Here is a 56,907-nt window from a genome sequence, read left to right as displayed (position 1 = left end):
GAACCGGGGACAAAAGGTTCAGTACCGATTACAGCAGGGTAGCGAAGCGAGGCCTGCCCAAACCTCCATGATCCTACGCTGGTGAGGGGCATTAAGCTACACCCGTCACGCCCTGGATACACACCGCACGAGCAGCCCCCTACGGCCATCTTTGGCGGTCCATAGCTATCCAATCAGTTCCTGATCAGTTCCTGAGTCAGGTTTCTGAAGACATCACGACCAACACTACCAAAGCTACTCGTTGGTCTGCGCCACACAACCGGCAACGAAGGATTTGGTAAATCGGTTGTAGCAGGCGCGTGAAAAAAAAAAAACGTTCTTTTTAAAAACACATAAATATGTAATATGTAAAAGCCATAATGTTTCACACTGAACAGAAAGGCACAACAAAATATCAACAAAAAAAAAAAACATTTCACCAAAAAAGGAAAGAATGATTGGTGTATGCTGGACACTAATAGAACTTCTCCGCTTCTCCAAAAAAAAAAAACAGTAGAAAATAGGCTGCTTAAAAAGCTCTCCTGCTAAAAAGATCATTACAGTACACGTTTACAAAAATAGATTCTTTCTGATTGCGTTTCCTGTTTCAGTCTTCTCTCCGATCGCGTTTCCTGTTTCAGTCTTCTCTCCCGTGTGGTCCGGCTGTGTTCCTGGAGAGGGGGGGGGAATGTGAAGTTTGGGAATGGGGGGGGGGCGGGTCCATTTCTCAGTGGCACATCCGTGATGTCATCTCTTTCTGCAGGAGAGACACGGGCACAGAAATTTCACCGTGAGCCCGCTGCAGGGAGCAACATCACCATGACGACATCCCAGTGAATTCTGCCCTTCCCCCACCGACATGCTGACACAGGACACCTTTACCCAGAGCCCCCCCCCCCCGAAGTCGAACCCGGGCCCAGGGAGCCACAGGACGTCCCGGCTGTCACTGTGACTCATCACTTAACCCACTGACAGTGGAGTACACGCCTAACTCACCCCACCTGGATCTGAACTGGCTGCTGAAGGTGAAAATGAGAAGTGGTCAGCCTGTGTTTCAGCTGGGCTAAGACGAGTAATCTCTGACTTCAACACACACACCATACACTGCTTTAGGACATAAACACACATCACCACACCACACACACCCTACACTGCTCTCTGACATAAACACACATCACCACACACACCCTACACTGCTCTCTGACTTAAACATACCCGTCCCCACCCAGAGCAGGGCTTATGAACCTGTATTAGTGTGTAAATAACCCTCTGCAGCTGTCTCATGGCTGTGCATTCACTGCAGGAGCAGAGAGCCAGTAAATACAGCTTTACTCTCACAGGAACGTGCCCTGCTGTGATGGAGAGGCCAGGGGTACGAGATGCTGGATGCCCTGCGAATAGCATTCAATATTACCCATAATGCTTTTAAAAACACAGTGTTTTAGAAGCCAGCATCAGTGGGAAACAGACAAACTTACAGTAATGGAATCTCTTTTCCTCTCTCCATCGCTCTCTCTGTCTGTCTATCCTTCCATGCCTCACTCACTCACACACACACACACACACACACACACATGCGCGCACACACACAGTCGCTCACTCACTCACACGCGCACGCACACACTCACTCGCACAGATACACACACACACTCACACACACACAGTTGCTCACTCACTCGCTCACTCGCTCACTCACTCACACACACCCATCCACCCCCCCATCGCTCGCTCGCTCACCAGAGGCTCCAGCTCCTTGTGGTCCGTGAGGTTGAACTCCGTGACGAAGTAGTAGAAGTGCTTGTAGCAGGTGTTGACGTGCGCCTCCGCCCCCATGTGGGACACGCGGTCGAAGTGGTGGATGTAGACGTGCACGAACACGCGGAACAGGCGCGACAGGATCTTTTTGGCCACCTGCATGAAGGTCTTTGGGAAAGGAGTACCTTAAAAAATCAAATCAAATCAAACAACGCCATGAATGAAGGCACAGGACAGCAAGTGCAGTGTGTGCCAAGGAGAAGAAACACACATCCTAATGGAAATATTCACTCAAAAATGCAGCCGATACTCGTAGCAAATGTAGATATGCAATGCCGTGCTTGATGAGATGGTGCTCCTATGACACAGGACAGGGGGTGCGTGCCCAAACCATGCCCTGGGGGGGGGGGTAATTCTGGCCCAGCAGGACTGGCCCATGAAACAAACGGTAATAAAAATCTGAAAAGGTGTAGCGAATGGAAAATTATGGGTTGGACCACCAAGCTCAAAACCTGTGGGTATTCCCCACATTAAGACAAACCACACAAAGGTGGAAACAAGTCCGTCCAGTAAAATACAAAAAGTAAACATACGTCAACGCTCACTCAGCCAATTCAAACATTAATCACTGATACATGTGTGGGCACTCTGGCACGTCAATATAATGATCCCATCCTTCACACTTTACCTTGACAGACAGGGTAACCCAGACACACCCACATTACCCCCGCCTCAAGCTCCCACAGTTCACTGCAAAGGCACTGCCTATGACGTCTAGGGGATTTTGGTGGGATGCTTCACGGGAACTGAGGTACAACATCAAATGGGCAGACTGGTCCTTGCAGAGCACAATGATTTTAAAAATGTAGGATTTATAGCTCACATAAATAACAATCAAGCTGTAGTTTGTTACATTACCACCACAATCAAGCAAAAGTAAGATTTAAGAGACTGAACAGAGCATGGCAAATTCCCTCTTTACCTGCGACTGCTCACTATTTAACCTTTTGAAGAGGTTTTTTAAATTTTTATTTGAAAAGTTTTTTTTCAAAGTTCTAAGTCAGTGTTCTAGAACCCCACTGCTATCAGTCACCAGAAGTGACTGTGACATCAGCGTCAGAACGTTCAGTTAAGAACATTCTAATCACGGATGTGTGACCTCACACCTTAAGAGAGCCATGTCACACATCAGTAAACCCCCTGTGTGAAGCAGTCAGCCGGCCACATGCATAATTAACCAAGGGATCGCTGAATGTCTATATTCCCCAGGCTACTGCTGACAGCACTGACAAATTTAGCCATCATCTCCGTCAGTGGTGATGAAGGTGGCTGGGGGATGTCACAGGTGGGTGGGGCTAAAGTGGACCATGCTCCCATTTTAACCTCAGCCACAGAAACCACCCTCAGCCAACGCCTAATGATGTCACTTCTAGCCTCTGACATCAGGAAAAAAAAACCCGCAGCGATAGCATGAAGAACCCTTTCCCATGTAAAGCTTCAGTGGTAATGCTCGTATTAATAATTCTGTTTTATTTCTGCATGCCTATAGTTACCTTTACTGCTCAAGTGAAACCGTTTACTAAAGGACTCTGACGCATTTACAGTGAAACTCATCTGACTGCTAGGCTCGGCTCCAGAGGTTAGCCAAATGAAAATGAGGACACAAGCTATACTTATTTATACCGCACTGTACAGGCTGTATATGACCCAGTTTCAAAGCCACAGCCTGCCTGCGTCTGGTGCCAGTCAAATACCGGAGTGAGAGAGGGGGCGGAGCCACAAACAGGCCTATGAACGACAGGGGATTTATGCCTCCTGTTGCCGGGTTTTCCATAAGAAGCCTGTACTCCGTGGACTCCGTGTTCATCCAATGAGATTTCATCTCTTCCGGTGACCTGGGTGTGGGCCACGTACACGCTTAGGACGGCCCTATACGTTCACAACCCCTGCAGTGCACTGACTTATTATAGCTGTGGTCATCAACTGCAATTCCATTCAGGAAATGAAACTGAAAAAACAGCCATCGAGTTCAATGATGACACCCCCCCCCCCCCCCCGCCCCAGTTAATGAGCAGCTGAATTTCTCTGGCTCTTTGCCTATGTACTTCACGTGTTTACTTGGATTTGAGTAAGCTTGCCTTTCAACGGTGGAAGTTTGCACTCATCTGCATATGGTTTCACGTTTCGGCAAGTCATTCTTTTTTGAGTGCATTCTGTGCAAGGGGAATTTATTACTGGCTTTCAGGAATTACCCTAAATTATAAGCAATTTAATCACTGCAGAGTCAGCTATATCCTCCTGAGACCTGACAGGGGGGAAAGTTTTTAGTATGTATATACAGACACGCCCCCTACAGGGGACAAAAATTAATGGCCATGTCCAAGGAGGATACCCGGCCCCAAACTGCCTCACGGGAATAAAAATAAAACACTTCCGTGCCTTTGACCTGGCCGGGGAACGGAGAATATCAGCTCACAGATTGTGAAACACACACAGCCAGCTCACGTCACACGACAAGCGCCTCCTGGGAAGCAATGTAAACGCTGCAAAAAACCGCCGAGGCGTAACTGGGGCCCGCGCTAATGTAAACACAGCCTCGCTCTAGAATCGTCCGTTAATCCGCTCGGGAGGAAACTGCGCGCACTTCCACACGCCGTCATTATCTGACCGGGTGATCCGCTAACACAGTTAGGTCGCTGTACCGCCAGTGATCCTTTTTCACGTCACGGATGTAATACTCCGGTCCTAGCGGACTAGCAGCATCTGCAAGTCCTCCGGGCGCCACGCGCTCCACAGGTTATTGTGGCCTCCACTCAAACGGCAGGCAATTTAATCCTCACAAACAAGGCGCGAGGACTCTTTAGCAAATCAACGAATTAAATTAAGCACTGAGGTGCGTAATCGGACAAAGAAACCCAGAGCAGACAGTGCAGCCCTGCAGGACTGGAGTTTGAGACCCCCTGCCTTTCATTGCACATTCTCTCTCTTTCTTCCAGGCCTTTTCTTGAATTTTCTCTTTTCATAATGCATTTTACAAATAATTTTATTGCTTGTCTATAATAATTGGGGGGGGGGGGGGGGGGGGAGGGTGCTCGGTGTCAAATCCTATTCCTGTTTCACTTCGCGTTACTTCTGTGTCGTTTCACGTTCAACAAAGCACGGACAAAGAGGAAAAGGCGCTACATAAACACAAACGGTCGCCATCATTACCGACGTTGGTGGGGAAGATGTCCTCGTTGTTGATCTGCACCTCGATCCAGTCCATCAGCAGGCTCATGTACTTGGGCGCGGGCAGGGCGGTGGGCCTCTTGTACTTGCCGTCGTCCTGCCAGCGGTACTCGTACTTGGGCCCGCCGGACATCACGGGGCAGCTCTGCTCGGTGCAGGAGTCGCTGATGGTGCCGTAGATCAGGTTGATGCGGTTGAAGAAGTCCACCACGTGCACGGCCACCCAGTCGTGGAGGCCCTCGCCGTGCGGCAGCTGCACCGCCTGCTTCAGGTCCAGCCCGGCGTTGAGCGACGCCTGTGCCTTCTTGTGCAGCTCGAAGCGCTGCGTTCCCGGCTCGAACTTCCGCTTGGGCCGAAACGTCCGGTCCTTGTTGAAGACCTGCTTCAGCGCCAGGGACATGGTGGCGGAGGGCGCTGTGCTGAGTGAGAGTGTGTGTGTGTGTGAGTGTTTGTGCACACACGCGCGTTTGTGGGGTTTAACTCTGCTTTAGGAGAAGAACCCTCTCCCCTATACCCCTATCCCTGGTGCTCAGGACAGGATTCGCCTCGATGCGAACAGCTGTTAGTCTTCCTCGAAACACGTACAGCCGTTTACACTTCTAGTGCTCATGGGACCTGTCACGCAGAAAGAGAGAGAGACAGAGTGAGTGTGAGTGAGTGTGTGTGTGTAGGGGGGGGGGGTGTATGTTTACACAAATAATACTGTAACAGCAATGCTGTGCCACATTAGTAAAAGGCATAGTTGTATCATTATGGTGAGACTTAGAGTAGAAGCCGCTAGCCATGTTCTTTATAATACCCTTTTCCTATCACTTGTTACATGTTGCCCCTTCCCTGCACTTCTTGGTAAATTGTATTCGTCCTAATACTGTAGCTTATTCTTCTGCCTAGTTTGGCTTTGCAGATGTCAGACCAGGATAGTGTTCTTTGTTCTCGGCTAGAAATAGCTTTACAAAATAAGTAATTGTACCTTACTGAACCCGTGTTCAGCAGTTGTCTACGATCATGAAAATGCACTTTTTGTACGTCGCTTTGGATAAAAGCGTCTGCTAAATGAATGTAATGTAATGTAATGTAATAATACACGATACAATTTTATCAAAATGAGGACTGCCACTGGTAACATGTTAACTATAGAAAAAAATAATAATTTTGTTCCATGATAAACAAGACTTGAAACCTAAAACGTGTTAGTCCATGTTGGCAATTTATTGATGCCCAAAACATGATCTTAGTTTGAAAACATAAAAAAGAACATGCCAATCATTACTAACCACTGTGTAATTAAGATGACTCATTTCCTTCATTGGCATTGCACTAGCAAACTTGACAAGCGTTAAAGTTCCGGACAGAACACGTGGACATTAAAGTGATAAAACTTTAAATGACGATTGCTACAAGTAGCCTAACGCATCGTTTTGTGACTAAATGCTACATGCTACATGACAGGACAACGGTATCCCCCTATTCCCAAGCCGAATTAAAAGCGAAACAGACATCATGCCATGCAAGCTAATAGCCTACTGACGACAGCGAAAACTTTCAAACGTTTGAAGATAATACACCGCAAAAAAACAATGTAATGTGTTGTGTGCGTTTTAAATTAGTTCTTACATTTTAACCGTAAGATTTTTAAAAAGATCGTTCCAGAAGTCAACATCTTGCTAGCTCGCTGCTACTTTTCCTGTGTAGGCTAGCTACTTACCGACTAAGCTGGTTTCTTGTTCCGCTTAGCAAACTTCAGTATAAATCGTCCAACTCCTTTGGTTACTCGCCGCAAATTTACAGCATCGCCTTATTTCAAAAATATAAAGTAAACAATGCCAACCGCGGTGTGGAATTTCTTTATAACTATAACAATCAGGACTTAATAATACATATTGCCGCTGCACTTTCTTTGCGAAGTCAGACAGAAGGCCCCTCCCTAACCACAGAAAACACTTCCTTTGAAGAAACGTCATGGCACACCGCCCGTGGGTGCACAGACTGCTCGTCTTTGGAGGAAGAAGCAAGCCTATGCAGCCTAATTCAGTCAAGTTTTTTTTTCACAGAAAGTTAAGTAGTTCGTGTAGCCTCGGGCTAATAAAAAATGTGCTGTGTATATATATACCGACGAGCAGCTTTGTGTTAAGATTGAAAAATACGTACTGGTTTAAATGCCACGAACACTGTGGGCTACAGGGTGTAATTTACTTGGTGTACTAGCTAAGTGAAGTAAAATGCCGAATTTGATATTTGTCGAGGTTACGGTCTTGAAGGATCTGAGTGTAAATAGGAATGTAAATATACACGTCCAGTAGGCCTAGGAGTCATTTCATGATGAATAGCCTCGTAATGCGTAAGACTCATCCCACCCCCACCCCCCCCCCCCCCCCCCCCCCCCCCCCCCCCAAAAAAAAAGATTAAGTTTTAATGAGTACATTTGTGCCTAGCACTAGATTATCTTGCAGTAAAAAAACAGCAACATTGGTTAAATTAACGAAAGGCTCCATTTAAACCTTCCCAAATCACATTGTTCCTTTTTAAACAAGCAACAAGCATGCGATATGGGACATGCATTTTCATGCTGTTTGAATCCGATTTGTTATTTAATTGAATTAAATTTGGTTAATTTCTATGAACATGCACACAACCACATGCATGCACAGACACACACACACACACACATACATACATTCATATTGCTATACTTGTGAGGACTTCCCATTGACTTACATTCATTTCGTAACCTCTAGCTCAGGAGGTAAGAGCGGTTGTCTGGCAGTCGGAGGGTTGCCGGTTTGATCCCCCGCCCTGGGCGTGTCGAAGTTTCCCTGTCCCTGAGCAAGACACCTAACCCCTAATTGCTCCCAACGAGCTGATTGGTACCTTGCATGGCAGCCTTTCAACGTTGGTGTGTGCAGTGTGTGTGTGAATGGGTGATGAGAGGCATCAATTGTAATGCGCTTTGGATAAAAGCGCTATATAAATGCAGTCCATTTACCATTTACTCTAACCCTAACCCCAACCACTACATGCCTAACCTTAACCTAATTGTAACCCTAACCCTAACCCTAAGTCCTAACCCTAAAACAGCCTCTTGAACTTGTGGGGACCAGCAAAAGGTCCCCACCTTGCATAATTTTCCTCATCTTTCTATCCTTGTGGGGACATTTGGTTCTCACAAAGATAGTAATACATGCCCACACACACACATTCTCTCTCTCTCTCTCTCTCCCTCTCACACACACACACACACAAACTCAAAAAGAAATAGAGATGCATAAACATTGAAATTAATGGAAATACTTTTATTAAAATTTCAAAAAAATGATACAAGTTCAAATGAACTCAAACAAAAAACTGTTTTCATAGCAGTTGAAAAGTAATAGGTTAATACATCAGTAGTTGTAATAGTTTGATTCATGATGCGCACATAGTTTTTATTTCAGAAAGGCAATTAAATATATATCTGCATGAGAAAAAAACAAATATAAGACACAAAAAGCAGGAAGATTTTGGCTCAGGGTGCTTCTCATGCTGAACTGAATATCCATGTATTTATTAAACCAGCCAAAACCCTGCTACATGGAGTATGGTTGTTAAAACAAGTTCAGGTTTTAGGACTCAGCCTAGGTGTACCTCAAACTATTTAAAAATATCTAAAGGAGCATAACATTTTTAAAAAGGTGCGCTGACTACCTTTTAAGTCATGATAGACTATATTGCTATTGAAGACCAAGCAAAAATACGTTCAAAATATTAAAATTATATAGCCTACTTGGCATCCTACCAGAATCATAACATTTTTACGATAAAGCTGCATTATGCTTCTCGCGTGAAAACTTTGAAGAGACGTTTAAACTTTTAAACCCCCCATGTAGCCTACCAGAAGATTTCTCTTATATAAAAAGTTTGCAGAGAAAGACCGTTCAAAACAAAAAGAATAACACTGGCAGCACACAAGCTTCAGCGGCCGTTTGAGACAGGTGGCTGCGCTGCGACACGGCCATCGTCTCTGCCTCGCAAGTTTGTTATGTGGTTTTGTCGCGACTGATTTTGATTTAGCACATCGAGTGGATCTCAGCCGAAATCACGATGGGTTGCGGGGAACAGTGGCGTAGGTTTCGTTTGAACATCATCTGGGGGGACACGTTAAGCGGGGGGTCTGGGGTCTGGGGTCCCCCCTCCCCCACCACCCAGGAAATTTTGAGCGTCAAACACTTCATTTCCTGCATTCTGGTGAATTCTTATGCACCAACTTGTGCATTTTCTGCATCAATTTATGGTGGAAATAAAAGTCCTCTGCTTCTTTCATGTTTTTATTGGGGGGGGGGGGGAAATGCACGTGTTCTAAATATTGAGGGGGACATGTACCCTGCGTCTCCCCCGAAATCTATATCTATGCCCATGGCGGGGAAAACTTTTCTTTTTTTAGACTCGTAACCCGTAACCAAACAATTAAAAGTGGCTGCTGCACAGTCAGCTGACCTCAGCTGCTTCGTTCGGCCGAGGCCAACTGGCGATTTTAAGGGGATAGCGACAAACCAGCAGATCCTGCAACCCCCCAGGACCGGGCGGGGGTGGGGGGGCGAGGGAGGAGGGTTGAGATACAGTTATTCACAGAGGCGCCCGTAGAGGGCGCTAAAGAGCCCGCCCCGAGAACTGAGGAGGCGTGATCTAGACCCCGAGCGGGTCTGCAGAGGCAGCGGCGGCTCCAGGCTTCTCCTCCGGGGGCGTCTTCTTGGAGGTGGAGTAGTAGTAGGCCCGCATCCTCTCCTCCACCTTGGCGAAATTCGGTCGTTCCTCGTGACTGAAGAAAGAAGGGACAACCAGGTCACTGACTCACCGCTCGCCCGCGTAACTCCCCCTGATAACTGCTTATTAATAACAACAACAGCAATAACAACAACACCGAGCGTAACTCCCCGTGATAACTGCTTATTAATAACAACAACAGCAATAACAACAACACCAATAATAATTTATATTATTATAATTATTCTTTTTAATTACAAACCGTACAGAGTTCCTTTTATACAATTACACAGACAAGCAGTTCAGAGTTTTACAATGGAACAGACATATATGTTGTGAAAAGTTAAACTTACATATTAAAATAGGGATAAAATACATACAAAATCCAAAATATATACAAAACCAACCCTCAATTACAGGTGAAACAATATTAACTTGTGACTACTGAGACTCTAGATGACCTATATTCTTGAATCTTGACCCCAGATTATCTATCTCTAGAGCCTCTGGAAAAGTTTGTTGCATAACCTGTAAGGAGAAGGAATGGCAATAACCTGGTTAGGATGGCAAGCATCATTTATCATTTATAAAGGCTAGCTTTGCTTGAGTATGTTTGCCCTGATTGGGTGATGCTGGGTTAAGGTTCAGGAGCGAAACCTTAAATCAGTTGTAGCAGGCGTGTGAATCTCAAGAGTGCTTTTTAAAAACATTCTTTTTAAAAACATATTTCTTTTTTAAAAAAATATGTAAAAGTCATAATGCTTCACACTGAACAGAAAGGCCCAACAAAATATCAAAGAAACATTTCACCACAAAAAAAAAGAAAAGAATGATTGCAGTATGCTGGGCACTAATAGAACTTCTCCGCTTCTCAAACACAGTAGAAAATAGGCTGCTTAAAAAGCTCTCCTGCTAAAAAGATTATTACACATTTAGTACACGTTTACAAAAATAGATTCTCTCCGATTGCGTTTCCTGTTTCAGTCTTCTCTCCGATTGCGTTTCCTGTTTCAGTCTTCTCTCCCGTGTGGTCCGGCTGTGTTCCTGGAGGGGGGCGGGAATGTGAAGTTTGGGAATGGGGGGGGGGGGGGGGGGCGGGTCCATTTCTCAGTGGCACATCCGTGATGTCATCTCTTTCTGCAGGAGAGACACGGGCACAGAAATTTCACCATGAGCCCGCAGCAGGGAGCAACATCACCATGACGACATCCCAGTGAATTCTGTCCTGTTCCCACCGACATGCTGACACAGGGCACCTTTACCCAGAGGGGCCCCCCGAGTCGAACCCGGGCCCAGGGAGCCACAGGACGTCCCGGCTGTCACTGTGACTCATCACTTAACCCACTGACTGCAGCAGAGGAGTACACACCTAACTCACCCCACCTGGATCTGAACTGGCTGCCGATTTTAAGGTGAAAATGAGAAGTGGTTAGCCTGTGTTTCAGCTGGGCTAAGACGAGTAATCTCTGACTTCAACACACACACCATACACTGCTTTAGGACATAAACACACATCACCACACACACCCTACACTGCTTTAGGACATAAACACACCTCACCACACACACCCTACACTGCTTTAGGACATAAACACACATCACCACACACACCCTACACTGCTTTAGGACATAAACACACATCACCATACACACCCTACACGGCTCTCTGACTTAAACACACATCACCACACACACCCTACACTGCCCTCTGACATAAACACACATCACCACACCACACACACCCTCCACTGCTCTCTGACATAAACACACATCACCACACACACCCTACACTGCTCTCTGACTTAAACACACACACATCACCACACACACCCTACACTGCTCTCTGACATAAACACACATCACCACACACACCCTACACTGCTTTAGGACATAAACACACATCACCATACACACCCTACACGGCTCTCTGACTTAAACACACATCACCACACACACCCTACACTGCCCTCTGACATAAACACACATCACCACACCACACACACCCTCCACTGCTCTCTGACATAAACACACATCACCACACACACCCTACACTGCTCTCTGACTTAAACACACACACATCACCACACACACCCTACACTGCTCTCTGACATAAACACACATCACCACACACACCCTACACTGCCCTCTGACATAAACACACATCACCACACACACCCTACACTGCTCTCTGACATAAACACACACACATCACCACACACACTCTACACTGCTCTCTGACATAAACAGACACACATTGCCACACACACCCTACACTGCTCTCTGACATAAACACAAACACATCACCACACACACCCTACACTGCCCTCTGACATAAACACACATCACCACACACACCCTACACTGCTCTCTGACATAAACACACATCACCACACACACCCTACACTGCTCTCTGACTTAAACACACACATCACCACACACACCCTACACTGCTCTCTGACTTAGACACACATCACCACACACCCTACACTGCCCTCTGACATAAACACACACACATTGCCACACCCTACACTGCTCTCTGACATAAACACACATCACCACACACACCCTACACTGCTCTCTGACATAAACATACCCGTCCCCACCCAGAGCAGGGCTTATGAACCTGTATTAGTGTGTAAATAACCCTCTGCAGCTGTCTCATGGCTGTGCATTCACTGCAGGAGCAGAGAGCCAGTAAATACAGCTTTACTCTCACAGGAACGTGCCCTGCTGTGATGGAGAGGCCAGGGGTGCCCAAAGAATAGCATTCAATATTACTCATAATGCTTTTAAAAACAGTAAGTGTTTTTAATTATGAAGCCAGCATCAGTGGAAAACAGACAAACTTACAGAAATGTAATCCCTTATCCTCTCTCCATCCCTCTCTCTGTCCATCTATCCCTCACTCACTCACTAACACACACCCATCCACCCACCCTGCCCCCCACCCCCCTCGCTCGCTCGCTCGCTCACTCACCAGAGGCTTCAGCTGTTTGTGGTTCATGAGGTTGAACTCCGTGACGAAGTAGTAGAAGTGCTTGTAGCAGGTGTTGACGTGCGCCTCCGCCCCCATCTGGGACACGCTGTCGAAGTGGTGGATGTAGACGTGCGCGAACACGCGAAACAGGCGCGACAGGATCTTTTTGGCCACCTGCATGAAGGTCTTGGGGAAAGGAGTACCTTAAAAAATAAAATCAAATCACACAACGCCATGAATGAAGGCACAGAACAGCAAGTGCAGTGTGTGCCAAGGGAAGAAACACACATCCTAATGGAAATATTCACTCAAAAATTCAGCCGATACTCGGAGCAAATGTAGATATGCAATGCCCTGCTTGATGAGATGGTGCTCTTCAGGCACCGGCCAGGGGGTGCGTGCCCAAACCATGCCCTGGGGTGCGGGGAGGGGGGGGGGTAATTCTGGCCCAGCAAGGTGCTGGACTGGCCATTGAAACAAACGGTAATAAAAACCTGAAAAGGTGTAGCGAATGGAAAATTATGGGTTGGATCATCAAGCTCAAAACTTTGGGTATTCCCCACATTAAGACAAACCACACAAAGGTCTGTCCAGAAAAATACCAAAAGTAAACACATCGTTCACTCAGCCAATTCAAACATGAATCAGTGACATGTGTGGGCACTTATAATGGTCCCATCCTTCACACTTCACCTTGAAAGACAGGTTACCCAGGCACACCCACATTACCCCTGCCTCAAGCTCCCACAGTTCCTCAAGCAAAGGCACTGCTTATGATGTCTAGGGGATTTTGGAGAGATGCTTTATGGGAACTGAAGTACAACATCAAATGGCCAGACTGGTCCAATGCAGAGCACAACGAGTTTAAAAATGTAGGATTTATAACTCACATAAATAACCATCAAGCCGTGGTTTGTTACAGGGTTTTCCCTAACATAGAAAGGCTTAGGCGCAGCGCCTAAGTGATTTTGCGAAGCGCCTTAAGCCGAATGAACGTAAAAAACCATTTAGGCGACATATCAGAATGAATGTAAAAACAACGGTGATGCGCTGACAAGAAACAAAAAAACAGAGAGGTGGCTTTATGGTTTTAAATAGAAGTGGGTGACTGGTGAGCGCTCAAGCTGGCAGTATACTCCGTAAGAAGAAAGAACTTCAGGATTGAGAACCACCGGCGAACATATCCACGAACACTGTTGTCGGTATACTCAGTGAGAACACCGCACCGTTTAAAGTCACTCCACGCCGCCGGGGCGTGAATAATTACGAATAATAACGAGGCAGCTATTAACCGGGTCTGGAATCTCAACCAGACCTCAGTCTCGCGGCTACGCCAGATCACAAAACAAAAAGTTTAAAGTGGCTTTAGTTTGTGTAGCTATGCAAAAGAAGAAAAAAAGGCGAAGATGGTACGTTCGCCCTCTAAATCAGAGTAGGACGGAGAATGTAGAGTTTTGTCTGTACATTCGGCAAATGCGAGTTTAGACGAGGGGGTCCACTTTCTCTTATTTCCGAATGTGTGCTAAGCGTTTTGATGACTTGCTGAAACGAGTAGCACCATTCATCAAACATGCGGGAACTCACAGAATTCCCATCTCTGCAGAAGAGAGATTGGCGTTGACTCTCCGTACAATAGCATGCGAATTCAGCCCTCTGAACTCTCAACCGTGACGTAAGACTCCGGTCCTGACGGACGAGCAGCATCTGCAACTTAAACTCTGCAAGTCCTCCGGGCGCCACGCGCTCCACAGGTTATTGTGGCTTCCACTCAAACGGCAGTCAGTTTAAGCCTCGCAAACAAGGCGCGAGGACTCTTTAGCAAATCAACGACTTAAATTAAGCACTGAGGTGCGTAATCAGACAAAGAAACCCAGGGCAGACAGTGCAGCCCTGCAGGACTGGAGTTTGAGACCCCCTGTCTTTCATTACACATTCTCTCTCTTTCTTCCAGGCCTTTTATTGAATTTTTTCTTTTCATAATGCATTTTACAAATCATTTTATTGTTTTTCCTCACCAACTTGTCTATAATAATGGGGGGGGGGGAAGTGCTCGGTGTCAAATCCTATTCCTGTTTCACTTTGCGTTACCTGTGTGTTGCTGCACCTTCACAAAGCACAGACAAAGAGGAAAAGGCGCTACATAAACACAAACGGTCGCCATCATTACCGACGTTGGCGGGGAAGATGTCCTTGTTGTTCATCTGCACCTCGATCCAGTCCATCAGCAGGCTCATGTACTTGGGCGCGGGCAGGGCGGTGTACTTGCCGTCGTCCTGCCAGTGGTACTCGTACTTGGGCCCGCCGGACATCACGGGGCAGCTTTGCTCGGTGCAGGAGTCGCTGATGATGCCGTAGATCAGGTTGATGCCGTTGAAGAAGTGCACCACGTGCACGGCCACCCAGTCCTGGAGCCCCTCGCCGTGCGGCAGCTGCACCGCCTGCTTCAGGTCCAGCCCGGCGTTGAGCGACGCCTGCGCCTTCTTGTGCAGCTCGAAGCGCTGCGTTCCCGGCTCGAACTTCCGCTTGGGCCGAAACGTCCGGTCCTTGTTGAAGACCTGTTTCAGCGCCAGGGACATGGTGGCGGAGGGCGCTGTGCTGAGTGTGTGTGAGTGAGTGTGTGTGTGTGTGAGCGCGCGTGCGTTTGTGGGGTTTAACTCTGCTTTAGGCAAAGAACTCATCACTTAACCCACTGACTGTAGCAGAGGAGTACACACCTAACTCACCCCACCTGGATCTGAACTGGCTGCCGATTTTAAGGTGAAAATGAGAAGTGGTCAGCCTGTGTTCCTGCAGGGCTAAGACCAGGGATCTCTGACTTCAACACACACACCATACACTGCTTTAGAACATAAACACACATCACCACACGCACCCTACACTGCTCTCTGACTTAAACACACACACATCACCACACACACCCTACACTGCTCTCTGACATAAACACACATCACCACACACACCCTACACTACTCTCTGACATAAACACACATCACCACACACACCCTACACTGCTCTCTGACATAAACAGACACACATCACCACACACACCCTACACTGCCCTCTGACATAAACACACACACATCACTACACACACCCTACACTGCCCTCTGACATAAACACACACACATTGCCACACCCTACACTGCTCTCTGACATAAACACACACATCACCACACACACCATACACTGCTCTCTGACATAAACACACTTCACCACACACACCCTACACTGCTCTCTGACTTAAACACACATCACCACACACACCCTACACTGCTCTCTGACATAAACACACATCACCACACACACCCTACACTGCTCTCTGACATAAACACACATCACCACACACACCCTACACTGCTCTCTGACATAAACATACCCGTCCCCACCCAGAGCAGGGCTTATGAACCTGTATTAGTGTGTAAATAACCCTCTGCAGCTGTCTCATGGCTGTGCATTCACTGCAGGAGCAGAGAGCCAGTAAATACAGCTTTACTGTCACAGGAACGTGCCCTGCTGTGATGGAGAGGCCAGGGGTACGAGATTCTGGATGCCCTGCGAATAGCATTCAATATTACCCATAATGCTTTTAAAAACAGTAAGTGTTTTTAATTATGAAGCCAGCATCAGTGGGAAACAGACAAACTTACAGAAATGTAATCCCTTATCATCTCTCCATCCCTCTCTCTGTCCATCTATCCCTCACTCACTCACTCGCTTGCTCACTCACCAGAGGCTCCAGCTCCTTGTGGTCCATGAGGTTGAACTCCGTGACGAAGTAGTAGAAGGACTTGTAGTAGGTTTTGACGTGCGCCTCCGCCCCCATCTGGGACACGCGGTCGAAGTGGTGGAAGTAGACGTGCGCGAACACGCGGAACAGGCGCGACAGGATCTTTTTGGCCACCTGCATGAAGGTCTTGGGGAAAGGAGTACCTTAAAAAATAAAATCAAATAACACCATGAATGAAGGCACAGAACAGCAAGTACAGTGTGTGCCAAAGGAAGAAACACACAGACATCTTAATGGAAATATTCACTCAAAAATTCAGCCGACACTCGGAGCAAAAGGGGCTAATGCCCTGCTTGATGAGATGGTGCTCTTCAGGCACCGGCCAGGGGGTGCGTGCCCAAATCATGCCCTGGGGTGGGGGGATGGGGGGGGTAATTCTGGCCCAACAAGGTGCTGGACTGGCCATTGAAACAAACGGTAATAAAAACCTGAAAAGGTGTAGCGAATGGAAAATTATGGGTTGGATCATCAAGCTCAAAACTTTGGGTATTCCCCACATTAAGACAAACCACACAAAGGTCTGTCCAGAAAAATACCAAAAGTAAACACATCGTTCACTCAGCCAATTCAAACATGAATCAGTGACATGTGTGGGCACTTATAATGGTCCCATCCTTCACACTTCACTTTGAAAGACAGGTTACCCAGGCACACCCACATTACCCCTGCCTCAAGCTCCCACAGTTCCTCAAGCAAAGGCACTGCTTATGACGTCTAGGGGATTTTGGAGAGATGCTTTATGGGAACTGAAGTACAACATCAAATGGCCAGACTGGTCCAATGCAGAGCACAACGAGTTTAAAAATGTAGGATTTATAACTCGCATAAATAACCATCAAGCCGTGGTTTGTTACATTACAGGGGTTTCCCTACCATAGAAAGGCTAGGGCGCAGCGCCTAAGTGATTTTGCGAAGCGCCTTAAGCCGAATGAATGTAAAAAACCATTTAGGCGACATATCAGAATGAGTGCAAAAACAACGGTGATGCGCTGACAAGAAACAAAAAAATGGAGAGGTGGCTTTATGGTTTTAAACACTCCGCGCTATGATGGCATTATAAATAGAAGTGGGTGACTGATGAGCGTTTTTATGTTTTTATGCATGGTAGGTGTTATGTGTTCCTGGTTATTATTTCTGCGGAAATTAGTTTTGTAATAATTTATCTTTTGTCCAGTAGGAGTCGCTCTCTCCGCGGGCTGAAGCGGGTGTGCGCACAGGCGTGTGCACTGGTCAGGTCCGGGTGCAGACTGCCGTAATTGACTCCCCCATAAAAAATGGCGATTCGGGACGTCTCGCTCTCTCTCATTGTTCGACTACCAAGCAGCGACTACCGACTCTCATTCTTTGTTATTGTAGAGACGCTACAAGCAGCGACTACTGTGTCTTGTCTTGTTTTGTCTAACAGTCAACATTGTTCTTTGTCAAAAAATCACATTGCATACTTCATAGACCGTGTGGTAAGGTTTTCTTTTGCACCTTTTTATTGTAGTCAGTCAGGGTAGGGTAGCAGCGGACCGGAAGACTCACTTCCCCCTTTCTCACCTTTAATTTGATCTTTCCCTTGTCCCATCCTCCCCGGTAGTGAGGGTAGAACTTATGTACATTTAGACAGTGAGTGTTAGGTTAGATCTGCTGGCTCTGTCCTGTCTACCTGTTTGTTTGTGGGTGTTTGTATTGTATTAGGTTATTGGGTTTTGTAATAAATATATCCTTTGTATTCTGGCAAACGTTGTGGTGTTTTTAAATGTGTTTGGCTATGGGCTGACAGCCGGTTACTGAAACTCGGCAGTCTTGGGACGTAACATGTTTTTGGATTTGATTGTTTGCGTGCCATTTATTTTTTTCCGTGCAATAGCTTTTGTTCGTTCTGCTGTTTCTGTGGCTTTAAATGCCTTGTCTGATACAATGAATCACAGCCAAAGATCCGTGTACCTTCGTATCTGCTGGTACCTTGTACTGATACTTTGTTGCACCACATTGAGTAGTCGCTTTTGTATGGTGCGCTTCTGTGTTATTCGTGCCGTTTGACCTTTTTGAGTTTGTCTCTGTGGGTATTTTTCTCTGCTCAACGCATCTTTAACCACGTCTAAATTTGACTTGGCGGATTTTGTAGCAAATCCTAGGCAGCCAGTTCTCAACCGGCTGAATAAGGAGGAGCTGCTGAGCGTAGCCGCCCACTATTCTTTGGATGTCTGTGGTGATGTCACAAAGAAAGAGATTCTTGCAAGAGTCACTGAGGTTTTGTCCACCCAAGGTTTATTTGGTGAGGCTATTTTAAAATCTCAGTCCGTCTCTTATGAAGAGAGGTCTGATGGTGGTCGTAGTCGCGAGTACGGCTCAAGCTGGCAGTATACTCCGTAAGAAGAAAGAACTTCAGGATTGAGAACCACCGGCGAACATATCCACGAACACTGTTGTCGGTATACTCAGTGAGAACACCGCACCGTTTGAAGTCACTCCACGCCGCCGGGGCGTGAATAATTACGAATAATAACGAGGCAGCTATTAACCGGGTCTGGAATCTCAACCAGACCTCAGTCTCACGGCTACGCCAGATCACAAAACAAAAAGTTTAAAGTGGCTTTAGTTGCAGGGGTCTGGTGGCAGATGCCGGTAGTCCAGCCAGAAGAGAGTTGCAGTAGTCCAGGCGGGATAGAACCATTGCTTGGACCAGGAGCTGGGTTGAGTAGGTGGTGAGAAAGGGGCGGATTCTGCGGATGTTATACAGGACAGATCTGTATGCCCGGCTTACTGCTGCGATGTTCTTGGAGAGGGACAGCCTGTTGTCCATCACCACTCCGAGATTCTTGGCACAGGGTGATGATGTCACTAAGGTGTCCCCTAGGGAAATGGAAAAGTCGAGGAGGGGAGAGGATAGAGCAGGAATAAAGATTAGCTCCGTCTTTCCCGGGTTGAGCTTCAGGTGGTGATTGTCCATCCAGCTCTGTATGTCCCTCAGGCAAGCGGAGATGCGGGCAGGGACCTGTGTGTCCGATGGGGAGAAGGAGAGAAAGAGTTGCGTGTCGACGGCATAGGAGTGATAGGACAAGCCATGGGCAGATATTACAGGGCCAAGGGATTTGGTGTACAAGGAGAAGAGAAGGGGACCGAGGACTGAGCCCTGGGGAACTCCGGTGGCGAGGGGACGGGGTGGTGATACCTTACCCGCCCAGGCAACCTGGAAGGAACGGTCAGAGAGGTAAGACTCAATCCAGTCAAGGACTGTGCCGCAGATCCCTGATGCTGCCAGGGAGGACAGGAGGATAGAGTGCTCCACAGTGTCAAATGCAGCGGAGAGGTCTAGAAGAATCAGGACAGAGGAGAGGGAGGCTGCTCGTGCGGCATGGAGTGACTCACTGACCGAGAGGAGTGCAGTCTCAGTCGAGTGGCCAGGCCTGAAGCCAGACTGGTGGGGATCAAGCAGGTTGTTGTGAGAGAAGAAAGCAGAGAGTTGGTTAGATGCAGCACGTTCAAGTGTTTTGGATAGGAAAGGGAGGAGAGATACCGGGCGGTAGTTTTGAATGACTGAAGGATCTAGTGTGGGTTTCTTCAGCATCGAAGTGCTGCACCTTCACAAAGCACAGACAAAGAGGAAAGGCGCTACATCAACATAAACGGTCGCCATCATTACCGACGTTGGTGGGGAAGATGTCCTTGTTGTTCATCTGCACCTCGATCCAGTCCATCAGCAGGCTCATGTACTTGGGCGCGGGCAGGGCGGTGGGCTTCTTGTACTTGCCGTCGTCCTGCCAGCGGTACTCATACTTGGGCCCGCCGGACATCACGGGGCAGCTCTGCTCGGTGCAGGAGTCGCTGATGTTGCCATAGATCAGGTTGATGCGGTTGAAGAAGTGCACCACGTGCACGGCCACCCAGTCGTGAAGGCCCTCGCCGTGCGGCAGCTGCACCGCCTGCTTGAAGTCCAGCATGACGTCGAGCGACGACGCCTTCAGCACCTCGTACAGATCGAAGTGCTGCGTTCCCCGCTCAAACTTCCGCACGGGCCGAAACGTCCGGTCCTTGTTGAAGACCTGCTTCAGCACCAGGGACATGGTGGCGGAGGGCGCAGTGCTGAGTGTGTGTGTGTGTGTGTGTGTGTGTGTGTGAGCGCGCGCGTGCGCGCGCACGTTTGTGGGGCTTAACTCTGCTTTAGGCGAAGAACCCTTTCCCCTATACCCCTATCCCTGGTGCTCAGGACAGGATTCACCTTGATGCAAACAGCTGTTAGTCTTCCTCGAAACACGTACAGCCGTTTACACTTCTAGTGCTCATGGGACCTGTTACACAGAAAGAGAGAGAGACATAGTGAGTGTGTGTGTGTGTGTGGGGGGGGGGGGGGTGTATGTTTACACAAATAATACTGTAACAGCAATGCTGTGCCACATTAGTAAGGCATAGTTGTATCATTATGGTGAGACTCACAGTAGAAGCCACTAGCCATGTTCTTTGTAATACACAATACAATTTTTTCAATATGAGGACTGCCACTGGTAACATGTTAACTATAGAAAAAATAATAATTTTGTTCCATGATAAACAAGACTTGAAACCTAAAACGTGTTAGTCCATGTTGGCAATTTATTGATGCCCAAAATATGACCTTAGTTTGAAAACATAAAAAAGAACATGCCAATCATTACTAACCACTGTGTCATTGCACTAGGAAACTGGACAAGAGTTAAAGTTCCGGACAGAACACGTGGACATTAAAGTGATAAAACTTCAAATGACGATTGGTACAAGTAGCCTAATGCAGTGGTTTTCAACCCTGGTCCTGGGGGCACACTGTGTATGCTGGTTCTCGTTCCAAACACAGTTCCAATTTCAGAATTTTAACAAGCTGTTAATTTTTCTTAATTAGGTGTTTTTCATGTTAAAAGGAATTATTTTAAAGTGATTGCAAACGATCACTTAAAAAGAGGTAACATTTTTAACAGATCAAATTAACAAGGGGAATTAATAGGCTCCTAATTAGGTTGCTGAATACATGTGTTTAAGTGCTTTAAGCGCATATTTCCCTTAAACTAATTAGCACAATACAGGTTTGACTCGTTATCATGTTCTTTGTTTTCGAATTCGTTATCTATCAAATGATTAGATTTAGTGGCCAGGTGTCCACACTTTCCCCAATTAGGAACCTGTTGATTTGCCTCAGTCTTTATTTTGATTAGTTAAAAAGTTTTTTAACTTCTTTACGTAATCGTCTGCAATATAGCACAATGTGAATGTGGGACTCTTATTCTTTATGGCATGCATAGCTATTTTTGACACAAGGTGGCTTAAGTGGGCAAATAATCCCTCTGACACGAGAAGCACCTAATTAAGGAAAAATAATAGCTTGTTAAAATTCTGAGATCGCAACTGTGGTTGGAACGAAAACCAGCATACACCGTGTGCCCCCAGGACCAGGGTTGAAAACCACTGGCCTAATGCATCGTATTTGTGTCTGTTTAAACCAGAGACTGTAAAAAATAAAACAGACGAAACGCTACATGCTACATGACAGGACAGCAGTATCCCCATACTCCCAAGACGAATTAAAAGCGAAACCAACATCATGCCATGCAAGCTGATAGCCTACTGACGACAGCGAAAACTTTCAAACGTTTGAAGATAATACACCGTAAAAAACAATGTAATGTGGTGTATGCGTTTTAAATTAGTGCTTACATTTTAACCGTAAGATTTTTAAAAACATTGTTCCAGAAGTCAACATCTTGCTAGCTCGCTGCTACTTTTCCTGTGTAGGCTAGCTACTTACCGACTAAGCTGGTTTCTTGTTCCGCTTAGCAAACTTAAGTATAAATCGTCCACCTCCTTTGGTTACTCGCCGCAAATTTACAACATCGTCTTATTTCAAAAATATAAAGTAAACAATGCCAACCGCGGTGTGGAATTTCTTTATAACTATAACAATCAGGACTTAATAATACATATTGCCGCTGCACTTTCTTTGCGAAGTCAGATAGAAGACCCCTCCCTAACCACATAAAACACTTCCTTTGAAGAAACGTCATGGCACACCGCCCGCGGGTGCACGGACTGCTCGTCTTTGGAGGAAGAGGCAAGCCTATGCAGCCTAATTCAGTCAATTTTTTTTGTTCACAGAAAGTTAAGTAGTTCGTGTATCCTCGTGCTAATAAAAAATGTGCTGTGTATATATATATATATATACCGACGAGCAGCTTTGTGTTAAGATTGAAAAATACGTACTGGTTTAAATGCCACGAACACTGTGTGGGCTACACGGTGATGTAATTTACTTGATGTACTAGCTAAGTGAAGTAAAATGCCGAATTTGATATTTGTCGAGGTTACGGTCCTGAAGGATCTGACTGTAAATAGAAATGTAAATATACACGTCCAGTAGGCCTAGGAGTCATTTCATGATGCACAGCCTCGTAATGCGTAAGACTCATCCCCCCCCCCCCCCCCCCCCCCCCCAAATAAAGTTTTAACGAAAGGCTCCATTTAAACCTTCCCAAATCACATTGTTCCTTTTTAAACAAGCAATCTCTGAAACAAGCATGCGATATGGATATATTTCATGTTGTTTGAATCCGGTTTGTTATTTAATTGAATTAAATTTGGCTAATTTCTATGAACATGCACACAACCACATGCATGCACAGACACACACACACACATGCATTCGTATTGCTATACTTGTGAGGACTTCCCATTGACTTACATTCCTTTCGTAACCTCTAGCTCAGGAGGTAAGAGCGGTTGTCTGGCAGTCGGAGGGTTGCCAGTTTGATCCCCCGCCCTGGGCGTGTCGAAGTGTCCCTGTCCCTGAGCAAGACACCTAACTCCTAATTGCTCCCAATGAGCTGATTGGTACCTTGCATGGCAGCCTTTCAACGTTGGTGTGTGCAGTGTGTGTGTGAATGGGTGATGAGAGGCATCAATTGTAATGCGCTTTGGATAAAAGCGCTATATAAATGCAGTCCATTTACCATTTACTCTAACCCTAACCCAACCACTACATGCCTAACCTTAACCTAATTGTAACCCTAAGTCCTTTCTCTCTCTCTCCCTCTCACACACACACACACACACACACACAAACTCAAAAAAAAATAGAGATGCATAAACATTGAAATTAATGGAAATACTTTTATTAAAATTTCAAAAAAATGATACAAGTTCAAATGAACTCAAACAAAAAACTGTTTTCATAGCAGTTGAAAAGTAATAGGTTAATACATCAGTAGTTGTAATAGTTTGATTCATGATGCGCACATAGTTTTTATTTCAGAAAGGCAATTAAATATATATCTGCATGAGAAAAAAACAAATATAAGACACAAAAAGCAGGAAGATTTTGGCTCAGGGTGCTTCCCATGCTGAACTGAATATCCATGTATCTATTAAACCAGCCAAAACCCTGCTACATGGAGTATGGTTGTTAAAACAAGTTCAGGTTTCAGGACTTTAGCCTAGGTGTACCTCAAACTATTTTAAAATATCTAAAGGAGCATAACATTTTTAAAAAGGTGCGCTGACTACCTTTTAAGACACGATAGACTATATTGCTATTGAAGACCAAGCAAAAATACCTTCAAAATATTAAAATTATATAGCCTACTTGGCATCCTACCAGAATCATAACATTTTTACGATAAAGCTGCATTATGCTTCTCGCGTGAAAACTTTGAAGAGACGTTTAAACTTTTAAACCTCCTTGTAGCCTACCAGAAGATTTCTCTTATATCAAAAGTTTGCAGAGAAAGACCATTCAAAACAGAAACAATAACACTGGCAGCACACAAGCTTCAGCGGCTGTTTGAGACCGGTGGCTACGCTGAGACACGGCCATCGTCCCTGCCTCGCAAGTCTGTTACGCTGTTTTGTCGCGACTGATTTTGATTTAGCACATCGAGTGGATCTCAGCCGAAATCACGATGGGTTGAGGGGAACAGTGGCGTAGGTTTCGTTTGAACATTTGGGGGGACACGTTAAGCGGGGGGTCTGGGGTCTGGGGTCCCCCCTCCCCCACCACCCAGGAAATTTTGAGCGTCAAACACTTCATTTCCTGCATTCTGGTGAATTTTTATGCACCAATTTGTGCATTTTCTGCATCAATTTATGGTGGAAATAAAAGTCCTCTGCTTCTTTCATGTTTTTATTGGGGGGCAAATGCACGTGTTCTAAATATTGAGGGGGACGTGTACCCTGCTTCTCCCCCAAAATCTTTATCTATGCCTATGGTGGGGAAAACGTTTTCTTTTTAAAGACTCGTAACCCGTAACCAAACAATTAAAAGTGGCTGCTGCACAGTCAGCTGACCTCAGCTGCTTCGTTTGGCCGAGGCCAATTGGCGATTTTAAGGGGATAGCGACAAACCAGCAGATCCTGCAACCCCCCAGGACCGGGCGGGGGTGGGGGGGCGAGGGAGGAGGGTTGAGATACAGTTATTCACAGAGGCGCCCGTAGAGGGCGCTAAAGAGCCCGCCCCGAGAACTGAGGAGGCGTGATCTAGACCCCGAGCGGGTCTGCAGAGGCAGCGGCGGCTCCGGGCTTCTCCTCCGGGGGCGTCTTCTTGGAGGTGGAGTAGTAGTAGGCCCGCATCCTCTCCTCCACCTTGGCGAAATTCGGTCGTTCCTCGTGACTGAAGAAAGAAGGGACAACCAGGTCACTGACTCACCGCTCGCCCGCGTAACTCCCCCTGATAACTGCTTATTAATAACAACAACAGCAATAACAACAACACCGAGCGTAACTTCCCGTGATAACTGCTTATTAATAACAACACAGCAATAACAACAATAAAAATAACAATTTATATTATTATTATTATTATTATTATTCTTTTAAATTATAAACTGTATAGAGCACCTTTTATATAAGTACACAAACAAGCAGCTCAGAGTTTTACAATGGAACAGAAATGTATGTTGTGAAAAGTTAAACTTATTATTATATATTAAATATTATATATTAAAATAGGGGTAAAATACACACAAAATCGAAATTACATACAAAATCAACAACAGGTGAGACAATGTTAACCTGTGACTATCGAGACTCTAGGTGACCTATATTCTTGACCCCAGATCATCTATCTCCAGAGCCTCTGGAAAAGGAAGTAATTTCTGCTAAAACCTCCTGCAATTTCATTAGTTCATTAGGAATGAGTTAACTGACACACCCCCATAAAATTATCTAGTTATGACTGACATGTCCGTTATATTATTAGAGCCCCGTCTACACAAGATCATTACAGCTGAGAGGACCGGCATGGGTGTGTCAGCCTGGTTCGGTGCAAAGTACCGGACCGAGTCATGCGCCTGAACAAATGAGATCACGTGGTGAAAAGAAGACTTCCTCGTTGAATTCCACCAGGTGCATGTATTTGTACCTTCATGATGACAAAACATTGGATCCTTACACAGCAAACTTGCAGACATTAGTAAATTAGTATTGTGGGCGGGTGGGGGGGGGGGGGGGGTGGCGCTTTGTTTTAGAGTTGGGATGTGGGGATGACTGTGTTTTTTATGTTTTTACTATTTTTGTATTTTGTACTTTGTTTTTTAATGTCCTTTTTATTTTACTGTTTAATGTACTTTCTATTTTACTGTCTTACTTACCTGCCCAGGGACTACGGGTGGAAATTAGCAAATTGCTATAACCCGGTACATTACATCTTTCCTTGTTTTATATAAGGTTAATGTTCTTTGTACACTGTCCCTGTTTAAATAAACTAAATAAATAAATAAATAAATAAATAAATGAAACAGGCGTTAAGGTTATGTGTGGTGACGGTCTGATGACCGAAAGTGTATTTTTTTTTTCCTTCTGAAACCCAAACGTGGTGAACGCACGCCGGAGGCGCCTTTGCTGGCGCGGCGGCGCGGGATCCTTACTTGTGCGTCCAGCAGTCCCTCATCAGGCTGTACATGGTTTCGGGACATTCCGGGGGGCTGGGCAAGCGCTTCCCCTCCTCGATGAAACTGTTCACCTCCGACCCCTTCAGTTTCTGCGAGCCGCAAGCGAGTGCGCCAGGACAAAGAGAGAGAGAGAGGGGGAACAGGGTCAGAGACGCAAAGACGCACAGCACACACGGGTAATGTGTGTGTGTGTGTGTGTGTGTGTGTGTGTGTGAGTGTGTGTGAGTGTGTCTGTGTGTGTGTGAGAGCAAGAGTGTGTGTGCGTGTGTAAGTGTGTGTGTGCATGTGTGTGTGTGAGTGTGTGCATGTGTGTGTGTGAGTGTGTGCATGTGCATGTGTGTGTGTGTGTGTGAGCATGTGCATGTGTGTGTGAGTGTGTGTGCGTTCACGCATACATGCATGTACATATCACAACTGGTTCAAGTACAGTAATCTCTAACATTTTTTGAATTTGAAACTTTTAAAAATTCTTCCGACTCTTCACGTGCCAGGAAATCCCTGACAAATACCTAATTTTATTCTTATTCTAAAACATTCTGTAATCGGCCGCACATTCCCTGCTGTTGGCTACATAGCATTTCTATTAACTTAAAGAAAGAGCCGCAGCATTTCAGCTCAGAAATCAGGCACAGTTGTCCCCAGGCTGGCCCACACAGTCGCTCTTTTGTCTGCAGTGTGAATATCCTGCTGTGATGTACCCCAGTCTGTGCCTCCCTCTGATTGGCCGGCCCACCTTGTAAGGCTTTCCGCCATAGGAGAAGGCCTCCCACATGGTGACGCCGTAGCTCCACACGTCGCTCTTGCTGGAGAACTTGCGGTAGTTGATGGATTCTGGAGCGTACCACTTCAGAGGCCATTTTCCTGCTGTGCGTGCCTACAAACACACAACCACACACACACACACAAAACCACACACAAACACACACACACACAACCACAAACACACAACAGACACACAGACACACACACACACACAACCACACACACACGCACACACACACACAGACACACACACACACAACCACACACACACACACACACACAACCACACACAGACACACACACACAACCACACACAGACATGCACACACACACACAACCACACACACACACACACACAACCACAAACACAACCACACACACACACACACACACACAACCACACACAGACACACACAACCACACACACACACAACCACACACACACACACACACACACAAACCACACACAGACACACACACACACACACACAACCACACACAGACACACAGACACACAGAACCACACACAGACACACAAACATACACACACACACACACACACACACACAACCACACACACACACAAATGATGCACAAGCAATCTGGTTAACTCATTGTGTTGTAACCAGAGACTGTAAAAAATATGGACAAAGCTACTGTGACGTCACCCATTGCCTCTCCGTGGGTCTGTAAAACACGTTTTGAAGCTCAATAGCGGGCGCGGCCATGTTCTCGATTTGGAGCCAAAACCATAGAGTTAAGCGGTCTTGTGATTTTTATATTGTGATTGACAGTCTGGTGCGGAAAAGCCCATCAACCTGAACGAAAGATTGCAGAACGAACTTGAGGCTAGCTGACTGTCTGCCGTTGTTTTGAAATATATTATCACATGTTTACGGAGTTTAATTTCCATCCGTGACTGTACTGTGTCATGTAATCACGTTATATGTATGGCATTAATAATACAGTTATGTTCAGTTATCTTCAATTTATGTTTCTCAGCAAAACGAATATGCTTAGCTAGCGTAACAGCTTGCCAGTGAGCTAGGTAGGCTATCCGTGGTTAGCTCACGCATTAGCAATATGAACCACAGGGGAAGAACATTGACTACACTGATGGTCAATCAATCGGAGATGTGTAGGCTACTGATGATTTGACTAGGCTAATTTTCGTATAACTGTCTGGTAGACCTGCTGTTAACCGAGCAAGTTATCGTCGTAGGTTTTCGCCACAGTCAGTTAATGAGCCAGTAACTGCTACTAGCTACTCCATCGTCGTTTGTGGTGTTCACTTGCTGGGTGACGCTAGCTGACCGATCGTTCGCAAGTCACTTTCTACCGAATAAAAATTAACACTGTCAGCGGTGTTTAACACATCTACCAAGTATTTTAATAACTGATCTACAGGCGTGTAAATATGACAACGCACTTTGAAGAGCAAGTTTTCCACCTGTTGCATAAAGACAAAAATAATGTACATTGAATTTCTAATTAATATTATTTTCTTGCTAGCTTCTAGCTTTGTCACATTCGTGCAGCCTAATCCAGGTAGACATTTACGTAATGTACACGACTGACAAGCCGTCAAACACGTTTGACAGATGGAATATTTTCCGGTTAGGGTTAGCTAGCTAGTTAAATGGCTTGGTAGCCGAAGTTGCGAACTGTTTTAGCATAGGCTACTGGACTACCACATATAGCAAATAAGCGTTAGCTGATTACGCTTTCTGCCAACGAATTATTTGGTTAAGTGGGCTAAAGGAAATAGTAAAAATGACTCGGCTACCCCAAAACTTCAGAGGAGGATTATTTTATGGTCGTCTAGTGCAGCTGTAAATAGCACACGCTATAATGAAACCACTACAAAATGGGATGCCTGCATTTTCTGACTTCGCACAGGTGGACCGTGGTCGGAGCCGCAATGTCAAGGCCAAGAGACGCCACCTCCCACCCCAGTAACCACAGATTGTAGCCCTTACTGTAGCTCAGTCCTCCGCAGTAATCCGGAAGTGACGCAAGCTGTACCTCATTGGTCCAGAACAAATATTGGCACTGTGCCCAAATGACGCAATAAATCATGAAATCGACCCATGGACAGTCATAAGGCGAATAAAATACACCTATTATGACTATTTGTTCTTGTGAGAAAAAATTATTGACTTTGTATTTTGATCGCATTTGTACCGTAGACTTACATGGAAACCGGATATGAAAACACCTATACTGGAGCCATCCGTAGTGGCGCTAGTGAGCAACCAGGAACTACAACACCAGGAAATGAGCTTCAAAAACGAAATCTGGTTTTGGCCGCTTGGTTGTAACTCATAGTTTATGACCCCAGATAGCCCCGGCAGCATAATGATGACCCGCAGCACACAGCCCGGCAGCATAATGATGACCCGCAGCACACAGCAGCATAATGATGACCCGCAGCACACAGCCCGGCAGCATAATGATGACCCGCAGCACACAGCAGCATAATGATGACCCGCAGCACACGGCCCGGCAGCATAATGATGACCCGCAGCACACGGCCCGGCAGCATAATGATGACCCGCAGCACACGGCCCAGCAGCATAATGATGACCCGCAGCACATGGCCCGGCAGCATAATGATGACCCGCAGCACACGGCCCGGCAGCATAATGATGACCCGCAGCACACGTAGCTGACAGGCACGCCCACCTTGTAGTAGTTGTCATCGGCCCCCAGGGCCTTGGATAGGCCGAAGTCGCTGATCTTGGCGTAGTGCTGGTTGACCAGCAGCACGTTGCGGGCAGCCAGGTCCCGGTGCACGAAGTTGTTCTCCTCCAGGTACAGCATGCCCAGGGACACCTGGTGCATCAGCTCCACAACGTTCTCCACAGAGATCTGCTCTCTGTCAGGTGACACAACAAGCACAGACAGGCCTGCTTACCGACTGGACGCTCCACCGTGCAGCGGCAACACTGACACACGAAAATCCGGTGTCGTGCACTGCACGGGGTACAGGGTTAAGAAGGACGGTGTCAGTGATGCGAAGCATGGTGAGTGCTAATAGCTCCCCCTAGTGGAGAATCTTTAGCCTGCTAAATGTGAGTGTGTGAGTGAGTAAGTGTGTGAGTGCGTGTATGTGTGGTTGTGTGAGTGAGTGAGTGCGTGAGTGAATGAGTGTGTGTGTGAGTGAGTGAGTGAGCGAGTGTGTGTGTGTGTGTGAGTGGTAAATGGACTGCATTTATATAGCGCTTTTATCCAAAGCGCTTTACAATTGATGCCTCTCATTCGCCAGAGCAGTTAGGGGTTAGGGGTTAGGTGTCTTGCTCGAGGACACTTCGACACGCCCAGGGCGGGGTTTGAACCGGCAACCCTCCGACTGCCAGACAACCGCTCTTACCTCCTGAGCTATGTCGCCCCATTGTCGCTATGTCGAGTGAGTGAGTGAGTGAGTGTATGTGTGTGTGAGTGAGTTCCAAGACAGATCCTTGAGGTGCATCACATCTAAAAAAAGCTTTGAATTTGGAGGAAAAGGAATGCACTTTAAAGAGTTCAGAGAGTTCTAAATTATTAATCAACAACCAATGTCGCAACCAACACAGTCTTTACCGGGTTCCCCATGTAGGTTTAAGCACTGTTTGTTTGTTAATAAATCACCGGGAGGTCTACTACAGCGTGCAACAGGTCACATTCCGCCATGCTCTCTCAAGCAGTCCACCAGCTGTGACTTGCAGCACAGATGTTATATAAACTCACCAGATGACCGGCTCAACGTGCTTAACAGTCCTGTCTCTGCAAACTATTGCATCTCTGAGTGTGGTGATTGCGTTATGAATATTCATAAAGGGGCCATAAATGAAGGCAGAAAAGTCATCACAACACCATCACAACCACTGTATTTAAAATATTAATTTGCTTGTGTCTACATCACATATAATGCAGGCTTGCTTTTTTTATACTCTGTTCAACCTGAAAAACAATCTATGGCTTCCACCATGATTGATTGTCGGTCAACTGGCTCCCTCCCGCTGGACCTGGGAACCACCCAGCCTCAGCTCCCGGACCGCAGGCGACCCCGGGCCGGATCAGCGCCGATTCTGGGCCCGAAGTCAGCACAGCCTAGGCCGGAATCCGGGCAGACCCGGGCCGCAGTCGCTCGTTATCTGGGTCGGTACCGGCACGGCCCGAGTCCAGTACCAGACCGCAGGACCCTGTCCAACACACTGGAGAAGCACCTCAAACAGGAAGAGCCGCCCAGCAGCCCCCGGGGGGAGACCATGACAATGAGAGGAGCTTTGCTGGAGGGGAACTCACTTCTTGGAGGACAGGAACTTGTTGAGCGGCCCGCAGGAAGCCATCTCCATGACCAGCATGAGGTTCTCGGCCTCGCAGAGGCCGATCATGCGCACGATGTAGGGGTTGTCCAGCTGGTGCATGATCTCCGCCTCCTTCATCATCTCGTCCTTCACCGACTTCTCGTTCTCGCTCTTCAGCACCTTGATCGCCACGTCGATGTGCTTCCTGGAACGGCACATGGGGGGGGGGTCAGCTTAGAAGGGTTATAAAAAAAAAATTTGGAACTCAACTTTCACACCTTCATTTGAAATACCCAGCTGTCTGCCCAACCATGGGTTCACGTGCAAACCCCCAGTGCTGTTTTGAGAGCGTGTAGACAAACCGCAGTACCCCTCCGAAACACATGGTGGCGCCTGCTGCTTCCTCTCACTCGCCAGACTAAGGCTAAGCTTGCACAGGGTGGAGTCAGAGGTCAGAGGAAGACTATTCATATGTGGCTTTAGCGTGCACCTCGCGGGCAACCAGATCGACCAGCAGGGGTCGCTAGATAGCGATGAAAACAAGCAATATCTCTCCTCTAAACTCGGGGTTTACAACAGCAGGTGTACGACCGGGGGGGTCCGTGAAGGTACCGCAGGCGGTCCCAAGCCAGACTTCATAGCCAATGACCATATATAGTCTTGTTTAGGGTTTTTGTTCTTGGACGGGACAGCGCAGAGAGAGACAGGAAGAGGTAGAGACATGTGACACGTAAGTGGCCAGATTCAGACCACAGGCGTTACAGCTCACGTGGACGGCTCTCTATGGGCTCCACCACGAGACGCCGCTACATTTACACGTACGAAAGAATGTCACTTACGACGGGGGCGACATGGCTCAGGAGGTAAGACCGATTGTCTGGCAGTCGGAGGGTTGCCAGTTCAAACCCCGCCCTGGGCGTGTCGAAGTGTCCTTGAGCAAGACACCTAACCCCTAACTGCTCTGGTGAATGAGAGGCATCAATTGTAAAGCGCTTTGGATAAAAGCGCTATATAAATGCAGTCCATTTACCATTTATGACAGGGGTCTCCTGGGTTGAAAGGGTGGCTCTAAAGTGTGCTAAAGTGTGCTGCTGGCCGGGGGGGTTTTTCATTCTACAGCGTGGCACTGACCGACAGGACAGGTGATGGAGCTGCAGTTAGGCTGGAGGCCAGGGGCTGAGGTGTACGGTCGCCATCATTTTGTACTGCGGGGGCCATTTTGTACCCCTCCCCTCCCCCCCCTACACACCCTCTCTCTGGAAGACTGGCTGTAACATGTTGAGCATATGCCGATATGAATCTTTTGCAAGAACAGCCTCCAAATTTCTTCGCGTGAATTTTTTTTGCCTGTCTAAACGCTTTCCAATGTCAAGGGAAATATTGGCAGTTTGTACAGATTTACACAAATGTCAAGACATTTGGAACTTTTTTTTTTTTTTTGTCAGGCTGCCAGCGTCTCTGGATTTCATTTCTGTCTCGCATTCCGTTCTGTTTTCGCTGCTCCGAGCTGCACAAACTCAGTTTGGTGGCCAATATAGTAATTAAAGACATCAGTCTCACGGCTCAGCGTCAGACTCACACACAGTTCTTCTGCTGTTCCGCTGCATTTTTTTCATCTTGAGAGCTTGATCGGGTGTGAAACTACCAGAGAACCAGAGAACCAGAGAACCAAAGAACCAGAGAACCAAAAAACCAGAGAACCAAAGAACCAGAGAAACAGAGAACCAAAGAACCAGAGAACCAGAGAACCAGGGTTTTTTCAATTACTGAAGAGAACATGGAATTGACCCCAGATCTGCAAAACACATTAAACCAGGAACAATGATACCTCCCACTCTGTTTTTAATTTGCCCCCCTCCCCCCCCCCCGCCCCCTGCCTCCCTCTAGGTTGCTTTGCGCCACCCCCCCTCGACCCCCTCCTCCTCACTTTCTCATCTTGTAGACCCCCTTCTTCACGCAGCCGAAGTTCCCGGACCCCAGCTCCACCTCGTCGATCATGAGCTGCTCGCGCTTCAGGAAGAGCTTCTTCTCCTTCAGGGCCTCGGGGTCGCTGTACGGGCTCTCGTACACGCTGGTGTCCATGGGCAGCGTGCGCCGGTCCGCCGGCAGGGTCTCCAGGGCTTTACGCAAGGACAGCCAATCACAGGGCTCCGTTAAACCGGGACAGCCAATCACAGGGCTCCGTTAAACCTCAACGTCCAATCATTGCTGCCCCCGCTGTTACGTAGGTTTATTTTTAAAAAACATAAAGTTTCTAACAATGGTTATGGAAAAGAGGTTGCCAGCTTAACTCCCAGGTGGTGCACTGCTGTTGCACGTATGTGCTCAGATACTTAATCTGAACTCCTTCAATAAAAATCGAGCTGTGTAAATGGATTGTATTTAAAGGATTTCAGCTGTGTAAGTTGCCATGCATAAGAGAGCCTGCTAAGTTAAATACAACACTATACATTCAGGTATTATTTTTTATTAGGTAAAAATACTGAAACGCACAGGTAAAAAAGGGACAGCAATGCATATAGACGCTACCACACAACCAAGTAAACAATGTTCCAGCACGCAAAGGTGGTGTTTTAAAAGAATGAAAAGCATTAGAGAAGAGAGAGGTTCCAGAGAGTCGCCAGAGATTAAAAAAAAAAAAAAAAAGCCTTATGATTTATTTCAGTTTCGAGCCGCACTGACATAGACTAACCTTTAGGTGGCGGTGTGTATCCATTTGGTTGAGGGGTTCTCCTCTGGAAAGAACCAGGAATGTTTTTTAAAATTTTTTTTTTACAATTGACAGGCACATGTGTATAACACATAAATACACATAAATTAATGTTGTTAAAATATCCAACCGCCCTTTCCTTACATTCATCTGCAAAACCAGGGCAGCAGTGTAGCATAATGCTTAGTAAACGGTTTGTAACTGAAAGGCTGTAGGTTTAATTCTCAGATCAGGCACTGCTGTTATAGCCAGCAGTTCACCTGAACCGCTTGAGAACATAGCCAGCTGTGTAAATGTATTGTTTGAATTAAAGCGGTGTAATGTTGCTGTGGATAAGAGCATCTGGTAAGAATCTAAAATGTAAATGTAAAACAGAGACAAAAAAAGCATTTGCTCTCGGGTCAGTACTTACAACTGGCGGCACTGTAGGTGTGGCAGCTTAAAGACAGGGATGGAGAGAGTTAGTCAATGCTATATTATATTTCGGTCAGTTGTTTAATTTAATGTCATAAAACCAGCCAGCACATGAAGGTTCTTCTTACCTTTGTTCTCAGTTCCAACCAGCCAATAAATCTTTATCATATTAGCCATTTACAAAAAAACATAGTCCCAAAGCCCTGCAGAACATAACTGATGTTGAGTACGAATGAATGCAACAGAACTACAATACCCATGGCGCAGTTGGGGTTCACGCAGGCTTCACGCAATATGGTCACTAATCCATCAGGCTTCATCTTGAGGTACTCCACCAACTGCAGGGGCAGAGAGAGAGAGAGAGATGGAGAGAGGAGGAGAGAGGGGGAGAGAGGGGGTTAGGGAGAGAGACCAGAGAAGCTCATTTATACCTCAAAATCAGCAATCAAACTAATATACATCCTTCTTTTAACGGATAAGGAACCCATAAAACAAAGTTACGATAAAAGATGCACAGAGACAATACTACCAGTGGGCCTGTCTATGGCTGTCCTACCAATGAAATCAATTTTTATATATAGTATATATATAGATCCTCCTAAGACCCAGCAATTCATTTTTTCCCTCTGTAGGGGACACAAGCCTCTGATCTTAATCTATAAACTATATTTTCTACTGTGCTAAAAACATACAGCACCCTACAAGGTACATTCAATAAATTCAATATATTTGTTCAATATTTTCACTGCAACATGTTTTTGACAGTTGTATAATGTCAAAAAAAAAGAATTAAAAAAAAAGAATTGAACACTGAAAGTTATTTTTTTCTCCTGCCGATTCACAGGCGTGGTGGTGTATAGTTGGTCCTTTAGGGGTGGGCGAACCGACCTGCCAGACGGTATCGAACTTGGTTCCCTCGGGCATGGAGTACTTCCCGGACTTGTCCTGCAGGATCTGGTAGTGGTAGGTCGTCTTGCCGTACATCAGAGACAGGGCGAAGGTTCCCGACTCCTCGCGATCTCTAACTCTGAGGAACGAAACGTGCGCGTATGAACAGGGACCTGGGCTTGTAACCGACAGGTCGCAGGTTCGATTCCCATGTAGGACACCGCAGTTGGCACTCTTGAGAAAGGCACTTTGCATGGATTTCTTCAGTATATTTCTTCCGGCTGTGTAAATGGATCTGGATAAGGGCATGTCCTAAATGGCAGTGATGTAATATAATTCACAGTGAAACAATCAACAATGACGCATAAGACATACAATTTATATAGCAGAAAAAATAAATATGTCATTTTTAAATAGGGGGAAACCTACAGAAGGCCTATGAGTTGAATGATAAGCACTAATAAGGAAAGTAATCAGAACAAAAATGGCTAACAACACAAATAACAGAGACGGTGCCTCGCTGGTCGCCCCTCCCCCCCCCGCCCCTGACAGGAGGCCAACGCCACACATTCAGTTTTATCCCCCGATATATTGGGTTTTTACTACTTACTGTAATTTGTTAAAACGGTTCCCAATTATCGACTCCCCCTCTAAACACTTTGGACAAAATATGTACTGATAGCCACTATAAAGACTGGGCAAAGGATGAGACAGACTGTTCTCGAACGAGAATATTTATAGTTTCCGTTATAGTTTCCGAGATTCAGTTCTGTTTGTATCGTTTTTTTTTTTTTTTGGTTTGTTTTTTTTACAGAGAAACTGCCACAAAGACGCTGTACAGAAAAACAGGAAATAGATATAATTAGGCAAGACGGAACCCCACAAACAAACCGCCAATGCAAGTTAAAAAAATAACTCCGCATTGGGAAGAAACAAAGAAAGGGAAAAAGGATCAAACAGTGGCATGGAAAAAAAGCTCCCGGATGTTGAAGGGAGTCCACCCTCAGCCCTCTGGCCCACGGTCAACAGTTAAAGAGGGAAACAAAATGGTGCCGCAGATGTAATGGAGAATCTACGTATGCGTCGTATCTAATTAGAGCGCCACCCACACAAGATCACGACTTTGAGTGAAGTCATGCTATAGAGTCTATGGGCTCGCCAGATTCCTTGGCTTCGTATTCTCTTCTTTAAAAAATGAAAATAAAAAATTTGGCGCCCAGCATGGGACCGAATGCATCCAATTTTCACCTGAATTTGAAACTCCCAATCATCCGCAGACGCGTGCGTTCGTGCTCAAACCCCACAGCGGATGCGGGTGAGTGTAGACATAACACTCCTCTGAAAACGGAAAAAAAAGTCTGCTTCTGTTCACACTGCAGACCACAGCTATAGCATGGAGCATAGAGCGAAGTCAGAGGAAGACCTTTCATACGCAGCATTGGACGGGCGCCCAATCCACCAGCAGAGGTCGCCAGAGAGCGATTAAATGCAGACCTATAACCAACCGAATCCTCTCAAACACTTGGGCGACCCAATTGCCAATTGGGTGGTGTCGCCCCTGTGGAGCTACCGGCCAATGTCAGCAATGGCACGGGTTCCGGATTCTGCCCGAGACTGTGGGGGCGCATCCACGCACCACATAGCGGGGCCTTAACCGAATGCGCCACCCGGCAGCCCCTTCCTGCATTTAAACAGCGGTGAGAATGGAAGGAATACTTAAAAAGAGAAAGAAGGGTCGCACACTCTGTTTACTCCAATGCAGATTTTTATCTCCAACGTTTCGGCAGCAAGCTGCCTTCGTCAGGGCTTCAGCACAGCAGTTCTCACGCACACGTATAAGTTACTGACAAATTGGATGCACCTGTGAGACAGACAATCACGATCACGTGGTGTTTAAACAGGAATCTACACATAGAGTTATGAAAGAACACACAATCAATTCAATTATTTCCACTTTACAAAAATAAGCATTACAAAAATAGACATTCAATGTTTTTAGGATCTATTCAATAGGAATTCCTTCATAAGAATCACTATCTTATACATAATATGCATAACTCAATAGAGCATAAAACAAAGAAGACAGAACCAGGTTACAAACTAGGCAAAAAAGTCATCACTATTGAATAGATCCTAAAAACAATGAATGTCAATTTTCTGCATTGGAGTAAACAGAGTGTGTGACCCTTCTTTCTTTTTTTTCTTTTTAAGTTTCACTTGCGTGTCCTTCTGGTCTGCACCTCGCTAAAACAAGGCGTGCGTTTTCTTTTTCACTTTTGAGAACTGGAAGGAATACCAGAGGTTTAACCCTCTGAGGCGATGAGATAGCGAGCACGTGATTAGAATGTTCTTAACTGAACGTTCTAACGCTGATGTCACAGTCACTACCGGTGACTGAAAGCAACGGAGTTCTAGAACTCCGATGTAGAATTTCAGGGAAAACAAAACAGAAACATTCCATTCTTCAGAGGCTTTCAAAGACACGGTAGCTGGGACTCCACAGGAAGCGCGACGGGTACTCACAGGAACTTGCCGTCCGGCTGCGCGCCGGAGTAGAGCCGCCGCTCGCCCTCCTGCCGCGCGATCTTGCCGTGGTACCAGGGCATCTTCTCGTGGGCGGTGGTGGCGATCAGCTTCTCCAGCTGAGGGGCCTGGCTGATGATGGCCTGCTCCATGGCCTCCCCCTGCGGCCGTGGGGACGGACGGACAGACAGACAGACGGACGGACGAACGGACGGACAGACAGACAGACGGGCGGACGGATGGACAGACAGTTCAGGACCAGGCCCAAGACGTTGAATGCATTTAAATCCATGATTCAAGAACTGTAGGGGGAATCGATAAGATGTCGGTGTTTGAACTGAATTTCGGTGTGTTGCTTTTATTGCACATTGTTGTTGATTGTTTTTATTGTAGTGCTAATTGTTTGTTGTACTGATTTGTCTTATTTGCAACATTTTTGTGCTGCTGCCTGTCTAGACCAGGGCTCCCTTGGAAAAGAGATTTTTAATCTCAATGGGACCTTCCCTGGTTAAATAAAGGTTTAAAAAATAAAAAAAGGTTACCCCGTTGCAGGGGTGTGCAGACCGTGTGAGGGCGGTGTGTGGTTTTCCTTTAGGTCCTTTCAGTTGTTTGTGTTCAACGGACTAACCTACAGGGTCCAAGTTAAACTACGCGGTCGTTCCCTGCACTTGGAACTGTACTTCCCTCTGGGGTTTTCGACACACCTGTTCCTGGTTATGGTTATACACTTTGCTGTACGTCGCTCTGGATAAGAGCGTCTGCCAAATGCCTGTAATGTAATGTAATGTAATGTAATGCCTGTAATGTAATGTATGTAATGTAATGTAATGCCTGTAATGTAATATATGTAATGTAATGTAATGTAATGCCTGTACTGTAATGTAATGTACTGTAATGTAATGTAATGTAATGTATGTAATGTATGTAATGTCTGTAATGTAATGTAATGCCTGTAATGTAATGTAATATATGTAATGTAATGCCTGTAATGTAATGTAATGCCTGTAACGTAAGGTAATGTAATGTCAGCGCGGGCGGGCCTCACCTCCAGGTGCCAGGTCTGGCGGACGTACTCGCGCAGCATGTTGTCGCGCAGGCTCTCGAAGACGCCGGTGCGGACGGGCGTTTCGGCGGGCCGCAGGCAGGGCCGGCGCAGGGTGCTGACCAGGCCGTCGGAGTCCTTGCTGTAGTACTCGCACAGCTCCGCCGGGCCGCAGTGCGGCTTGCCGCCGGCGATGCAGTAGGTGCCGTTGAGCTGCTTCTCCACCGAGTAGTGGTGGAACTGCAGGTTCCACACCAGCGACAGCACGTAGCCGCCCAGGCTGCGCAGGCACTGCCGCAGCAGGAACAGCCCGTCCGCCATGCCCGCCAGCTTCAGGCACTCCTCCGCCTCCGAGCGGCTGATGCTGCCGTAGAAGAAGGGGAGGTCCGCGGCGGGGTCCGACATGGCGGGCGTCTGTGTGCGTGTGCGTGTGTGTGTTTGTGTGTGTGCGCTGTGTGTGTGTGCGTGCTGTGTGTGTGTGTGTTTGTGCGCGCTGTGTGTGTGTGTGCGTGTGCGTGTGTGTGTGTGTGTGCGTGTGTGTGTGTGCGCGTGTGTGTGTGTGCGCGTGTGTGTGTGTGTTTGTGCGCGCTGTGTGTGTGTGTGCGTGTGCGTGTGTGCGCGCGTGTGTGTGTGTGTGTGTGTGCGCTGTGTGTGTGTGTATGCGCTGTGTGTTTGTGTGTGTGTGTACGCGCTGTGTGTCTGTGTGTTTGTGTGCGCGTTGGGGGTCAGGGAGCGGGAGATGGTATTTCTGATTGATGATCAGATAGTGACTGTCTTCTCAGCATTTGCTGTTTCCTTTGCAGATTTTCTATTTTTAGGATATCCGGGCTGATGATGGGATTCAGACATTATGAGAGAGACAACAAGAAAGAGAAATATTAATAATCATAAACAGTAAATAATACCACCAGTATTTATCAGTCAGAGAGTACGCTGCAATAAAAGGCTATCCCAAACAAGTGTTTTAGTCTTGTAATGACACAAAAAATCTTACTTCTTTCTCTGAAGTACAAAATAAGAATTTCTTTAAGTTGCTTTTTGCTTGACAAGAGAAATTATCTTACCCCACTGGCAAATCTTGAACGAGTCACACTGTCTCACCTTTCGTAATCTTTTTACCTTATAAAGGAAAAAGCAATATAAATATGATTTTAAGTCTAAACATAAGACTAAAACGCTTGCTAATTATTTTTTGTTTTTCTTGCAGGGAAACATTGTTTGTATAGAGGGAACCCACAAAATGAGACACTGCCTCTTGGCTTTTCCTCATAACATGCTTGCGTGGGGGAGGTTACAGTAAATGGCTTCTCCACACTGGAAAACTCACTCAGAAGTTCAAACACTTCAACAACCACTTTATTAGCCTCTACTAACCCCGGTGGGGGGGGGGGGGGGGAGTTATTAACAGAGATGCTCTCTCGTAAACAGAGGACGGTGTCACACAGAAGGAGCACGGGGGCGATAAACAGTCAGTTAGAGCAGCACAAAAATAAATGCTGTAACAGATGATCTTTCTGAAATATCCTTAGTGGAAATATGCTTTTTGCGTGGAAGCTAGATTCTCACAAACAGCGTAGGGCATGTGCAGCAGTTTTTATTTAGCAGTTCAGCTTCAGTTTCACACATATACACACACACACACACACACACACATGTGCACACACACAGACAGACATACAGAGGAGTGTGTGCTATCTGTGTGTGTGTGTGTGTGTGTGCTGTGCATGCGTGCATGTGTGTGTCTGTGTGTGTTTGTGTGCTGTGTGCACAGTGTGTGTGTGTGCTGTGCATGCGTGCGTGTGTGTGTCTGTGTGTGTTTGTGTGTGTGTGTGTGTGTGTGTGCTGTGCATGCGTGCGTGTGTGTGTCTGTGTGTGTTTGTGTGCTGTGTGCTGTGTGTGTGTGTGCTGCTGTATAATGGCACAGATCGAACACAGCTGAGAGCAACCACGACAGGAAGTTCAACAGCCGCCCCCACTACCACCACCACCCCGCCCCTCCCCCCCGCGTCCCGCCCCCATCCCCCCCTCCCCAAACCTCCAGCCGTAATGCCTTCAGTCTGCCTTCAAGCAGGTGCTTGAGGTTCTAGAATGTTCCTTGGCTCAGCCGACAGGTTAGCACAGGCTGGCTCTGACTCCAAGCCGCTTCTTCATTATCAGTTTCTGGCAAGGAAGCTGTTTATTCGCTATGATGCACACGTGCATCATTTTAAAAAAAAGTGGCCTCATCCTCGCTATAAAGACGTTTGCTTGAATTCAACGACTGACATGTTTTGCTGGGACTGACAGTATGACTAATTTGTAACAGAAACTATAGAAAAGGGAAAGTTGCACTGTAAAAAAAAAAAAACAGTCAAAAAAAAATGTCAGTCTTAACAAGAATTTTAGAATTAAAATATTATTTCTGGTACTTTTCAGCTTAATCGGAGGAAAAGATTACCAATGAGCTGAGACAGTTAGACTAATTTCAATATTTGCCAATGGGGTAACACAATTTCACTTGACAAGCAAAAGTAATTTAAAACAAGCTGATATTTTCTACTGAAGAGAGGAAAGTAAGATTTTCAGTCTCGTTACATGACCACGACACTCGTTAAGACAGCCTTTTTGGCACTGTGACATCACACTCGTTAAGACAGCCTTTTCGGCCCTGTGACATCACACTCGTTAAGACAGCCTCTTCGGCCCTGTGACATCACACTCGTTAAGACAGCCTTTTCGGCCCTGTGACATCACAGGAAAGCAGCGACTGTCAGGACAAAACCCGTCGGCCCGTCTTGCAAAAGGGTCAGCGGGATTTTTGTATTCTCTGCACGCCCAAATACACAAAAATGCGTCTAAGGGAATATTTTGTTTCAAGTCATAGCCAAACTTTATTTGTTTATTTGTTCGTTTATTCGTTTAAATGTTTGCTGGTATTTCGTCCTGCATAGCTGCCGCCACCAGAGTCCAGATTCTGCAGCGAACCGTGGGTCCCATCCCATGCACTAGAGAACAAGGCGTTAACGGGATGAGCCACCCAGCAGCCCCCAATAGACAAACTCATTTAAAAAATGAAAATATTCACAGACGAACTGCATGTTAACCGCAGAAAAGGGTCACGGTCATTCCTAATTTTTTTATAAAAGTAGAGCAGAAGAAAACGATGGTAAAAGCCAAACAACAACAACAACAACAAACGCAATGTTTACTGAAATGCACACCCTTTTTAAAGAAATACCACAGTGCAGTGTTGAAAGAAAACAGACCATAAATAGACACTGGGATCAGCATCACATGCAGTGTACGGTACTTGGTGAGGAGATTAATCTGATAACCAGTGGAAAATACTGGTGTCAGCTGGTGTCAACAGACAGATTTTTTTTCGTTACCTGGGGGAGCGTGTCTCCAGAATCACACACCGCTATCTGGGAAACAAGGGCTGTGTGTAAACTGCAGCAGGTGCAAAAAGTGACAGACCGTGTTCATTAAAAACACTAAAATAATTGTCTGTCAAACAGCACTTTATAACCATAATCATAGTATGTTCACTCACTGGCCACTTCATTAGGTACACCCGTTCAACTACAAACTGCACCCGTTAACACAAATATCTAATCAGCCAATCACGTGGCAGCAACTCAATGCATTTAGGCGTGTACACATGGTCAAGACGATCTGCCGAAGTTCAAACCAAGCATCAGAATGGGAAAGAAAGGTGATTTAAGTGACTTTGAACATGGCACGGCTGTTGGTGCCAGACGGGCTGGTTTGAGTATTTCAGAAACTGCTGATCTACTGGGATTTTCACACACAACCATCTCTAGGCTTTACAGAGAATGGTCCGAAAAAAAGAAAATATCTACATTACATTACATTACATTCATTTAGCAGACGCTTTTATCCAAAGCGACGTACAAAAAAGTGCATTTTCATGATCGTAGACAACTGCTGAACACGGGTTCAGTAAGGTACAATTACTTATTTTGTAAAGCTATTTCTAGCCGAGAACAAAGAACACTATCCTGGTCAACATCTGCAAAGCCAGACTAGGCAGAAGAATAAGCTAGAGTATTAGGACAAATACAATTTACCAAGAAGTGCAGGGATGGGGCAACATGTAACAAGTGACAGGAAAAAGGGTTTTTTTTTTTTTTTTAAATATATATATACACAGCGTGGTGGTGGTTATTCTAGGTATAGTCTGAAGAGATGAGTCTTCAGGCCACGGCGGAAGATGGATAGTGAGGGGGAGGTTCGGAGAGGGACGGGGAGTTCGTTCTAGTGAGCGGCAGTTCTCTGGGCGAAAAATGCAAGGCAACAGTAACTCAAATAACCACTCGTTACAACCGAGGTATGCAGAAGAGCATCTCTGAACGCACACCACGTCAAACCTTGAAGCAGATGGGCTACAGCAGCAGTAGACCACACCGGGTGCCACTCCTGTCACCTAATGAAGTGGCCAGTGAGTGCATTGGAAATGTTAGCATAACATTTTTTTTTTCTGAGAATACAGCAGATCACATGGTGCACTAGAGACAGTATCAAAGACACCCTAGTGTACGTCTGGAGTCTGGAGATGTTTCTGAACCCAATCAGGCAACATCTCTGGGTCATGTGTTACTGATGCACCGTACAGAACCATGTTAGCAGCCTAAAACACAAAAAACACGCCAAAAAAAAACAAAACGAAATGTCGTCTCTGTTGAATTTCTTTTGACACATTATTGCGTTCCTCCGACCAAAACTCCCCAGTTCTCGGGCTACGAATCCATCTCTTCATCCGGTTATTTTCCTACATGTGCATTTTGACCGACTAGCTAAACTCAGATGCGTGGGCGGCGCTCTCTGTGACTAGTTACTTTCACTGATTTTTCGTGAAAATTGGCCACCTCGCCCACCACTTCACCTCCAGACTTCCTCTGTGCTCTGCATTTTCCGTATGATTAAGCCAAAAACACTGACTGCACTGCAGCATTTTCCAGTGATCTGATGGTTGAAAGGTTGGCTGTAGGTTTCAGAAAAACGTTTTCACGTTAAAAATTCAAAAATACCAAAAATGGCCCCCTTTTTTCCATTTATTTATGACACACTTTGCTCAGAAATGTTTTTTTTTGTGTGCCAACACAGGTTTTGTTTTCGTTGACACATTGCAACAAAACACTTTTTCCCCCCCTACTCCTCCTCCTCCTCCTCCTCTTCCTCCACACCTTTCTACATCGTAAAGTCATCCACTGTGCTCGACTGATGCTATGAACTGACCTGAACTGAACACAGGCTGAGGCAGGGGAATAAGCGGGGGGGGGGGGGGGATGTTGAAACATTTATGTCCAGTGTTAATTTAACTCTCAACAGTGTTAATTCAACTCTTAACAGAATAACATTTGGCCTCACATTCCACCTGAGTGGGACCAAAGTGCTATCTGTTAAGAGTTGAATCAACACTGCTAAGAGTTGAATTAACACAGGACGTTTTACTGTGGGGCAACCCAAGCTCTTTTACAGTGTCAACCGTGGTTATTGTGGGCCCCCTGCTTCCTGGGGCTTCCCCTGCCCCCCCTTGACCCCCCTCGGCCTCCTGGACAGCAGACGTATAGTATAGCCTGGGCCTGGCTCCCACACCGCGCGCCCACACAGAGTACTACCGCGTGGCCGCGGCTAGGACCTCCCGCGGCTAGGAACTCCCGAGGCTAAGATCTCCCGTGGCTAAGATCTCCCGCGGCTAAGGTCTCCCGCGGCTAAGATCTCCCGCGGCTAAGATCTCCCACGGCTAAGATCTCCCACGGCTAAGATCTCCCGCGGCTAAGGTCTCCCCGCGGCTAAGATCTCCCGCGGCTAAGGTCTCCCTGCGGCTAAGATCTCCTGAGGCTAGAATCTCCTGTGGCTAAGATCTCCCGAGGCTAGGATCTCCCGTGGCTAAGATCTCCCGCGGCTAAGATCTCCCATGGCTAAGATCTCCCGCGGCTAAGATCTCCCGTGGCTAAGATCTCCCGCAGCTAAGATCTCCCACGGCTAAGATCTCCCGCGGCTAAGATCTCCCGCGGCTAAGATCTCCCGCGGCTAAGATCTCCCACGGCTAAGATCTCCCGTGGCTAAGGTCTCCCGCGGCTAAGGTCTCCCCGCGGCTAAGATCTCCCGCGGCTAAGATCTCCCACGGCTAAGATCTCCCGAGGCTAAGGTCTCCCCGCGGCTAAGATCTCCCGCGGCTAAGATCTCCCGTGGCTAAGATCTCTCGAGGCTACAATCTCCCGCGGCTAAGGTCGCCCGAGGCTAAGGTCTCCCCGCGGCTAAGGTCTCCCCGCGACCACATCAAGGCCAGGCGGCTCAGCTGACCCCTCCCCCCCCCCCCCCGGGAGACGCCTCGGCGGCTGCAGGGGCACAGGAGCACAGGGGCTGCCGAGGACGCAGGAGCCAGAGCGACGGGCTTAGCCACCGTTCACAGCTTTTCTTGTGGGTTGCTGAGCGCAGCCTCTACAGGCTCACCTGATACACTCCTGTCTCCTGTGCTCCCTCTGTGGTCTCCGCTTCTCAGAACCACTGGGGGGGGGGGGGGGGAGGGGGGTTCTGGCTCTTAACAGGTGCTAAATTAGAGTGCTGCCCTAGTCTGGGGGGGGGGGGGGCACGGGCCCCGTCTGGCCCCGTGAGCTAAAGCCAGAATCTAGACGTCTGGAGGGGTGGAAACCTAGGCGGAGAGATGTTTTTACATAAATGGACTACGTCGACCCCAGTATAGCTCAGAGAGAGCCTGGCTACACCCCTAGTTGGCTAGAAAACTTTCACTTTTCAACCGAATGTAGCCGGGTTTTCACTTGAATGCCTCGACGGAACACAAATGGTGACAGGGAGCTTTTGTCGTTACTCCGCACTTAGTTAAGCGACTGGAGCAGTCGATTACACTCACTCAGGAACTCACTTCGCCTGGTTACTTGGGTCTGAACTGGCTGCTGATTTTCAGGCGAGAACAAAAACACAGCAGAGCTTGTGGCTATCCAGGACCAGGGTCGCAGACCCCTGACCTAACACATATTCTTTATAGCGCCCCCTCACTGCGACGCTTGAAACTGCAGCGCACGCTTGCGCTACGTAAAAAAATTTCAGGTGACGCATTTTACAACGCAACGACGCGTGATGCTGACTTTGCGTAGCTCGAAGCGTCTGCGTTCGCCTACTTCATAGGATATGTTTCGGGCCTAATGCTACTATATATCATGGCTGCCCAACCCTGTTCCTGGAGATCTACCGTCCTGTAGGTTGTCCTGGGGGAAGACCCCCAGACCCCCCGCTTAATGTGTCCCCCCCCAATGTTCAAACCAAACCTACGCCACTGGAAACAGGGTTGGCCAGCCCTGCTGTACAATGTCAGCCTTCAGTGAGGTTTTATAAGACACATACAGAGCATGTAGGACAGAAAGAGCTGTAGATATTGCAGCCAGTGGAGGTGGCAGGGATTGTGGGCAAAGAAATCTCTGAGCCTGTAGCATTTAGCGATTTCTGTTTTTCACGTAGCTGGAACAGACTAGAACAGAATCATATCTTGCCTTCTTTCAATTACAATGACCGTAAAACCAAGTTTTGACTTTGTCATGACATTGGGTTCATAGCCGGTAGGTCACCAAGGCAATGTAGAAGTAGTGACGGCTTTTTTGTGAGTATGTTGCTTTTCTTCATAGAATAGCTAGCCTAGCACAGGCCCATATGAATTGGTTTGCATGAATGTATTGAACCCCGTGTTGCTTTTTTTAATGTTTGTTCCTTCGGTTCGCTCGCAATGTACAGTACACGGCATCATCCTACTAATCTGCTTGTATCTGAAAGACTTCTCAAAATGAACCGAGTAATTGATTTACTAAAAGGTTTTTCACCCGTTGTGTAATTTGTAGACAGAGAGTAGAGGATGTTTTCTTCATCAAGCCAACAGGAAGTGACAGCTTATGAGCCTTTCGCTCTCTGAGCAAGGTGATTGGGGCTTCTATAAGCTTCTAGAACAAACCACAGACGTTGCCTAATAATGCTTACTTTTCATTTGTTGCTTCAAATAATATTTACTGCTTTTCTGATCACAGATCCTAAGACACACTCATACAAGAAAATAACAACCGAGAAACATTATGATAGCCTCCCGTTTTCAAATGTCCTTTCGATATGCATCGTTCAGACTTCGAAACGCTGTTATTTAATTATTACTTGTTAGCTATTATTGTTTTTTTGTTAAACCGCCAACTTCAGTGGAAAATAAATTAAAAAAAATATCTAATTGGCCCCCTAACGCATTTATCAAAATAAAGTCATTAAAAAGCGGAACAAACCCAGGTAATTTAAATGTTTCGAGAATATCAGGGTACATTCCGATTATCGTTTGCTGAGTGACAACTTTATGATGAGAAGGTTCTCCGAACAGTCTTGGAATATATCTACTGTTCCAAAAAGTTCTCTGTCTCAAAGTCGCAGAAAAAGCCTCCAGACGTGACATACATACTTACTGGCACCATCCTCTGATGGTTATCAAAAAACCTCATGGAGTATGCATGTCAAACATTTTAAAAAGTACTGCAATGGCTCAAAGATTTGCTTAGCATTTTAGCATTGCTAACGTTCTTGATTAAGTGCATAGGAACAACCATCCACAGTTTAAAAATGTTTGTTTTTTTTTACTTGGGTAAGAAAACTGGATTAGATCATAAGGCAGTTCCTACGGAATTTCTTCTGACATAAATCTAAGAAAAAGATCAATTGTAATCAATGTTTGCCATCAGGCTTTGCACTGAAAATTCAAGCAATCATGTTGGTAAAAGATTTTTTTTATGGTTCATCAATCAGCCATAACAGTAAAACAATCAGAGCCAACAATTGCAAATGCTTCATAGATGCTGTTAGATCTTGTTACTAGGATATTGTCGCTATTAAATTGGACCTACTTTCAGCACAAGACTAGAAGACTTTGACTTGCAAACAGGCTTGGAGTCTTAGACTACAGGTCAAAGCTATAATTTTAAAATGAATTCTAGACAAACAACACACAGAGGCAAGTTAACGTAGAACAAGAACAATGAAAACCAATCGTATGTTGGGATCCATAAGTAAGGCAATTTATAAATATAATCCCTGGCTTCGGAGTAAAAAAATGTGCTACCCTGTAAGGTAGGAGTAAAGCCATTTTGTCTTTGTTGTGCCTCAAAGAAAGAACAAAACAATCTGAACAAAACAAAAACTTTTTGGACTTTTCCCTTCAAAGATTTTTCTCTCAGGTTTGAAGTTAAAAATGAATATTCAACTGAGAAGCGATAATACTTCTTGTTTATTTTCTGTTTTTGTTCACAGAAATAAACAATTCCCTTTTTAAAATGTTTATTTATTTTTGTACATTATATTCATTGCATATTTGAATGTATCATATTCAAGATTTTTATTGTATTTCATATAATAATTAAATGCGACATTACATGGCCAGACCGTGTGATTTCTTAGCCAATTAAACCCATAGAAAATATATGCTTTTTGTAAAGTACTTAGGTAATTCGCTATATGCATATGAAGTGCTTTTCATGCATGTTCATTCATTTTAGTATAGACAAAAAAAACATTGATTAATATTACAAAATGAATAGAGTGCTTTTAGTGTACTTTTCAGATACATAGGTAATAATATTAATGACAATTGTCCTTATAATTAAAAAAGCTCAGAACATGTCTGATATTGTTTGAAACATAGAGGCAATCCACATTCAGTGGGGACGTATTACTTTAAATAAAAAACATTAAAAATTACACAAATGGAGTAAATTACACTGTATGCTATTTTTTTAGATCACCAATATGCATATATAGGCCAGGAAACAATTTAAATGCATAATTGCACAAACAACTATTTATGGATTTGTTTAATATATTTATGAGTTCTTATAACAAAATGGCAGCTGAAAACAATTTCTTCATCAAAGCCTGCGTTGCAGTTAGATGTTATAATATCAAAAATATTAATGTTTATGTTTCGTTCAAACAGGGGTTAAATGCACACTAGACGATAACTATGCATATTTCAGTATAATTGAGAAACATATGAGATGCACATAATGTTATGGTTGTGACTGTATTATGTTGAACTTGCACCAAGGAAACGTGGGAGCTGAGTCTTATGCAGTGTGTCGCGCTCTTTGACTTATCCGTGGTGCAACCACGCACCCATTAACTGAAATGCAAAGGCTTTCATGCATGTGCGCTCTCGTGATGAAATGGCAGTTATATTTCCAGGCCTGCATAAACACATAATTGAAGCGTAGGCCTCAACGCTTAGCTTCCCATCGTATTCACAACAGTTTATGTGTTATTTCACAATACCTGATTAAAAAAAAATAGCAGTCAGTAAAACAAAATTATGTTGCGTCATGTTTTAATGCGTTCACCATAAAGAAAATCATAAACAGGCTCGAAAATGGCACACGCCTGTTGCCTGCACCAATAAGGAAAAGACAACAGAGAAATAGCCATAGAAGCATAAAGACACTCACCATGAATTATCTCACAGGTAACGGTGTTACCCGTAGGGCAGACGAGTTTTCCTTTTGTTTCTGTTGTTAGCTGTTATTTCTCAGGCACAGACGATGGGGGGAGAGAGACACATATTCAGCTTTTGAATTTTTTTTTTTTTTTTTTTTGGAGCGAACGAAAACCGGCACAGTTCACGGCTGACGTCTGATCATCGCCTGCGACGAGTGTCTGATTTAGGTGCGCAGACGCCTCGCGTGGGCTGACACTGACACGCGCAAGACCTGGATTCTCTTCCTACTTCTCAGAAACAGAAAAACTGCTTTCTCGCCCCCGTGACTCTAACTGCCGAAACTTGGGGTGGTAGAGGGGAGTGGGTGGGGAGGAGGTAGAGGTAGAGAGGGTTTTGGCGTACGCTGTTATCATGAGTTTTTAAGTTTCACAGAGAAACACACTCGATTGAAGTTTAAAAAAAATTTTTTTTTTAATTGTAACCTTGCTATTGTAATCAAATGATGATTTGATGATTCACTCAATCCGACAGCTGGTGGACAGGGGGCATCGACTAAGATGTTCCACTTTAGTTTTGGGCTGCCTTCTCCGATCAACGCCAGTTGGCGTGGTGCAAATGAAATTTTACTGTTGTAGTTGTACATGTTATCGTTGGCTGTCTGAGAGAGTTGATTTTACACTGATAGGGCACCTTTTACCCAGTGTGGGTTACATATAAAACTCAGTCAGAGTTGAAGTAATGCTTAAGATTTTACTGTGCGGTGGCAGGGGGAGGATGGGTCTTTTCTAAGAACACGGTCCATTCGTCCAAATGTCTCTATTGCCTGGCATCGTGAGAAGTGCTTGATTTGCTGTGACTTTTGCCCGGTAGATGTAGTGAATTTTCCACAGTCAGAGGCCGCGTGAACGGCAGGCAGTTTGTTCTGCTCTCGTCTGGTCCTCCAGCGTTCATCCCCTCACCCTCCCCCTCCCACCCAGGATTCTGATCCATGTGGAAGAGTTGGCAGTGAACAGGTGTGATGGATCAGCGTTCATCAAAATCAGGTTTCCTCTCGTTGTTTCAATTTTTACTTTTTTATTTGGCGCCTTTGAGGTATTCATCCGTGAGACTTCTTTCAAAAATATTTATAGATTTCAGGCAGACAGAATCCCCAAAGTGTGCCCCAGACCTCGCTCGGGCGCCCAGATCCTGGTCTGGATCCCAGAGGTCTTGGAGGAAAACGAACAGATGTAGTGACGTCATCGGTATGAAGGTGCGCTGTCAGCTGAATTTAGTTTTCGATTCTGCGCGTATGATTGCTTTGCGGGGTCACCACTATCCGCGTTATGGAGGGTATAGATCCACGGACCACGCGTGCGGGGATACAACAATCGGTGAATTAGCGCGAGGCTTGGATTCGTTCAGCCCTTTTTCTTAATGTTGATTCACAATTAACTGCGAGTTTTACTCTTTATCCCCCTTCGCGTAGTGCATCGAGTTTTACAGTCACCAAAACCGACTTGACAAACTCGATGTGAAAAAGCAACGAACACTTGCATTCGTGTGCAAGTCAAATTTAAAGACATATCTGGATTTAACTGAGTAATGTAAAAGTAATGTTGAGTTAGCTGGGTCACGGTAAGGACTAAACGGCGACTTTCGTTATGTAATTACACACACAGCATTGCAGAGGCTAGAAAACCTTGGCGCTCCTTTAAGAAAAGGTTTTCTTAAGATGACCCACAGAGGGCGCTCGAAACTAAGCAAATTGGGTAATAATAATAATAAAAATAATTATTATAATAATAATAATAACGCAGCCCATGTGGACTTTTTTGACGCTTTCTTGTAATTTAACGTAAGCATGTCCGTCTAACTCAAAACTGCCTTGATCACAACCGTTAGGTCTGTGTGGTGAGGGAGAGAAAGTCACTGCGAGAGAATTTCTTTGGAAGGAGCTCCTCCGCGCGCCGTCTCGCTGTTATTACTTCTCTCACTTCCTGGTCTTCGCTGCAGGCTGTGCAAAAACTGCAGGTCGGGTACGCAACCACTGCCTTACCATTCCCCCCCCCCCCCCCCCCCCCCCCCCACAGCGGAACACTAGACGAGAGGCTTGAAAGGTCTTCGTCACTGTACAGTCAACCGCTGCACGAGACAGTTATGTGGAAGACGGCCGGCACGTTCTGAAGGAAAACAAGAATCGAGAGGAAGAGTAAGTCTTTTTTAGAAGCGAGCACAGCGGTCTTTTGGAAAGGAGAGTGCAGAAACTTTGGTTTTACTCTCGTGTTAGTTCAGTTTATGGTATGACAGACCCTTCATTTTATGTGTGTGTGCGTGTGCGAGTGTGTGTATGCGCATTTGTGTTTGTGTTAAAATTCGTTTGCACTTTACGTGTTTGAAATTTATTCCAATTTAAATGCACATTTTGTGTAGCTATGCAGTGGACGTCGGTTGCCATAATAACTTATCTGCGGTGCAAGGTTTTTTGGTCAGGGTTTGTTCAACTATTTTGCGTTAAATTGCTGATTTGCATTCAATCACTTTGAAGCCTGGCACTGAGCAGTAGTCTAGTTTGTATCAATGCATTAGAAACGTCAGTCGAAATAGTAATTAGCCATTCAGAAAGCTAGCTGTGAACGTATTTTTCAGTTCTTCAGTATAAAACAAAAATATGTGATCAGTTTTGATGTTTTAACAGTTTGTCTGAAACAGCAAAGCTTTATCATTGCCAATCAACTTTTATATCATAACTCTGAACCCATTCGTTGGAACCTTTGAACTGTCACTGTCCTGCATCGGTGTATTTACGTTTTCGATCTACTGTATCTGAAATAATATGACCGACTACCAACCGACTTCGACAGCAGTGCTATTCATGTAAGTCGGTGCGTTTGTTCCCCCGGCTCATTCTGAACCAGAAAAAAAAACACACCCACGAACTAGTTTATTAGGCGCACAAAAGTTGAATATAATTAGCAGCGCTTAATTGTGTGCCTGCTTCGAGCGCTGCACAGCGAGGACCAAAGCGTGGCTCGCGGCCAAGCGGGCAGTCTGGGTCGTCTGGCAGGAGTCCAGGGCTTTTCGTGAGCCGCGAGCGGAGGAGCGAGCGCTTATCGGGAAACCGTTTATGCAATTACACGTTCACAGGCGACGTATACAAATTGCAGAAGACATTTCGAACAGCGAAAGAATGCACTGCAACCTTAGTACGGCAACCTTGCAGACTAGATGATTTATGCCAAACTTTAGGACGTGCGTCTGTGTCTGACCCAGTAGTCTTCAGGACCAACTGTAGTCGGACGTGTTCGTGTCAAAAGTTGATCGGTAGCCCCCCATAACAGTTTTTGACACTTCTTCTACGTAAAGAAAAAACTAAAGTAGCTGAGCGTTATCCAGAGCAAATGGACTTCCGGCCGTGTAAACAAGGATCACAGGTACAAATTAAAGAGACCTCCTTCTTAATTACAGTGACAGCAATTACAGGTTGCTTTGCCAAGGAAGGCTGCCGTGTCTGAAGGGGTGGGGGGTTGCGGTCATAAAATTGATTCTCATCGCTGAATATAAAAATAGTAACGGAAATAAACTTGAGACATTTAGTTCATATTTAACAATTTGATTACTGCCTTTTCGGTTCAGTGTTTGTTTTGTTTGGGTCAAAATCACAGTGGATAAGGCCTGGAACTGGCTTCTGCTTTTGTTTGAATTAAATATGAAAATACATGCGAGAGAAATATGAATATGTAAAGTGCTCCATTAGGGTCTTGCCTAATGAAGTTAATGAGGGTTGCATTTTGGAACTGTGGTGGAGTGCACGTCCCTGGGTGCCTGAACTTGTTCCTGTTGTAATTTTTCCGGTTGGTTTTCATGATTTTGCGATGTAAATTCCACACCGGCAAAAAGCTGTGCGGGTTGAGATTGAGATTGAAAGATTGAGATGGCCCTTGTCACGTCTGTTTGTCTCACCTCACCTCCAGAGCGCTGGGAGGTACTGGAAAGGGAATGAGACTGTCGTGTTGTGCTGCCCTCAGAGATGGCAGCGATGTGCCCGCCCTCTTTCAGTTGCATCTGCACGTTGTGATTGGCCAGAGTACAGTTGCCGCTCAGTAAATTGTCCAGTGTTACTTCAACTCTCAACAGATAACATTTGGTTCCACTCAGGAATATGGGACCAAATGTTATCTGTTAAAAGTTGAATTAACACTGGACATTTTACAGCGCAGGGCGAACAATTCCATTTCAGTTGACTCAGATCAGTAAGTGAACTGAAATTCAGTTAATTGATTGATTGAAAACAACCAATGAAACACTGTGGACAGTTTTTTTTCAGTTTATAGATTTGATTTCAATTGATTTCATTAGTTAAGTGAAGTGAAATGGGAATCGACCCCAGGCCTTTTGGTTGCCGACACGGCGTTTGAAATCTGGAAATCACAGGTTCTTCATCCCTGGAGTGCATCTGCACTTGTCGCAGTGCATGCTGGGGGCCCCAGGTCTTTTGGCAGCGCAGGCGGGGCAGTCTCACTGGGGGAGTGCAGGCGGCCATTTTCTCACGCTGTTTCCGGTTTGTGTCCCGGTTCAGCAGAGCCGGAGTGGGGGGGTCAGAAAAGACACCTTCCGCTTGGGAGGAGGTGGAGGGTGGAGGGGGAGGGGGTCACTCTATTGTGTCATTTCCCTGACCCCCTGGCTCTGGCCCAGGAAAAAAAAACAAAAAAAAAAATGCATCAGCATCCCTGTTTTTTTTTTTGGGGTGAGGCTTCACATTGAAATAGTCATGTGGGTTTAATTTGTGCGGTCAGGTTTCTGCTGGAGGAACTCCGGCTCTCCCTCCAGCACAAGGGGAGCACAGTCTGCCGCACAACACCGCCTTCTCTCTGGCCTGCGAGTCCTCTTCGGTTCCTGATAGATTATCTGCTCCAGCAAGCGGCTTTTAGGCCTCAGCCAAATCATGTCTTTGACCCACCCTGAAATCGCGAGTTAAAAATGTGCACTAAATGGCTGCTTCTTTTTTTTTCTTTTCTTTTTTTTTTGCTAAGCGCTTCTTTCTTTAACTCATAAAAAACATTAACGCAGGCGGAACAGTGTAATTTGTGTTTTAAAGCGGATGGTGAAGTTCATTTTTTTTTTTCCCTTTTGCGGCTAAATTTTAGGGTATTCTGAGCTGTGGTAACTGAAGTCATTGTGAATGTTGGCATTAAAAAAAAAAAAAAAGGCGAACTGTTCCACAGTCCTGTCCTTTAACCTCGATGCGCTGATCGCACTCGCTCGTGTAGCTTGAATGGCTTGAATTGTCGTTCAATTTGAGGAAATACGATCCACTGAAGACTAAAAAAAATGGAATCTACGTGAAGAATTTCTCATAACCATAACCGTAACGCAGGTCATAAAGGACAAATACAGGTTTTCTTTGTGAAGAGCAAAAAAAAAAAAAAAAACTTAGTCATCACATTCCATTTTGCGATTTGCACCCTTGGTGTGCGGTTATTACCGAATGATTTACTGACCCTGCCGTCTGAGGTTGGGGTCGTGCTAAGGGACAATCAATAAACGGCCAGACTGCTTTAAAGAAGAAACAAAAGTAAATATGGCGTGTGATGGGAGGAGGGGAGGAGGGGGGGAGGGGGGTGGAGGGGGGTATGATTTGTGTACTGTTGACGGTAAAAACAAAAACAAGATGAAAGGGGATGTTTAATGGAAAAACGATTTGGTTTCTTGTCGCCGCGTCCCATGACCACGCGATAAAACATGAGAAGCCAACCGAGAGGTAATGAAAATGAGGGAGAGTTTGGGCCAAGCAGGAAATATCTTGGGGCTGCTTGGGGGGGGGGGGGGTAGTGTGTGATGGGGGGGGGTTGTGTGGTGCTGTGGTGGTAGACGGTGGGTGTGTGTGTGTGTGTGGGGGGGGGGGGGATTTAGGGGAGGGCGGGTGGTGTGGTGGTAGGTGGGGTGTGTGTGATGGGGGGGTGATTGGGTGGGTAATGTGTGATTGGGGGAGGATGGGGGGGGCAGGTGGTGGTAGGCGGTGGGTGTGTGTGTGGGGGGCGGGGGTGTGTGTGTGTGGGGGGGCAGGTTTGGGTGAGGGGGGGCTCTTAAAGAGCGGGCGGAGGGAAGAGGGTCTTACAGTCACTCATCCTGCGTACAGCACCCCAAACACACAAAGCCCTTTCAGTGCGTCTGGCCCTTCGGCCCGCTCAGTAACTACTTCACTTCAGCCCGAAAGGAAATGAGAGCAACTTTAAACCTCCCCCCCCCCCACCCCCCTCCCTTTTTTTCTTCTTCTCTTTTTTTCTGCTCTCCTTTTTGGCTCTCTTTTTCAACAACCCCTTCGTGTTTTTTTTTTTCTTTTAGGGGTACACTGAGGGGGGTTGGGGGGTGGGGGTGGGGGGGTCAAAAATGTGCGGTACGGTTTGTTTTTTTGGGGTTTTGGGGCTCGCAGGTTCTTGGACGGGACGGCGTGACATCAGCAGCACCGTTGGAGCAACCTGCGCTTGGCGCCAGCCGAGATCCTTCCGTAGGAAAAACACGCAGGAAAGGAGCTGGATAAGGGCCATATTATTGCGGCAGGGATGTTTGTGCGTGTGTGTTTTTTTTATTTTATTTTTTGTTTCAGTTACGGTCGCTGGTAGATCTGTAACGTGATGTGGGGGCTGTGGCTCCTTACGGTACACTTTGAGGCCGAGGAATTCTTGGATCCGAATCCACGGAATGCGCTTTGGAGCTCGCCTGCTTTCCAAAGCAAAAAAAGGAAAAAGAAATTATATATATATAAAAAACTACAGCTCAGCATAATCCAAATGAAGTGAACCTCTGGAAGGAGCAGAAGGAACAAAGGCTGCTTTTTTTTGCCTGTGAAGTTCAAGTTAAAACATTGAAGCCGATCCTCTTCTGTGGTTAGGTGACTGTTTGTTTGTAGTTCCCATTTCATCCAGGATGGAAAAAAGGCCAAGAAGTTATTTCTGTTGTATGGCCCCCCACACCCCACTGCCACACAGGCCTACCTACTTATATCCATATCCACAGAAACACACGAACACACACACATGGCATACACACTCACATATGCATGCACGCACACACACACACTCACACACACATGTACACACACACACACATGGCGTACACACTCACACATGCACGCACACTCACACACACATGTACACACACACATGCACGCACGCATGCACACACTCACGCACACACAGTGTACACACTCACACATGCACGCGTACACACACACACACACTCACACATGCACGCACACTCACACACACACACACACACACACACACACACACAGTGCTCATGGACAGCAGTAGCTATCCCAGCATTCTCCCTGGCACTCACTCACTTTCTTTTTTATTTCTCTCTTTCATTTCTTTCTTTCCTTTCTTTTCTTCTTCTTTAAATCCGTTCCCTCGCTCCTGTCGCCGAATCGTTCCCCATCTGCTTCCGATTACCTCTGGCTGCGGCCTGTTT

The 56,907-nt window shown here is 46.0% G+C and overlaps 3 protein-coding genes across 9 annotated transcripts; all 3 read right to left on the bottom strand.

The window, feature by feature from the left end:
* Positions 1-303: 303 nt before the first annotated feature.
* LOC118225682 (MOB kinase activator 3A) lies at positions 304-6,918 on the bottom strand. 3 transcript variants are annotated; one of them, XM_035414501.1, is made up of 4 exons: positions 6,668-6,918; positions 4,949-5,577; positions 1,717-1,920; positions 304-736 (listed from the first exon to the last, which is right to left on the bottom strand). In XM_035414501.1, the coding sequence occupies exons 2-4, from the start codon at positions 5,360-5,362 to the stop codon at positions 707-709; spliced, it is 648 nt and encodes a 215-aa protein (XP_035270392.1). In that variant the 5' UTR covers positions 5,363-5,577; positions 6,668-6,918; the 3' UTR covers positions 304-706. The 3 variants fall into 3 exon arrangements, with proteins under 3 accessions (XP_035270392.1, XP_035270390.1, XP_035270391.1); XM_035414499.1 differs by having other exon boundaries at positions 1,717-1,919; positions 4,945-5,577; positions 6,668-6,917; XM_035414500.1 differs by lacking the exon at positions 6,668-6,918 and adding an exon at positions 6,577-6,596 and having other exon boundaries at positions 1,717-1,919; positions 4,945-5,577.
* LOC118225681 (MOB kinase activator 3A-like) lies at positions 304-22,498 on the bottom strand. 5 transcript variants are annotated; one of them, XM_035414495.1, is made up of 7 exons: positions 22,225-22,496; positions 20,095-20,740; positions 16,404-16,606; positions 14,844-15,231; positions 12,677-12,879; positions 10,795-10,836; positions 304-687 (listed from the first exon to the last, which is right to left on the bottom strand). In XM_035414495.1, exons 2-6 carry the CDS (start codon positions 20,513-20,515, stop codon positions 10,807-10,809), a joined length of 1,245 nt encoding a protein of 414 aa, XP_035270386.1. In that variant the 5' UTR covers positions 20,516-20,740; positions 22,225-22,496; the 3' UTR covers positions 304-687; positions 10,795-10,806. The 5 variants fall into 5 exon arrangements, with proteins under 5 accessions (XP_035270386.1, XP_035270388.1, XP_035270385.1 ...); XM_035414497.1 differs by lacking the exon at positions 304-687 and having other exon boundaries at positions 9,365-10,836; positions 16,404-16,607; positions 20,099-20,740; positions 22,225-22,498; XM_035414494.1 differs by lacking the exon at positions 304-687 and having other exon boundaries at positions 9,365-10,836.
* A 2,195-nt stretch (positions 22,499-24,693) lies between these two features.
* Positions 24,694-39,441, bottom strand: LOC118226542 (tyrosine-protein kinase ZAP-70). Its single transcript, XM_035416278.1, has 12 exons — positions 38,988-39,441; positions 37,943-38,103; positions 35,420-35,558; positions 34,788-34,869; positions 34,530-34,555; positions 34,100-34,142; positions 33,335-33,527; positions 31,406-31,612; positions 29,804-29,996; positions 27,090-27,230; positions 26,333-26,445; positions 24,694-25,077 (listed from the first exon to the last, which is right to left on the bottom strand). Exons 1-12 carry the CDS (start codon positions 39,387-39,389, stop codon positions 24,945-24,947), a joined length of 1,833 nt encoding a protein of 610 aa, XP_035272169.1. The 5' UTR covers positions 39,390-39,441; the 3' UTR covers positions 24,694-24,944.
* Positions 39,442-56,907: the final 17,466 nt, after the last annotated feature.

The sequence above is a fragment of the Anguilla anguilla genome, chromosome 4 (assembly GCF_013347855.1).
Source record: "Anguilla anguilla isolate fAngAng1 chromosome 4, fAngAng1.pri, whole genome shotgun sequence".
NCBI lineage: Eukaryota > Metazoa > Chordata > Actinopteri > Anguilliformes > Anguillidae > Anguilla > Anguilla anguilla.
Note: the sequence above shows the minus strand (reverse complement) of the source record. Positions and strands in the feature narration are given on the sequence as shown.

Bases quoted from the DNA above. Each gene is read 5' to 3' on its own strand.
- LOC118225682 (XM_035414499.1), bottom strand. From the start codon at position 5,362: ATGTCCCTGGCGCTGAAGCAGGTCTTCAACAAGGACCGGACGTTTCGG. The intron at 1,920-4,944 runs GTAATGATGGCG...TGATTTTTTAAG, and splicing joins CATCTTCCCCACCAACGTCG to GTACTCCTTTCCCAAAGACC. The intron at 737-1,716 runs GTGAGCGAGCGA...TCTCTCCTGCAG, and splicing joins ACAAGGAGCTGGAGCCTCTG to AAAGAGATGACATCACGGAT.
- LOC118225681 (XM_035414495.1), bottom strand. From the start codon at position 20,515: ATGTCCCTGGTGCTGAAGCAGGTCTTCAACAAGGACCGGACGTTTCGG. The intron at 16,607-20,094 runs GTAATGATGGCG...TTATTTTTTAAG, and splicing joins CATCTTCCCCACCAACGTCG to GTACTCCTTTCCCCAAGACC. The intron at 10,837-12,676 runs GTGAGTGAGCGA...TCTCTCCTGCAG, and splicing joins ACAAACAGCTGAAGCCTCTG to AAAGAGATGACATCACGGAT.
- LOC118226542 (XM_035416278.1), bottom strand. From the start codon at position 39,389: ATGTCGGACCCCGCCGCGGACCTCCCCTTCTTCTACGGCAGCATCAGC. The intron at 35,559-37,942 runs GTGAGTACCCGT...TTCGTTCCTCAG, and splicing joins CAGCCGGACGGCAAGTTCCT to AGTTAGAGATCGCGAGGAGT. The intron at 34,870-35,419 runs GTCGGTTCGCCC...CTGCCCCTGCAG, and splicing joins AGTTCGATACCGTCTGGCAG to TTGGTGGAGTACCTCAAGAT.